This window comes from Ochotona curzoniae, unplaced genomic scaffold (assembly GCF_017591425.1).
Source record: "Ochotona curzoniae isolate NIBS_2020 unplaced genomic scaffold, NIBS_Ocur_1.0 contig_4501, whole genome shotgun sequence".
NCBI classification, from domain to species: Eukaryota; Metazoa; Chordata; class Mammalia; order Lagomorpha; family Ochotonidae; genus Ochotona; species Ochotona curzoniae.
The window spans coordinates 13,439,728-13,511,816 of NW_024466307.1; the positions used below are offsets into that span (position 1 = coordinate 13,439,728).

Below are 72,089 nucleotides of genomic sequence, written 5' to 3' on the forward strand. Positions count from 1 at the left end.
AAAGACAGGCACTCTTGTTTGGGGCCTAATCCAACTGGCAACTTTAAGTTGAATGCAGGGCTCAGTTATTCCAAAAGCATTATACTAAACTTACTTGGCCTAGGTTCCATAAATTGAGGAACAAAACTTTGATAATAACGTATTTGTTTACAACATGTTTTCTGAATATTTTTAGCCCACTGTAGAGAACTATTGCTCAAGAAAAAAACCAGATAACCTTCAAATACTCCTGCTCACCAATAAAGCACCTGGCCTTCTTGGAGCACGGGGGAGAAGCACCAGAACTTTTATGCCCATGAACACAAGATCCATTCTGCAGACCATCAAGCAAGGGGTAAATTCAACCCTCAAATCATGCCAATTAAAAAAAATTTATCAAGAACCTCAACTGAATTTGAACTGTGGTAATGCAGCAAGGTGGAGAAATCCACCATGGGGAGAGAGTTCAGGGAGGGGTGGGGGGAATCCCAGTGCCTATAGCACTGTGTCACATAAGGCAATACAATTAATAAAAAAAAATTTAAAAAAACAAATTCATCTTGTAAGAACATTACTGCAATATATGGAGATTCCTCTGATATCTGGGCAAAGTATATTGAAACAGCTTTGAGAAGAATTTACCATTCTTGATACTATTGAGAACTATTGTAACGAAGCCAACATTGTGATCTAACAGGCAAAATCACAACCTACAACCCCAGCGTCCCATATGGACGACAGTACAAGACTCAGCTGGTGCACTTCTGATCCAGCTCCCTTTCAATACGTTTGGGGAATCAGTGGAGGATGCTTCAAAGGGTATGAGTCCCTACACTCACATGGGAGACCAAAAGGAAAACCTCTTGGCTTTGTGCTGGCACAGCCACAGCTGTTGTGGACATTTGAGGACTAAACCAGCAGATGGAACATCTGTCTCTCTCTGTTTCGCTGTCTCTTCCTCTCTCTGTGTAACTCTAATTTTCAAAACAAATAAAGTTTTTAAAATTTGTGTCAATCTATCAACATTAAGGAGTTGTTTTTTTAAAGTTGAATCCAACAATTCTTGTGTATTGTGTAGAAGAAAATATCTTTATATATTTATTTGTGTGTGAGGCTAGGGAGAAGAGTAAACATTTAGATAAACTGTTCAAAAGGCAGTAATGTGGACACTGAAGTTACACTATTCAGACTAATAAAAACAGCATTTTTGCCACCAACAAAACTATGTGATGTAGTCTTGTTTTGAACAAAAATCTTTCAAAATAACACATTTTGAAAGAATGGAAAGAAAAACTCAGAGGCAGCCTTACTGGTGAAAGGCTTTGACACTACCATAATTCAACCGTCAGTATGTAATGTTCTAGAAAGAGCATCACTGAAAGCCCTGCACAAATGCAGGTAGTGATTACTCTGTCTTATTAAATACACAACATACACACATACATGATTATGTACCATATAATTGTGTAACTTGCATTTACCAATAGTTCTAAGGTGAATTTTCATTATACTGTGGAGAAATTTTGTGTCACATAATTTCTTCTGTAACTTAACTCTTCTACAAAATTCTGAAGGTATATCCCAAGCACACAGGTCTTTGAATTGACAGCCACTCTAACCCCAAATATGCTGCTTTTTTAAAAAAAGACTTAATTTGTTTTTATTGGAAAGGTAGATTTACAGAGAGACGGAAATAGAGAGAAAGATCTCCCACTCCATTTCCCAAGTCCACACAATGGCTAGAGCTGAGCTGATTGGAAGCCAGAGGCCAGGAGATTCTTTTGGGTCTCCCACACAGGTGCAGGGTCCCAAGTCTTTGGGCCATCCTCTACTGTTTTCCCAGGCCACAAACAGGGAGCTGGGTGGGAAGTGCACTAATGCCTGAATGGGATCTTGGCATGCTCAAGATGAGGATTCAGCCACTGAGCCATGATGCCAGGACCCAAATGTTTTTAAGTGTGCGTAGTTAAGCCAATACGCTAAGAACAAAAGAAAACTAAACTGCTAACAAGGGGCCATTCTCAATAACAGAATAAGTAAAAAGTGAACATTCAGCGCTAGAGTGCTGTCATATACACAACCACAGGGAAAGAGCCAGTTGTAAACAAGGTCTGTGTACAAGTAAAACAGTCTTGTCTATTGTGTTTCCTGATGGCAAACTACCAACAATTTAGAACTTGCAATCTTCAGGCTTTAGGGCTAACCATGCCTGCCTTCTGTCCTTGCTCGCTACCTCCCAATAAGCAAAACACTGTGTGGTTTGTGTGGGAAAAGACTGTGTCCACAACTGACTTCCCTAATCTGCTTTCATGCAAGAGCTGCTAGCATAATGTCTCTCCCCTCCTTTTCCCCGAACTAACATCAACAAAAAGCTGTTTTCTGTAAGTAATCCTGGCAATTCTTAGCTCCAAACTTGCTTAGACAAAGTTGACTCATGTGTCAAAAATGGCAATACATTAATAACAAGCTTAGATAAGTTTCTACCGTAAAATGAATCACATATTAAAAGGAAATTAACCACTTAAAACATTTTACAGTAAATTAAGGTCAGAAATTATATCTCATGTTAAGATTTTTTTAATCTTCTCTTTCCTTTACTCACATTACAAGACTAAGTAAATGATAGTATCATTTAGATCATTATACAAGAATGTACATTACAAGCAATGTTTTAGAATACTTGACATGTATTAAGTTAAATTTACTCCTTGAAATCTCGTAAGATTAATATATTTATCTACTATAATACCAGCCTATATGGTTGCTAGTGAAGAAAGGATTAAATGTTTGCTAACTTTGACATGATAAAACATGTTTAAACAAGTGCTAACTGGCCTAAACTATCTACAGGTTTAACAAAGGGTAAAATAAATGAACTGTGTATTTAGAAAACAAACTTTGATGTGTACTTTTTTCTCAGCCGTGAATCAATTTTAGAGTTGGAGAATTTCGCAAGGTTTTTTTTTTTGGTTGTGATCCTTCTGAATACTTCTGGCATGAAGATCTTTCTCCTGTGGAATGTATTCCAGTGAAGTATTTCCTACTAAGTAGCTATCCTTGTCCCTTAAGTTATTCAGAGCTTCTTAAGCAGATTAATGTCATTTTAAATTTCTGGTTCAAACCACACTGAAGTGAAAACAGAAAAAAAAAATTTAGAGGAAATTAACAAAATAAACAAAGCTAGCACACAGGTGCATTTTTGTTCTAAAGAGCATAAGTAAAAGTTAGGACAATGTTACTGCACCAAGGGTGCACAGTACTAGAAAGAATAACTTCCTGGATGGGTCAATGTGAAAAAGCTTTCATTAACACAATGAGGTTTCTCAAGTTGTTTGCTGAGACTTACTGCGAAAGACTTACTTGAAGCAAGTCTCAGCAAACAAAAAATACAAATGCACACAAAACAAACACACATACTTCAAAAAGCTCGGAAAAACAAAAGATGATTTACTTTTATAAAGCTCACTTTCCTTTTTAATCATGAATGATTTTGGAGTAGATTTAGAGAAAAGTGCTAGAAAAAGTGGTGTAATTCTAATGGAAAGCTCACATATATTCTACATCTAGCTTCTCCTAGTATTAACATCTTAGGTCAGTACACTGCATTTGCCACAAATAGTAAGCCAGTATCAAGCGATGTCGTATGTTGGGTATAGATTCCTTTAGTTTTGTCCTCATGATACTTTTCCCCCAGGATCCCAGACAGAAAATCACAGGACATTTAATTATCACATTTCCTTTGGTTCTGCTTGGATCTAATAGTTTATCAGATTTGCCCCTGATAACCTTGATGTCTTGTGAAATCCTGATCAACCAGGCTATAAAATTACCATAAGTTGGGATTAAACAGTTTTATTTATTAAACAGTATTATTTATTTATATTAGATTAATTTGGATGTCAGAGAGGCAGAGAGAGGGAGATAAAAGCAGTGAGACTCTGGAATACAGAGTCGCACAGTCAACACCTGCCATGATAATCTATCAAACTAATCAAAATGATACCCCAAAACCCCCATTAGGCCCCACCCCCAGCCCGGGTTCCTGTACTTTCCAGTATGTGCAACAGACTGATTCAGACTGTCCCACATCTCTTTCAGCTCTCATATACATCAATGGGCGTTGGAGCGTAGTTCAAGCCAACCATTCCCCACTCTCCAACCCACACTGATGAGGTAGGTGCCCCCGGTTCTCTTGCCAGGCGTAGCCCCCATACTCATCAGTGGGAATCCATGCGCTCTCTCTCCTTTCTCTAATACTTATTTATTTATTTGAAAGGAAGAATTCCAGAGGTCAGAAGGGAGAAAGATCTTACATCTACTGATTTATTCCCAAAATAGCCTCCAAAGCCAAGGTTGAGCCAGAAGAAAATTATGGAGCCAAAACCTCCACGCAGTTCTCTCATGTGGGTGTCTGGGTGCCAGGCTCTTGTATCACCTTCAGCTGCTTTCCCAGGCACTTTGGCAGCGAGTTGGGTGGAAAGTAGAGCAGCAGGGACTCGAATCAGTGGTCATAGAGATTGCAGCTGTCTCAGAAAACTTCTTAACCTGGTATGCCACAACTCCAGGCCCGAATTCATTTCTTTTAAATATTCCTGTCCTCGTGTATGCTACATACTAACACACAGAAACACACTCTCAGAATATGCTACCAGAGTCCTAGCTTGGTTAACTCTTGAAGCTTAATTTCTCTCTCTCTTTTTCTCTTACCTCCCACCATGAAAGTCACTCCCTGAATCACACTATTATTACTATAGTGCTGGCAATTATAAAAACACTGATGATGCAAATGAATAAATCTCTAAAAAAAAATTACATAAGCAGATGAATTCAGTTATTCTGATTTAGTCATTCCACGTTGTAAAATCTACCAAAACATCACAACATATATATATATGATTATTAGCTATTAATTAAATAGGAAAGTGATAGATGTTCGTGTTTAGGTAACCAGTTAACGTGTCTGTCTCCCACAGGTGCACCTGGGTTCAATACCCAGCTTCTTGATGCAGAACCCAGGAGGTAGTGAAGATGATTAACGTCATTGAGTTTTTCTGTCACACGTGTGGGAGACTTGGATTGAATTCCTGGATGACAGCTGTGGCCCTTTGGGGCACTTGGGAAGCAAACCAGCAGATGGAAGCCTCATTAACTATCTCCAATCAATAAATCGTAAGAAGGTAAAGATATCTGTCATGTTCTCTACTTGAATTCTTCCAGCATTCAAACATTTCGCTTTTTGGAAGTATGTAATTCTGCTCCTGTTTGTGTCTTCACATACATGGCTTATTTCATCATGTATGTTTTCATATTTTTCCTTATTTGTTCCCAGTTTATAAGGCTTCTGAAAAGCTTGAGTTAAAGGCCGAAGATTTGGTTTGCTTAAAATGGGAAGTAAGGGTTGATACCGAAAAAGAAATGTGTTGTTTTAGAATTTGCTGGATAGGCAGGTGTGTAAATTGCACAGTCCCACATGAAGAAAGGCCTATGAGAGCCCATGCTCAGAGTACACAGCATTCCTCACTGGGGCTGTAGAGGCAGAAAGACAAGTCCCTGGCCCACTAGACAGGTTGTTCTGCTGTTTTGTTTTGCTTTGTTTTCAAATGTTGACTAGCTTTTCACAGATGCTATTGCCTCAGTGGTTCAGGAATTTCAGAGATGGAGAAATCTTGCATTAATCCTGTGTAGCTACATAGCCTTGTGCTCCTTTACATTACTACAAACAATGTATTTATTCAACAGAATCTCTCTTACATCATCAGAAATATATAGGGTGGTTTAAACATTGTAATGATTATTTACACTGGAAAATTCTATTGAGAGACCACCTCCTCCTGTTTGTAACTTTTTGACTTTGCTAAGGGCACTCACCCCTTTTCAACCACAGTTACCTGCTCCCACACGTTGTACCAGTTCTGATGACTTTCATTCTATGTAGGTTATTCTTTTAAGAAACGAGGCATACCCATGTAATCGCCTACTTGATACTCTTCCCCTTGACATTAATATCTCATCATCAATGGGCTTAAAAGCTGAACTCATTCTTTGTTTTGTAGGGCACGTAAATGACAGCTGTTCACATCAGAAACCTGGAAGGTATGGTTACAAATTTTATTCCTTGCTCGCTGTCTCTCCTGTATTTTATACACAAGCAGACCCCCTCTTAGGATCTGTTGGAGGTGCTCAGAATTTTCTTACAGCACTCTTATTCTTGAATATTAATTTCTCCAGGAATAGAATCCTGAGTGACATCTTGCTTTCAGGATTTTGAAGAAATTATTCCATTTTCTACTCTTAAGACTTCAGTGTAATCATACCTTTGAAAAGGTGCTAGCTTTACTTCCTGTTTTTTGGTATTTAAGCAGATTTTATTTTTTTCAAGTTGGAGATGTTCAAATTACTTCTTACTGGGTTTATAAATTTTCTATGGTGAACTCGTTTGTCATGGGGTCTTCTCTGTAGTGATAGTGCATGGGTTCAGCTGCAGAAACCACTGTCGAAAAAAATCTACCTCAATCTATAGCAGAAACAGGGGAAGCCATTAACATGCAACCAGTCCCTTTGCTAATTTCCTGGGACTTCCTCTCCTTTCCTCCAGGCACTCCTTTAGCATAGGTCCTCAAATCTCTGGAGTGTTGTGGTGTTTTATTATCCTCCTTCCTCTCTCTTCGAATACATCCCATGCTCTGCCACTAAGAATGTTCCTCGTAATTAGGTAATAAATGTTTGCACCACTCTGGTTAATATCCTTCAGTGATGGCTATTGCATTAGATAAAGGCCAAAATACTTAATGTAACATAATGGTTCTTTCAAATATGCATAGCCTCCTATGCATAAAAAAGATTTACTTCCCACTTCATTACCTCTACAACTTCATTTCCAAAATACATTACAAAATCATTGGGAGCAGGATTTTGATACAACACTTAAGGGGCCACTTAGCATGCCTGCACCACATGCCAGAGGGCCTGCTTGGAGAACTGGCCTGGCACACACTCTGGGAGGCAGCAGGTGACAGCTCAAGGGCTTGAGTCCTTGACATCAGTGTGAGAAACATGGATGAACTTGCAAGATTCTGGCTTCAGGCTAGCTGAACTTCTTGATGAAGCTATTTGGGTAATCCTTCAAAAACAAACAGTGGAATTGTTCAGTGACACTGGCAGCAAAGTGGCTTCTAAATCTTCCCTGACAGAACAAACAAGAAGACAAATATGCAAGCAGACAGAAAACACACCGCAGAACAACATGATATGGAATTTCTGCACATGCTTCAGATGAGCCAATGGCAATATAGGTCCCCCTATACTGAATCTGGTACCAGCTCCTGTGCAAGAACCAACCAACCAGAAGCTGTTTTCCAGCTCATGGGAGAGGAGAGCCTACTAGTTATCCATGGGTACTTAGTGAAAGGTGAGGTGGCCCATGTGAGAACAGTAGGCACAATCAGTGGCTTCAGGAGTCGTCTTGTAGTGGAATGCAAGCGTACCACACCAGGCGACGCAGGGTGTCATGGTGCTAGTTTACACTGGGCTAGTAAAATTATGCTGCAAAATGTATTTTACTTCAATAAGGACTTACATTAGGAGAAGTTGTATGACACAGAATCCAAACTGAGTAGATCAACAAAAAGGAACTAAGAAAGAGATCAAGAAGAATAATGAAAGCAGGGACTCTAAAAGAAGGAAGTGATTATTTTGCAATGTGTCCTGAAAAAAAAAAAAAGACTATATGGAACAGCCATTGTGCTCTCTCTATGAGGGCCAAGTGCCAGCCACCCAGATGAAATTCAATCAGTTCTCACATTAAGTGTCATAAGAGAAAGTAAGACAAAAATGTAACACAGACAGCCTACATTCATGTTGAAAAGACACATTCATGAAGCAAATAAATTTGTAACACAATGTTTAAAGTGATCAAAACCAGTTACAAATATGACACCAGTTATACCAAATGCAGATTACGGTTAGGAAAACTCAAAAGAAATTATGATAGAGGTGAGGCAAGAATTAGAACATTCTAACAAAATCATTGCATAAATGAAGATTAACCCGCGAAGGACAAAAGGGAAAATAAGTGCTATAAAAGAAAAAGGTTGAAAAATGATCTTTTATATCAAAAGAGTTAAGACATGTGAGAGACAGTAACAGATAGGGGTTCAAGAAAATAAGACGAATATATCTCAATTAGAATGTACTCAGTAGCAAAAACAAAGCAATGAAATGTGCCATGTACTGAAAATTATTTTTTAAAAATGTATTTTGGTAAAGCACAACATATACTTCAGAACAATCCATGAGAAGAATGTACAATGAAGATAATCTTCCTGACGATAGAGTCACATTGTCCATGCTTTAGGCAAGGGAGAAGTAGATGTGCTCAGGATAATTATCTGGGGATTGTATGGGGATGTGAGGCAAGGGTGTCATATCGGGCCAAGCTGATTTCTGCAAATGAAAAACACTTCAAACTGATGTTCATCTCAAGCTACTGTCATCACTGGGGGGGGGGGGGTTGTTTGCTTCTTTGAGAACTATTGAAGAAATATCCGAAAAATCTTCAGACATAGAAAATGCCTGTTGAGACACTGACAAGATGAATGTTAAGGGATAAACATATTTATCTGAATTGACAGTTAAACAAAGACTAAGATGTAATTGCTCTGATGTGGTAGATAATGCAGGATTTTTGAAGTAGGAGTGGCAATGGTAGAAAACTTACAGACTTTTCAATTGCCTATGTCTATTAACGGAATTAGGAAGCAATGTCTCAAACCACGTGCTGTGGGAAAAAAAGAAAGAAATGTCGGAGCTGGCATTACGGTGCAGCACATTAAGTTACTGCTTGGGACACCCACATCACATAGTTGGGTGCTGGTTCAAATCCCAGTTACTGTCCACTTTTAATCCAGTTTCCTGCTCATGCACCTTGAAGGCAGTGGATGATGGACCATGTACCTGGGTTCCTGCCACCCAGATGGGAGAAGTGGGTGGTGCTCCAGGCTCTGGCCTGTCTTCAGCCTGGGCAAGCTGTGACTGTTGTTTCAAGAGTGAACCAGAAGATGGAAGGGTGACCCATTGATTATCTGTCACTTTGCCTTTGAAATAAATAAATCTTTTTGAAAGAAAGAGGGGAAAGAAGGAAGGAAGGAAGGAAAGAAGGAAGGAAGGAAGGAAGGAAGGAAGGAAGGAAGGAAGGAAGGAAGGAAGGAAGGAAGGAAGGAAGAAAGGAAGGAAGGAATCACTAACCTGTGTAGTAATATTTGCATCAAGTATCCAATAGACGGTGAGCAGAGACTATTCAGAATTTGTGGGATTCAGAGTAACAGAGCAATGGCTCATTGACTAAAATCCTCACCTTACAAGTGTAGGGATTCCATAGGGGTACTGGTTCGTGACTTCCCATCCAGCTACCTGACTGTGACCTGGGAAAGCAGTAGAGGATGTCCTTGGGCCCTGCACCCTCATGGGAGAATAAAAGAATCTCCTGGCTCCTGACTTCAAATTGACTCAGCTCCAGCCATTACAGCCACTTGGGGAGTGAACCACTGGATGGAAGATCTTTGTCTCTCCTTCTCTCTGTAAATCTGATCTGCCATCCAATAAAAATAAATAAATGTTAAAAATAAATTGTGGGTGCCTTCTTAAAGAATATACAAGACAGCAAGATTCAGACACCAAAATATTTATGGAGCATCTGAAGTACTAGTGGTGAACATTAAAAACACCTTCATTCGAATTTTTATAAAAAGGTTTAAAAAGAAGAGTATGTAATATGCAATGGCTCTGGAAAAGAATGCCTATAATACACAGCAACAAATGCTTACTGAATTGGGATAAATACACTGAAAGTAAAATAAACTTGCTGATTGCCTTAAAATTATTCATAGCAAGTGAAAGAATATTGTCTCATATTGGGAATAGGAAAGGAGTGGGAAAGAAAAGTGCGCCAGCTAATGTTGGAAGACAAGCCTTATGGGTAGTCTGTGTTTATGTATGTCTGAAGTATTTTCTTCAAAGAATATGTGTAGTAAATATTTGTGGAAGGTGTAGTTTCTCTGGAACTAGCAGAATGTTCTGCACTCTAAAATATGAGGATTAATATAAAGTACTCACTTCTTGTGAAGGTAGATTGCTCAAAATACAAAAAGCACAAACCCATACTAAGCTCTACTTACAGGATATATTTCAATCAAAAAAGTCCAAAAAAGCTTCGAAATAAAGCAACAGGCATGAGTTATGTTAGATAAGGCAACTTAAATGAATAACAGTCTGAATGCATGATAAGTCTTAATGCATGATAATTCAGAACAGATGGCATTAAAAGAAGGACTGCTATCTAAAATGAAAACACAGGAGTTATTTATGGAACCAGAACCGTAGGAACTGTCTTCATGCACATAAAGTACATTCTGTTTAGCAAGAAATTGATTAATAATAACAGTGGAGGCTTTTATTCTACTTCTCCAAAACTGCCATATCCCCAAAGCAGCTTGTCAGATGAGCATTTAAGCACAAGTGATTCATTTGTGAAGGTGTCCAATGGAAAGAGAAACATTAAATATAAAGCAGTCACTAGATGGTGCACTACACGGTGGCCGATTGCACCAGGAAACCCTGAGATACCAAGTGGAAAAGCCTCAGAGGCGCTTGTGGCCTGGGAAAGCAGTGGAGAATGGCCCAATGCCTGAGGACTCTGCACCCGCGTGGGAGTCCCTTAAGAGGTTCCTGGCATTGGATCAACTCAGCTCCAGCTGTTGTGTCCTTTTGGGGAGTGAATCAATAGACAGAAGATCTTCCTCTCTGTCTCTCCTCTCTATATATCTGACTTTCCAATAAAAATGAAATTAATCTTAAAAATATATATATTAAAAAGTTTTATCTAAGCACGTGTTGGGCAGGGCTGGGCTGGGCGACCCAGCCATTGGTTTGCTGAGGATGGAGGGCAGAACAAAATGATCAATCACCCCAGTGAAATTTGACAGCAAATTTCTGGGCCAAAGGACACTCACAGGCAGACTATGACAACCAATCAACCTCAGAAAGATTTCCTCATCTGTGGGGCAGCAATATCAGCAGCATCTCAGAACTATTTGGAACACAGAAAATGCTCCGCAGTGAGGAACTTGGGATGACATTGAATAGCAGCTCCCCAGTCCCTGGGGTAATGTGGTGGTTGGGAAGCTGGGTGTGGTTTCTCCTCTTGTATCTCCCCCACCCCGCCCCACCCATATACAGGTAAAAGAAGAAAATGTATAAACAAGGTCTCACCCACTATCCTCTGATCCTGGACCCTTCCCACCTTGATAAACTTATGTAAACATCATCACTAACAAAAAAAATTTTTAAAGTTTTACCCAAAACATTAAGTGATAAGTGCTTATAAAGCTGGATCCCAAATAAATTATAAGAACTTAAATTTACTCATCAGTTACTATCTGTTGGACAATGTTTTAAGTGATGTGGCTATGTGCCTATTCTTAACTCATTTAATATATACAACAGCTCGGCATAATAGCTAGTATTACTTTCAGTCTCTTTGTAAGCAAAGAAATTAAGGCATCAGACTGTTTAGTCACTTGTCCAAGATTTTGAAACCAAAAATCAGTAACACTGGGAATCGCACCAACATAGTGTTGGGCTGAGCAACCAACAAACTCCGTTCACCATGCTTCTAACCATGGAGAGATTCCAGACATTGGGGAGTACAGCACTAGCGAGCACAGCATAGCATGTTGGAACTAATGAAAACATCACTGGGTGTATACTAATGGTCCCTGTCCTCAAGCCAACGCCTGTAATCAAACACTGAATCTCCACCAGTACCAAATAGAGTTGCAAGGCCAGTCAGCTGGATTACTGTCCCAGCCATCATTATGTATGACCAATTGCAGTGACCATACGAAACATAAACTCTACTACACTAGTATTGGGGGACGATAATCCCCACTTTTACCCATGGACAAATTAACTAGGAAAAACAAAATCAACAGAAAAGCAACAGAGCTAACTTCTACTATACACTAAAACGGACTTCATAGACATCTAAAAAACATTCCCTTAGTTGCAGAATACACAGGTGTTTTTTTAAGGAAATACGTTTATTTGAAAAAGTTAAAAGAGAGGAAGAGACAAAGAGAAAAGTGGTGCAGCTACTGATTGATTCCCCAGATAGCTCTAACAGCCAGTGCTGGGCCACAGTAAAGCCAGGAATCAGGCTCTTCATCTGGATCTCCCATGGGAGTGGTAGAAGTCCAGGTGGCCATCTTCCACTGCTTTTCCCAGACCATTAGCAGGGAGCTGGAAAGGCACAAACTGGTGCCCAGGAGGGAAGCAAGCATTGCAGGTGGCACCTTTACCTACCACACCACAGTGCTGGCTCCAAATATACATTCTTTTAATCAACACATGGAGTATTCTTTAGACAAAACCATATGCAAGTTTCAAACAATCCAAAAAGTATTGACAGCATGTCATGTGTCTTCTGAAGGCAATGGACTAAAGCAGAAAATTAACGAAAGAAACTCTGGAAGCTATACAAATCCATCAAGACTGCATCACATGCTCCCGAGTAAACCATGGATCCTTGAAGAAACCAAAATAGAAACTGAGACATTTCTTTAAATTAGTTAGAACAGAAATAAAATATCAGGACCCATGGAATACAGCAAAAGCACTAGTAAGAGGGAGCTTTCCAGCAGTAAACACATATATTAGCAAAATATAAAGATACTGAAGACCTAATTATGCATGTGAAGGACCTAGAAAGATGTACAACCTAGACCCAAAGTTAGTAAAAGGAAAAACATAATAAATACCATAGCAGCGAGACTGGCACCAGCTGTGGTGACGTGGCAAGCCAAGCTCCTCCAGCAGTGCTAGAATCCTGTGTGGACACCAGATCGAGTCCCGGAGGCTCCACTTCTGATGCAGCTGCCTGCTAACAAACTGGGAAGGCATCAGGAGACGTGAAAGGACCTCCTGGCTCCTGGCTTCCAATTGGTCCAGCCCAGCCCTCTGCAACAATTTGGGGAGAAACACAGTGGGTCGAAGATCTTTTTCAGTCTCTTGTCTCTGTAATTCTTCCTTTTACATCTGTAACATAACCTCAGCATAAATGGAATGTTAAAAAGTACAAAAGATTATTTAAATCTTCATTGGTTTTGTAAAGAGATAAGAAAATAATAAGAAGTCTTAAATGACATATTACAACTGATACCACAAAAAAATACAAAGAATTATTAAGGACCCTTATGAACAACAGTAGCCCAATAATTCAAAAGGCCTTGAAGAAACAGCAATACCTGAATTCCTAAACCAAACACATATATAATGAAAAAGGAAGCTATTGATTAATATCCATGATGAATCCAGATGCAAATGATGGTAAAGTCAGAGAAGGGTAAAGACAAATGAATCAATAAACATTACAGCAAATTAATATAAGAGATATTTGGGAAGAGAACAATGAAAAAAAGGCCCAAAAGAAGCAAAAGGTGAAGTTAGTTACCCCTGTTTAGACATTCAGAGATGCTGCACATAAAGAAACCCAGACTCTGGTAAGAGACCATTAGAACTGAAAGAACAAATTCAGTGAATTTACAGGATACAAAATCAGCTTGAAAGACCAGGAACTATCTGTGTCACAAATGAAGCCTGTGAACCTATGAATTCTTTTCAGTCCAATGATATTTTTAAGGACCTCCTCTTGCACACACTGGGATCCTATATGGGCACAGGTTCCTGTCCCGGCAGCCCTGCTTCCCATTCAGCTTCCTGCTTGTGGCCTGGGAAAACAATAGAGGATGGTCCACACTGCTTGTGGCCTGGGAAAACAATAGAGGATGGTCCACACCTTGGGACTGCACCCAAGTTGGAGACCCAGAGAAGGCTCCTGTCTCCTGGATTTGGATCAACTCAGCTCCAGCCATTGCAACCGCTTGGGGAGTAAATCATCGGAAGGAAGATCTTCCTCTCTGTCTCTCCTCCTTTCTGTAGATCTGACTTTCCAATAAAAATAAGACAAATCTTAAAAAAAAAGAACAGTATTGACTCTCTAAATTCATAAACATGATTTATCCACTACTAATGTATTACATTTTAGTTATGTATTGCAGCGTTTAAACTATATATCTTTGAAAAAAAAACTGTAGATGAGGAAAAAGTGAAAATTGTATATTTGTTTTATTGAAATGTAAGTCATTTATTGCATAAAGAAGTGAAATTTTGAAGTAATTATTTGAAAAGAAATTTCAGGTTGGAGTATGACAAAGATTCCTTTTTCTGTAAATATTGTATTCTACTCCAAATAGGATTAATGACAACTATCAGGAAAATATTTATTAAGCTAATAATATTGAAGGCATAAGCTAAATTTTCAAATGACGTTATGCATGTTATTATCTGAAAATTGTGAGGATATCACTAGTTTACCTAATTTCATGGAAAGAAAAGTATGTTAAAGTTTTAAAAAATATTTTCAATCCCTGCCAAGTGGCTCATAGTATATAAGCACATGTTTTATCACAGTGAAAAAATGTATATTTAAAATATTAGTACTGCTTTGTGGCTTATTAAACTATGTATTATACTTCTGCCATTTTATTTTCTGGAAAAACAAAGAGACACACAGAAGTATGAATTTGTCACACACATACACACAAACACACATACCACATTCACAATTATCCTTTGTATAAGTTTCAAATAATATTTAGAGAGAAGGATATTACTTAAGCGATCTGAAAGTACTCATCTTCCTGGTATAATCTATGTTATGAACTGATGTTGAAAAATTCTGTAGAAAACTACCCAAAATGTTTTAAAAGAAGATTTTATTGTGAAAATCCAGATTGCCAAAAATCAACTTCTGCGATACAGGTAAACAACACGTGCTCATTATCCTCCTCTGAATGTGGGCACAGCAAATCACGTGGGTTCTCCAAACACAGACTCTAGAATGTCTGATCCTGAGTGCTCTGTGACTCTGCAGGGTCAAGTAAAGGAGATGACCAGTCAAGGACAGTTGCACATCGGATCACTTTAATACTTTCATAAGTGTCTGATGAAATTAAGCAAGCAAGCTATAGATAGCAAGATCTGACTGCCCCTTAAGTCACATTTCCTTCTCATTTCAATGTTGTGACCTTGGGTCATTACTTCACTGACTAATAACAAAAAACGAAGAGGCAATTTCATTTTCTGTTATCACTTCTCCTAGGAGAACTAGAAAACATTGTATAGAATAAGTGCGATGTTATTTTTAATGCCAAATCAAGTGTCTTCATCTTTGGATGAAGACACAATATTGCATTAAATATTACAACAACAAAAATTCTGCAGAAACCTATGTTGATTTAAGAAAAGAACTATAAATGGTTGACACATTTTCTACATTCACATATGACTATTTCTTCACATGAATTATCATTAATCATAAAATCAAGATAAAAGCGCAAATAGATGTCACTGCAGCTTATTAGGCAATATTTATTTATAAAATTCAAGTGAAGATATAACAGGTAAAGGCTTATTATCCCACAGAGAATTTTATATCTACTATGGCCGAAGTTCCTGTCACACGTGTGGAGGACATGGACACACTTTCTAATTACTAATTAAGCTACCACAGGCATTGAGGGGAGGGAACAGGGAACAGGAGATCTTTCTATCTATCTTGATTTCTATCTCTGTCTCATTTTGCTTATTGTTTACACTAAAAAATACATAAACAAATGAAAAACTCCAGATGGTCTCCTTTTCTAAAAGAAATATATTATACCAGTTAATCTAATTTTCATTATGTGACCGTAACTAGGATCTCAAGTTTTATTTAGAAAAGCTATTGAAAAACCTCCACAACCCAACTGAAAAGCAGCATGAACAAACTACAGGATAAGTAGTCACTCATACACCACATTGACAAAGGACATAATGGCCATCAAAATTAATCAGGTAATGATACCATCTCTTTAAGATATTTGCCTAGCTGTGGAAGTACTGCAAAATGGATAGAGCTGGATGGAAGACATTATTTTCATTAAAGCATGGCAGATACAGAAACACAAGCACTACATCATCTCCTGCCCACGGGGAAACCCAGAGCCATCCTTCTGTTCATTAAATCATTTCACCAGAGTCTGAAGAGTGTGGAGGACAGATGGAGGGAGGCTGGAAACTGGGTACCAAATCCGAGATTGAAGGAATGGCTTCTTCATGTTTCACAGCGCAGTGGGCAACTACAGTCCACAACAAACTACTGCAGATTTTCTGAGCAGATAGAAGGGAGAAACTCAAAGGCTCTAACCACAAAGCACAGACCAAGAGAGGTAAACTTCTCAGTGCCCATTGTAAGCCTCCGTTGAAATCAACATGTTCACACATTTACCGAAATGCACGCCCTATAAAATCTGTACAATAATTAAATTTGGGTTAAAAATAAAGCATTGCTTAAGAAGCTGGAAATACAAGAGATCTTGGACGAATATGTTGGCTTATCACACTCTGGCCCATAAATATGTACAATTGGAAAACTCATTAAATTTCCAATTCAAACTAACATTCAGCAAAAATATTTCCTTCCTATGGATAGCATTGTAGCATGCCAATGTGTTCTTCAAACCCTCGTTCAATATTCAAAGCTTTTAAGACATGTTACTGCACTATTATTTTAAATTTTACCAACATAGTATTTTAGTGAAAAGTTGAAAATGCACAACTCTTACATGATGATGATCCAGTTATAAATCAGTTTTTTCCTGGTTTTGAACTTGTATGTTCCTCACTGGCAAAATCAAGGTCTCCGTGCTTTCCTTTGTAACATTTTTATATCCATAAAACGCAACAGCAGTGAAGAATATAGTGAATAATTTACAAATAAAACCTAAATTTAGAAATGCAATCATCAGAAGTGTTGACTTACTTTTAAGTAACAAAGGTATAAATTCCCTACGGGCAGAACTAAATTATGGCATAATCTTACATTGTTACTTTAAAGTATTTGTAAATGTTTGTAGAACTTTCTAGACACAGGTGTTATTTTTCAATGTTAATTCTAAAATGCAAGAATAATTTTTTTCACCTTTTAAAGCATGTATTTATTTAAAAGGCAGAGCACCAAAACAGAAGAAAGAGAACTTCCATCTATTAATTCACTTCTGAAATGGCTGCAATAGCCAAAATTGAACCACAACAAAGCTGGGAGCCAGAAATCCATCCTGGCTTCCTACACAGGTGGTAGAGGCCCAAGTACTGCTGCCATGGCCAGCGACATTAACAGGAAGCTGGATCCGAAACTGAGCAGCCAGAAGTGGAACAAGTATTGTCCTGCAGGATGTCCATGTTGGAATCTGCAGCTTAACCCACCGTGTCACAGGGCCGACCCTGACTTGTCTTTTCAAATCTTTATAAGCTACTACAACCTGTATGTCACTTCATGCAACCTTTTTATTTTGTTTTTTAAACATTCATGGCTTTCCAAGTTCAAACAGATGAAAAGGCTTTAGAAAATGTTGATCTGAACAACAAACTTGGAGAATGTGATGGTGAGGAGGGGAAGGAGATTGAAGAACTGATATAAAATTGGTTGGAATTAATAAATGCTGAATGTTAAGTAGTACAGAGGGCAAGTGAAAAATAAAGTAAAAAGGTAACATTAAAATTATTTTAAATGGTGATGTCCAATATTTTTTAAAATGTTTAAGACATTGAGCTGTAGATCCAAGAAGTTTAGCGCATCAAAGTCGGAAAAAGAGAAAGGACTCAGAGAAAAGCATTTTTACACCTAGTTGAGCCCGGTCAAACAGAATCAAAAATAAAACCACTGCCTGTGACCTGTGTGCTACTATGTCACCTGCTCTACCCGAGATCACGCTCCCCGTTAATGACTTCTGAAAGGCAGCAGCACATGATCCGAATTGTTTGGACCACTGCCATTCATGTGGGAGACCCTGATGAAGCTCCTGGCTCCTGGTTTCAGCTTGGAGCAGCACTAGCCATTAAAGCCATGATGGAATTGAATCAGCAAATCTAACATCTCTCTTTCTCAGTGTGTGTGTGTGTGTGTGTGTGTAGATATGTACATGTAACTCTTTCAAAATAAGTCAGTAAATAGGTTTTTTTGTTTGTTTTTAAGAAAGAGTTATTGTAGTATTCTGGATCAAGGAAAAAAGTATTTAGCTAAAACTAAATGTAGCCAGATTTCATTCTTTTCAGACAAATATGAAGGAATTAATCTACTAAATAAGAAAATCCTAAAAGAAGTTTGTCAGTTATGTGTCTAGATAGATTTCTAGATCTACAGAAAGGGGTATATATTTTAATAAGTCTAAATCACACACACATATACATATACATATTGTTAACGAATGTAAGTAGCCTTTTTTAAAATGCAGGAAATACAAAGGTAAATAATTTTAGAAAGAGCAAATCATCCAAAATATATGTAAAAGTCAAGTGAACATATACTAGAAAATAAAATTTTAAAATATTGCAAAACTAGGATTAAAAATAAAAATGGAGTCAACTCAGTTACAAATTTAAACACCTCTCATGTCATAATTAAAGCACAAATACAAAGTTTAGTAATGATGTGGAAGATGTGAATAATCGTCTAAGGCATGACAGCCTGAACTGCTCTGTGCTAATTGTTACACACAGATTTGTTATCATTAAATGTTAGAGTTTATCATTATTGGGCTCTTTTAATTATTGAATCCATGAAATTAAGTCATAAAATCATTAAAGCACATCTAAATGTTTACTACACAAAACAGTTACACAATAAAACCACTGAAGATTAAAATTTTAGGACTTGCATAGTGCAATACCTTCTTTTAATGGATAAATAAATTAAGGTCCTGGAATATCTAGTGAATTTTCCAAAGTTACACAAACCTACATACCAGCGCAGCATCCAATTCCCTGTGTATCTGATTTAGTCAAGAAATTGCCCTCCAAGTTCCAAGAACCACGATGCGATTGAACGAAAGGGAAAAATAAGCTTCACACTTAACAAGGACAAGATTACATTTGTGCTTTATAGAGATATAATAGTTTGATTCAGATTGATTTAACTGATTTTTCTCTGGAAATGGAAAGTATCACAAGAGCAAACAATTTGGCCTTAGACTTCATATCAGCAGGCAAAATTAGCTTCCAAAATAAAATTGTGCTATTTACTGCTCCTTGTTTGAGAATTAACATGGAACTGTTGTGTATTTAATGCACAGATTCAAATATTTACAAAAAAATATCCTAGGTGACTTCAATTTCTAGAACATTTGCTATGTAGCTTAAGGGCACCAAAATCTTTGTTCATGAACTATTGCCTCTTGATCTAATTATGAAAACTCTTAAGCTTTTAAACAAGTGTATTCCTCTACAGTTCTTGAATCCATATAACTTACTTATTCCTATAAATTGAAAGGCCATTTCCGTTTTGTCATACATCCAGCAATGTCCTATGCCTTTACAGTGTTCCGTATCCCGAAACGTACATGAAATACCTCCTGTTATTTTAAAAACTAGTGGTCCAGGAATACTCCCTAGAAAATAAAGAATAATTATGAATTCCCCATAAAAGAGTTGAATTACAATAATTACAATTAAGCATACAATATCTATCTCTCTCTATGTGTGTGCTATATATGTATATATGACTCTAAACTTTTTAAATTATCTGATAGTTTACTTATAGATAAGATTATGAATCAATAGAAATTCTTTCTATAGCATAAAAAATCAGTCAATTTTAGTTTCAGAATTCTACACATATTGCTATTTAGATAGCACTGCAACGTTTCTACTGACCTCTGCATGAAACATATAGGAGAAATTACTCAAAATAGAGATACTAAACGCTGATATTTGTAAGCTCGGTTTATCTGCTATGGTTCCCGTTGTGGCATTTGCAGTGACTGAAAACTGGGCTGTTAGTGTCTAACTGTTCCTTATCGAGGCAGCAAGAAGCAACAGAGGCCAGTCTCTGTTGGGGACTGACTTCTCTGAACTGCAGTTCCAATGTCCGACCATCTCATGTCATCTCCAGGGCCCTCCTCCTCATGACTCTTGAACCCTGTCCAGCTCCATCACCTAGACTTCCCTTCTCTGTGCTTTTTGCAGTTGTCCATGTTTTAAATCCTCAGCCTGATATTCACTTTGAATACTCCTCTTTATGGGTATTCCACTGGTCAGAGTCTTAGATATGTTGATTGTCCGTCCTGCAATTCCAGTGGTAACTCAGACTTCAGCAAAAGCCTCTGCTTTCCCTCCACAGTTACCCCCGCTAAGTCTTGCTCCCCACAGCTGTGGAGTTCTCTTTGAAATGTAGATCAGAAAAAAAAAAAAGTAGGTCTTCTTTCTCTCTTAGCTTGGTTCTGAAATATCTGAAGACATTTGACATTTATAATGCCTTCTTTTTTTAAAAAAATCTTTTTTTAAAGGTTTATTTATTTATTGGAAAGTCAGATGTACAGAGAGGAGGAGAGACAGAGAGGAAGATCTCCCGTCCAATGATTCACTCCTCAAGTGAGCGCAAGGGCCGATGCTATGCCAATCCGAAGCCAGGATCCAGGAACTTCTTTTGGGTATCCCACATGGGTGCAGGGTTCCAAGGCTTTGGGCCGTCCTTCACTGCTTTCCCAGGCCACAAGCAGGGAGCTGGATGGGAAATGGAGCTGTCAGGATTAGAACTGGCGCCCATATGAGATCCTGGCACGTTCAAGGTGAGGACTTTAGCCACTAGGCCACGCCGCTGGGCCCTTTTTAATTTTTTTGTCCTCTCCCATTCTAAGATGCGTCACCCTCATGGGTTTCTTTTTCATGTCGGAAACTTCCTGCACATATGTTATTTCAGAAGCTACTTCTTCCACTGCAAATATCTCTGTCATTTGTGGGTTGCTGCCCAGCATGAAGCTCTATTTAAACTTTTTTTTCAGCTAAATTGATTACTTTTAATTACACATATTGACCTGCTAACAACATGAATCCTTGATCTCCAATAGAATCCTATCTCGATTTTTTCCCACCTTTTGAGGGATCCCTGTCAGTCTTCAATCCAGTTCAGTCTTCTTTCTTTATCCAAACAATAATTTTAACCAACTGCTTGAATTAGAGTTTCTACATTAAGGTGGATTTGGAATCCAACAGGTTTTGGTAGTGACGAAAGCCAAAGAATGGAGTCCATCACACTCTTCCCCCAACAGCAGCAGCAACAACAGTGCTTTAAAAACAGTTTTCAGTTTATGGCTTTCTAATTCATCAAGCAATGTAAAATATAGTTTCTGTTCTTATGCAGCAGCTTTATGCGAGCTACCAAACTGTTTCTAAGAGATAGTGAGCATACTACAGATTAGGCTGGTTCATCCTAGTTAATACAGCAAAATACGCATGTTTTCCAACAATTTCAATTATCTCCTTACAGTCTAGGAAAGAAAATCCTTCTCACTCTACATCATTTATTACTTTTAAAATTCTAAATGTGCATAGGCACAGCAAACAATGAACAATTTCCTATGATAGGCACATGATCAAAAGCTCTTACCAAGTATTCGCCGAACCGTATAGCTCACTCCCAGGGCCAGAGAACATAGTTTTTCAGGAACAACACTGAAACAAAGCAATATGACATCATCAGTGTAACATTATTACTTGCTCTACACAACACTTCGCTCTTTTTGAAATTTCCTATATATATATTTTTTCCTTTGTAGCACTTGTACGGTTGACAGAATTCAAACTGGCTTAAAAACAAACTAAAATGATCTCATCATTGCTTCCAGTCTTTTCCCACATTCCTGCTAAATTACTGTCATTTTGTAATTTATTTGTGGAACTATTTTTCAGTGGGACACTAAGCCTTAGCCAACAACATAGATACATCAAAAATATATTCCCTACAATATCAAGTTGGACCAAGTTCAAATTAAAAAATAAATACTAGCATCTCTCAGCTGACCTCTTCACACTTATAGTTTTGGTACATATCATTGTTATTTAGTTATGGACATGCTTCTTTCTCGCAGAAAATTTATTCTTCCCCAATGTAATTTCTCAGAAATCTCAGTCAACATTCATTCCCAACCCTCAGTGAGATCTTTGTCCTCATTTACCAGAATCAGTCAGGAAACTGTGATGCAAAAACCATTTTTTTCTGATTTTCTCCACCTCCCATTACACTGGCCTGTTCCAAGCCCTTATCTTTTGCCTGATAAAATAAAACAACTCCCTAATTCATGTTGCAACGACCGCCTATATCCTTTTTTGAGATTTATTTTTTATTTGAAAGGTGTGTTTTACAGAGTGAAGAGAGATTCAGAGTTCTTCCACACACTCACTCACTCCCCAAATGGGCCCAAAGGACAGAGCTGATCTGACACAAAGCTGGGAGCCAGGAGATTTCTTTCCACATCTCCTATGTGGGGGCCTTCCCAGGACATAAGCAGTGATCTAGACCAGAACTGGAGCAGCTGGGACATGAACTGGTGCCCACAGGGGATGCTAACACTGCAGGGCAGAGGATCAGCCTGTAATACCCCCTCGCCAGTCCCACATTCATTATTCAATTAACAGACAAAGTGACTTTTAAAATTCAGATTATTTAACTACCTCATACTGGGATCCTTGGATGTCTTCTCACTGTTATAAGGGGAATATCTACAATTGTCAAAATGATGACAATAATTATCATGATGTTGTCAGTCTCACTGCTTGTTGACTCCCAGGCTTGACCCTTCTTATTCCTTGTTCTCTGAATTCTGCAAAATAGATCACTACAAAGCCACTTCTCCCTCCAGAATCTTGGCATGTGCTGCTCCCACTGTGACAAAAGCTCTCCTCTCTCACCATAGGCTCTCAGCTCAACTGTCATTTCTTGTCTCAGTAAATCTGCCTTCCCAATAAAAATAAATAAGTCTCTTAAAAAGAGTTAAAATTCAGGATATTATCTAGAAACAGTCACCAAGTGGCTAGCATTAATGAATCAATACCATGATTATACCTGCATAATTAACTATTCCACTATGATTTTTTCCTATGTATAAAATTAAGTAAATCCATTTAGCTTTAAAAGCCTACATTTAAAAATATATATGTATATGTATATTTTTTTTAATTGGAAAGTCAGATATACAGAGGAGGAAAGAAAGAGGAAAATTTTCCACCCTGATGATTCATTCCCCAAGCTGAGGCGATCCAAACCCAGGATCCTGGAGTCTTTTCTGGATCCCCCACATGGGTACAGGGTCCCAGGGCTTTGGGCTTTCCTTGACTGCTTTCCCAGGCCATAAACAGGGAGCTGGATGGGAAGAGGGGCCGCCGGGATTAAACCGGTGTCCACATGGGATCCTAGTGCGTGTAAGACAAGGAGTTTAGCCGCTAGTTTACCAGGCCGGACCCAAAATCCTATATCTTTTAAGCAAGTAAATTAGCTAAAAGAAAAACTACATGAATTATGATACATAACAATTTTCCTACATGTTTGAATTTATTGTGTCTGGCAAATTTGCTTAGTTAACGAAATGTAAATGCAATACTGCACACTTTATGTAAATAGGTCAAAACAAAGCAAATTAGATACAAAAGTGTGAAAGTGTGTACAATGCTTCCCTCTGAATATTCTGATGTTTTCTAAATTTATTTTCTTATCTAGTAACACTATAATGATTATGAACAATTTATACATACCGGAAGATGCATAACGTTCCTGGTATACCAGCACACCAAGAAAATATAATTGAAGAAAACAACAGTGCAATGAATAAAGGTAATTTATAGCAGTTCACATCACATTTCCCAGGTACGGCATCAATAAAATCACCTTCCTGATCTGGGTTCGTTAACCCCTCCTTAATGCAAGAACAATTGTAGTATGTCTGTGAATATTGAAGACAGGAAACATTGTTTCAGAAGTACAGTCACGAAACAAAGACTATCCCAAAATAAAAAGTCAACAAGTATCTGCAGAATGACACACTCTCATGAGTACATTTCTGTGCATTAAACCATACTTCTACCATTCAGGAATGCAATGCTTATGACAAGCCCAAGGGTTTTTTTGATGGATGTCTGTATGTATATGTGTGAGTATATAATAACGGCTACTTAGACAAAATTCTACTTTCACAAATTTTCCTGAAAGACCTACAGACTCAATTTCACAAGTAACTGCTGGACAGCTATATGCATTTGCAACAATTAAAACACTATAATGAATAAAAATAATTTCAGCTGGGTTTGAAGTCTGGCGAGGTAACGGATTGTGACGGGTTTGGAAGTCTACTGAAAAAGTTAAGACTTTATTTATCACATCAGGAATTTGCTTTTCACAGGGTGAGGGGAAGCATCTTGAATATGAGAGGGACTACAACACACTTAGTAGAAGTTTCAATGATTGACTTTTGGGAGAAGCAAGGGAGGATGTGACCCAGTGGCAGGTGGAACGTGGGAGAGAATATAGCCATCTGCTATTCACAAAGTTTAGGCTGGTCAAGTATGCTGTTCCTTGGGAGAAAATGATCTGTGTTTAGCAGGAGAAAGAATACTGTCATCCAATTGATTAGATGGTAATGACCTCAAGAGAACAGCAAATTGAGGGGCACGAGGGACTAAAAAATAGGTGTAATTGACATCAATGCCAAAAGACAAACAGGGATGACATGTATTCCGTTTCACCCTGTGATTCGTCCTTATTCCTCTAACTTAGCTGTGATTGTTGAAGTGCTGTATAAAGGCCAGCCATGTGTGCTAATTTCTAGTAAACACTAAAATGACAGATTCCCTGATCTGACTTAACATGTGCGGTTGAAAGAGATACAGAAGCAAGAAGGTTTAAAGCAAAAATTCTGAATTCTGTATAGAAAAAGAAAAAAAAAAAAAAACAAGCTTGGTGCAAACGATAGTGTTGCTTTCAACTCCTTCTGTTGGGAAGCACCGTATTCTCAGTTTTTGAGGAGCTGGCTGTTGCTGACAGCCAGCACAGAGGAGCTGTACTACATGAACGTGAAGACAGTGCCAAGCTTCTCCTGAACTGTCTCCTTCAACGTCGTGAAGACAAGCGTTGTATGGTACACATCCACTGCTTTAAAGCCATAAAACCGATGATCCATCACGGCACATTGGGAGCTATGTCTTCCATGCCCAGGCCCCATAAACCCTTTGTATGATGAAAGCAAAGCAAACTTTCTTCTTTATAATTGGAGGAAAAGAAAAAAATAAACATTTTTATAGAGAGTTGGAAAGAAAATGTATACAACGTTTGTAAGTTGAACAACATATTGGAGAGGAAGGAGCATAAAAAATTTTAATTACTTTTTTTTTCTTTAAGTATTTAGAAGTTGTGCAACCTGCGAAGCAGGGAGAAAAATATTCCACATTATCCCTTCCACACACGGAGTGGTAAAGTGCAGTTGAGCATTTACAGTGACTGTTGCAAGGCGCTCTGAGGTCGCCCAACTTCCCCGTTCTGCAACAGCAAGACAGAATGTAGTTAGAACACCATTGTCCCATAATTAGAATTTGTGTATTAATATATCAGTAAAATGTGTCAATTGAAATGCCCTGCTCACAGTTTCACTGGGTTTAATGTACACACAAAATTGTACAGATAGTGTACAATTTAAATCCTTTTTCTATATGCGTAGATTTGTGAAAACACCACCATAGAATAGTCATGTTACTGAACATAATCATCAACCCCAAAAGTTTCCTTGTGCCTCTTTGTAATTTCCCTCTGATGTTTAGTGATTGACTTTCTGCAGCTGGTTGTCAGTTGTAATTGCCTAACATTCTGTAAACTGGGATGATAAGGTGTGCATGCTTTACACAGATTCTTTCTTTTGATTTGGTCTTTCAATCAGATCATATAAATGTCTTCCACACTGTTACTTCTAAAGGTTTCTATTACTCTTATGCATCTTTCTTAGTTCAAATTAATTTTTTTCAGCTGTGTTTTTTTCTCATCCTGTGGAGCAAACAAAAACTTTTACAATTTTAAAAGGAAAGCGATAAATACGCAAATTGCTTTCAGTGTAATATATATTTTAGCAATGTTGACTCTTTATCAGCATAAAAGGGCTTCATTTTTTAACAGCCTCTTCAATTTCTTTCATCAATTATTTGTAGCTTTTATTGCAGAGATCTTGAGAGATCTCCTTAAATACACTCCCAGATTTCTTGTGTAGTTATTGGAGGCTGGGTTCCTTTCTTGGTTTCTATTCATGATAATTCACTTTTGGTACATATTCTCTTTGTGTGTGTAACATGATTATGTCATGTATAACCAGTGACCATTTGAGTTCCTACTTTCCGATTTGGATTCTCTTTGTTTCCTTCTTTTGCTTAACTTTTCTAGTAAGGACCTCGGGGACTATGTGCTGAAAGTGAGACTCTATGTCTTCTTCCAGATCCAGAAACTTCTTCTTCCAGGATCCAGGAACTTCCTCCAGGTCTCCCACGTGGGTGCAGGGTCCCAAGGCTTTGGGCCATCCTCAATTGCCTCCCAGGCCACAAGCAGGGAGCTGGATGGAAAGTGGAGCTGCCAGGATTAGAACCAGTGCCCATATGGGATCCCGGCGCGTTCAAGGCGAGGACTTTTAGCTGCTAGGCCACCGTGATGGACCTATTCTTTCACATTTAATATCTTTCTTTGCCAAGTTCTTTGAATTTTTACATATTTAACTCAAAAAAGAGAGGATACCCTAAGAATGCTTAGGTGTTAATAGCAGTATATATTCTCTCAAGGCCAAAAAAGGCAGACAACCAACTCAGGAAACTTGAGTAACACTAACTTTGTACAGCTTCTCCTAGGACCACTTGTTGTAATATATAATTTTGCATTTAAGTTATAAAACATCTCAGTGAGTTTTTAAATGTTTCATTTATTTGTTTTTATGTATTTTAAAGGCAGCTAGAGGAAGACAGAAAACACACAAAGGGCAGACAGATCTAACTTCCATTGGTTCACTCTTCTAAGAACTGTAAGAGGTGGGGCTGAGATAGGCCAAAGTGGAAAGCGGTCAGCTCCACTGACTCTCCCATGTAGGTGGTAAGCATGGGACAAACCCACTGGAGCCTCCCAGACTGTGCATTAGCAAGAATCTGAAAGTGAGAGCCAAAGCAAGACTCAAGTCTGTAGTATGGGAAGCAGGAATCCCAAATGCCTGCTGTTTCTTTCCCTTTGTTACTTTCCGAATGTGTGTGCAGTCATATCGCATGATAACATTATAACATCCATGCCTTTGGTGTGAAAGATGAAATTGTGCTCTTTGTGTACCTTTCATACACCTGTAATTCCGAGAATAAAAAGAACACGCAAAGATTATTAGATGAACACTTATGTCATTGGGTTCTTAAGTAAAAACCGGACATACAAGTTTACATTTACCCATCATAATCTTCATTGATTCCTGCAAACTTCACTGGATCACAGTGTATAAAGGTTAAAACCACAAGCGTTACGATCGATACAGAAGATGTGACCATCACAAATCTCATCAGGGCTTTGCAGGACATTTCCAACTTGGAAGCAATAACACCTCCAAGGAGTTGACCAAGAGCACCTCCTGGAAGCAAAATAAATCCTAGAGGAAAGAAAAAAAAATCAACTTACAGTACAGAATACTCCTATATAAAATCAAGCACCAATGCTCTCAACATACAACGAACTAAGATATAAACTAGAGGAAAAGGAGAAAACTTTAATCACAAAATAAATTCCACAATACACTTATGAAACACAAACCTACGAATGGATGAAGCCATAGCTGTACACTTGTTGCACTTCAGGGCAGTGAGAGTGAAGTTTTGCTACCATACAATAATGGCACCTAAGAGAAACCAGAAACTTATTCCAAGCAAAACAAAACCTGGGGGCAGTCTTAATGAGAGCTGTTATGAGCAAGCTGTCTGGCTTCAAGGCTTACTATAGAGGCATGATGATGGCCACAAGAATTACAGACACGTGAACAAGCCACTGGTTCTGTGAATCGCAAGAAGAAAAAGGGGCAGAGGGAGGGAAAATACAGTGACACACTAATCAGATGAAGATAGCACAATAAATTCACACACTGACAAGATCTCTTCTTCCCTACAAATTATAGCTATGATAGATTCGCACAGGAATATAACAAGAGAAATATAAGACTAAAGCAAAAGCAATTCCAATAACTCCCATTTCAATTAATTATATCACAGAACACTGGACAAAAACCTAAAAATAAAAATAAGCAATTTCGGAATGCTCAAAAACATATGATGTAAAGTTCAAATGTGCGTGAAAATAAAGAGTAGAAAAGTAATGACGAAGAAATAAAACAGGTGAAGGAAGAAATAATGAATAAGAAGCCCAGATATTAAATTTTTAAAAATGTAACTGCTGAGAATCAAGATGGCAGAGCAGGATAAGGACACATTTAAACAGACAGAAAATCATTAGTCCAGGTGAAGCAGAGAGAGCATAATCCAGGAAATAGGAGAGGATAGGATGGTAGCAGAGGGACACCTAAAGACTGGTACACATGGCAAAGCAGCAGAGACAAATATGTGGTGTTGCAGTGACCAGTGGCAGTCAGTGAGCAGTGATCTGAGCTCTCCTGGTGGCCATAGTGTTGCCAGCCGCATCTGCATGTACTAGCTACATGCCGTACCCAAAATGGCGCCGGCCGGAAAAGCCACACCTTGGTTCCTGGTGACGTAGCTTTCGTGGTACTGCGCAGGCGCCTAGCGCATGTGCAGTGAGCTGAGGCGTGGCCGGCGCATGAACACTGGGACTGACGAATCCAGTCGCCCAGGACCCTGCGTAATCATGACGCCGACCTATCATCGGCGGAGGCGGGGCCAGTCAGCACATAAGAGCAGACAGCCTGCCGGGATCTGAGCCTTTCCCTCCTCATCTTCGTGCGTGCAATAAAGATTACCGCAGAAGACTTCACTCGCGTCTGCCTCTTATCGCCGGACGATAAGAAACGTGGGCGCGACACCATAGCTCTACCAGAAACCTGGAAGGAGAGCTGACCAAGAGCTCAACAGGTGAACCCAGGCAAAGAACTGCCAGCCCTGCTGATTTCTTTGATCCTACCAGGAACAGAGACAGAGCAGCAGATTCCAAACAGGCAGTGTGAGTCTCACAGCCCAGACACCACCACAACCATGTCTGGCAACATTTTGAGTATAGAGGCAAAGGTTGTGGGACAGGACTACGCAAGCACTAAGCTGAGAGCAAACTCATTTCTGGTTCAGTGCATTGCACTGATCGCCCATCCTACAGGTTCCACCCAAAATAAGTCTGGTAGCCCCTAGACATAACAACCAGAAAATCCAGAACATGACAAATATCACATTCGGTGCCATTGTGTATGGTATGGCAAAGGCTGAGGTTCGAGGAACAACAGTAACCTGTGCATACACTGAACTTGGAACAAACTCACTTCCAGCTCAGTGCATTGCACTAATCCCATTGGGAAAATAATACAACTTTGGCATTCTACAGGTCAAAATAGATCCAGGTGGCTCTCAGACCTAATGGCCAGCAGGTTCCAGAAAGATTGGCACTAACAACAACCTTGTTATTTAGGACACCTTCTGTTTCCCTAAACTTGAGAACTGCTGAAACAAGAAGTGCGAGAAGGTCATACAGATAGCAGTACTGCCTCAGCACAGAATCACAGGAAGTGGAGAGTGGTGAGCCAGGAGCTGGAGCTACAGAGATGATGGTAGAAGTCTAACACAAGAGCCCAGAGCAGAAACTCACTGGAGAGAATGGCACAAGTGACTGCAAATAAAGAACCGGTACCAAATGCAATTAGTAAAATTGAATTACAGACCTGTGTGTGACACAACTTAGACACACGCCCTAAGGAGAAGAATCTGCTAACCAGTAAAATGACCAAGAGCAAAAGAAGAGACAGAGGTACTAAAGAATGAGCACGGTGAACTATTAGAAAGCTGATAAAATTTCGTAAACCCGTAATGGTGGAAAAGTAACTAAAAGATGGCATGGTAATAGAGAGAAAAAAGAAAGTAACAAAAATTATAAGCTATCTTAAAATATAAGAATTCACAACAATGGTCATTTTATAAAACTATATTTTGAACAAACAAAACTTTGAAAATAAAGCAGTAAAAAAGAAATACAGTAAGCATGTAGGTGATGAATATATTTATAACCACTGGCATTGTATAAAACAAATTATACAAGCAGCCAGATTTCCAGGAGAAAGCTAAAGTTTGTAAATACAATATTTTAATTTAGCTTTTTTCAAAAGAGACTTATCTTACAACCATATTAACAATATGGAAAGTTTAGGTATTATTAAATATCAACAATCATTGACTTAAACCAGGAGACAAGAACAAAAAGCAGAAATCTTTTCTGAAAAATTCAAAGTTCAAGTAAAAACATGGTTATTAGTATTAAAAGTACATAGATTTAAACAATAATTAAAACTGTGCCCAAACATATAGGATTCTACTAAAAAATGTTAATTATATTTCAATCACAAAGTTGTCAGTAATATATGAATATCTAAATGAATGAAAATGTTATACAAACTTCTGCAGTAAGATTATAAGTAAAGGACCAGTTGCGATGGCCTACTGGCTAAATCCTTGCCTTGCATGTGCCAGGATCCCATATGGGTGCTAGTTTGTACCCAGCAGCTTCACTTCCCTTCCAGCTCCCTGCTTGTTGCTTGGGAAAGCAGTCAAGCATGGCCCAAAGCCTTGGGACCCTGCACCCACATGGGAAACATACAAGAACGTCCTGGCTCCTGGCTTCAGATCAGCTCAGCATTGGCCATTGCAGCCACTTTGGGAGTGAATCAGTGGACAGAAGACATTTCTCTTTGTCTCTGATTCCCTCTTTAAATATGCCTCTCCAATAAAAACAAAATGAATCTTAAAAAAAAAAAAAGAATTAAGTTTACCTGCAATCATATTTGCCGTGTTGGGTGTTAATACAAATTGATGTTCTAGATATATAGGTACAAATACAGATGCCCCAATAGAAACTAAAGATTCGGATGCTTTAGACAGACATAGAAAAATGAATACTCGATTCTTCATCAGAATCTAAAACGGAAATGTTATATATTAATAAATCTTGGTTAAGTCAAGAGAAATACAACTTTATATATTAGTGATCAATCTACAAAAATTGATCTTTCCCAAACTGAACTGAATAAAGACTATATATATTTATATATATCATCCAAACAGAAATATACAATTTATATCTATACAAGCATAAATCTCCCAATATGTATTTTCCTTGTAACTTAGATATTATCTGACCATTTCTGTTTTAATTTGTTGTCTATATCATCTATAACTTTTGGTAAATCTGTGAAATTCCCTTTTGCTTATTTACTTTTTTAGCAAGACCTTTCTTTCAATTGAAACAGAAAATACACAAAATTTTAGCAGCATCAAAGAAAATCACTAGGATTCCACTTCAGACCTCCTCCTACTAACAAAGGATAAAGTTATTTAATGTATGCATTTTTGTGCAGATCTGTCAAATTTATTATGAAGTTTATGGTGATATGATTAATCACATTGATTACACTATTTTACGATACATACTGATTCACATTACAGTAAATTAAAATTCTTTTAAACTGACTTCATTGGCTGTTTACATCTCTTAAAAATATTTAGTGCTAAATATGTTGATATCATCCTAATTACATTTTCTTTTTACAGCATTTGAGCTTACTCCTAGCTATATATAACCATAATCTGCATATATATCTACTGCCTCTTCTTGTTGCCAAAATTTGCATACTGTAAATCCACCATGTTTTTTTTCCCATTAAATCAGTTAAAATTGCAATTCGGTAGCAGCATAAAGTTCTGAGCAGGAGAAAATACACTGGGAGTGGCACAACTATCTCAGTTTCTCGTAGTTTTTTATTTCGTTTCCTTTTTGTTTTGGCTTTCTTTTTTGCTCCACAGTATCAGTAGTACAGACCTTGTTTCCTATCTAGAGAAACAAAGAGCTCATCTCCATTTGACACTAAGATATTTCCCATGATAAGTGATGTTTGTGGGAATATTTTTTTTTTGACTTCTAGAAGTCTCTTCAAAGTCATTTAAATAGGAAAAAAGACAATGTGGATTTTTGTTTTCATTTTGTCTGATTAAATGCTTTACTTATTTGTATAGGGGAGAAACAAGAGCAAAATATTTTTAAAAATTAAAGCAGAAGAAATATGAAGAAACTAACCAAATGTTTTTTCTATAACACTAGCTAAGTCCTTGGCAATGTTATTTAAGTCTGCTAGATGCTGTTCCTGAACTTTCTGGAAGAAGTGTAAGCTAGTTAGAGGTTTAAGGTTACCACTTCATAATCACTTCCTCAGGTACACTTACAAAACTCTGCAATTAACTCAGGTTATTCACATAAAATATGTTACTTTACCCAAAGAGCAGCACACAAATCCTTGATACTAGTTCCAAATTCCTGATCTTCAAGATTGTCAAGTATATAAGACTGTTCATGGTTTTCAGTTTTTTCTTTGGCTGTGCCTACATATTAATAATTAAAAAAAATTATGACATGTTCAAAAATGTCAAGACATACATAAAACACAAACAGCCTCAATACACACACTATTCCTGACTCAGTTTGGAAAATACGAAGATCAATCCAGCTAATTTAAAGGCATACTCTTGCAGTCTTGTCTTCGAGAACAATGCATGGGAATAAAGATATCTACAGCTGCCCCATCCAATCCTGCAGCACCGGCTGAGCTGCATATAGCTGCAGTGTTTCTGAAACACAGCTCCTATGACCAAAGGAAGGAATCTCTAATTTGTTTTACCTTAAAATCAGGGTAATGACATGTTTGACAAAGCAAACCTGGGTAGTAAAAATATCATCCTTCATATGGCCCAAAATATTTTAGAACAACAAAATATATTGTTGGATCTCTTGTACTTGATATGTGTTTTTGTGGTACCAGGAACATTTTGATGTTGATGATTTTCCTCTTCCATGTTGAAGGAGTTTGCATTTATGAAATGATGCTGATGAAATAGATTTTAAAATACTTCATTTTTAAAAACATATCTTATGTACGCAAAAGTATTTCAAGAGGAAGTAATGAGAATCAAATACACGTACTAATGAGATAGCAAAATACTTGGGAGCACTGTCCATGACAGTCCACTGTGTATGGAAGTGGCATATGCACAAAGAAATGTAGCCAACTCATGAACTGAAGATGGGAGTTGAGGGAGTCATTTGGGGAAACGAAGTGATTTTTCAACTTAATCATTAGATTTTTATAGTCACCTGCTATATTACGTGGGAAGCACAACAATGGTATTAACGTAGACCATGCAAGTAGAGAGGCGAAAAGAAAACTACTCCACCAATTCCACGGCAACCGTTGACTATCACCACCGTCGCTAATGCTTTAATAGAAAATGATGTCAAATTTCAGCTTTGGGCACCTTGAAAAGACCAGCCTTAATCAAGCAGAGAAGAGAGAGAGAGAGGGAGAGAGAGAGAGAGAGAAAGGAAGCTTCATCTCCAGATTGGCCACCATGTTCATTTTCTTGATAGAGCAGCAATCAGTTCTCCAAATATTCCACCAACTAGACGTTTCTTTTTTGTCATGCTGGAAACTAAATCTTTCCCCTTGCCTTCTTGTCCCTGGTACCACAGTGATAACAAAGCATCCTTTTTTTTTTTTTCCCTGCTATTTTTTTTTTTTTCCTACCAGAAGTTGTGTATTTGAAAGACTATCGCTTTACCCCTCCCTTTAACACCATTCCTGCCTGGACTGAACTTAACCAAGCTCCTCATTTTAGTGCTGGCTTGGCTGTTGCAGGCATTTAGGGAATGAACCAGTAGATGGGATTTCTCCCTTATCACCATCAATCAATCCATCGGCCAATTAATCCTGCCTCTCTAGTTGAAGCACCCAGGCCTTAAGGGCAAACCCAGCCCTCTAAATTCCACAAGTGCTCTTTTCCATTGCATTTGATCCTTTAGATTACATACTCTTGAGATGCCTTTTTGCAACCCTTGCTTGGAATTCTCAGCTTTTGTGTGGATTCAGCCTTCAATTGATTACTGAGCTTACACCCAAATTACTGTTAGGACTGTTTATTAACTTCTCTGTCTTCTTTCTTCACAAGGGATCTATTGATAACCAAGGAATCCAATCTCTTTGATTCAATGTGAAGACTGCATATTACAATGACATAGTGTTGCAATCTTGATTTACATTATCTTCTTGCCATAAATGCTGGGACACAGCTGCACCCAGGAATTAACTCAAGATTTGTCACTGGAACTATAAATGCCTTTCTAAACTACGGTATGTTAAAGATTTTGTTTCTTTCTTTCACTGTCAAACCCAGCTATGTATTCTGACTATATGCTTTATGTTATTACTTATGATATGATTTTTACATAGGTATAATTCATTGCATATCATGATGACCCATAGAAATTAACTTAAAAAACTATAAACTGAGTCTGGAACTGTGACATAGCAGGTTAGGCTGTCACCTGCAGCTCTGGTGTAGCATATGGTTCACATCCCGGCCTTCCCCTTCCCATGCAGTCTTCCTACTGATGGCCTGAGAAAGCAGAAGAGGATGGCCCAAATGCATGGGTCCCTCCATCCACCTGGGAGACCCAGAAGAGAACCCTGACTCCAGGTTGGAGCTGGCTGAGCTCCAGCCATTGTGGCCTTTTGGGAGGTAAACTAGCAGGTGACATGTTCTCTGTCCCAGAGTACAAATGGGCCAGAGCTGGAATGGGAAAGCAGAGCCTCATAGGGAACCCTGACACTCCTAGAGGATATGGGCTTCTGTACTGGCATCTTCTCTAGTAATACAGTGAACTAAAGTTTTACAAAACAAAAAGTTACTGACATATATGACCTTACAAAAGTTTAAAATTTTGTATAGGTATGGAACAGTAACCTAGTGGTTAAAGTCCTCGCTTTACAAGTGCTGGGATCCCATAGTGGCACATGTTCATGTCCCAGAGTCTCCACTTCCTATCCAGCTCCCTGCTGGTGGCCTGGGAAAGCAGTCGAGGATGGCCCAAAGCCTTGTGGCCCTGTAGTCCTTAAGAGTTCCCCGTGAGGGGATGGAGGCCCATTGGTTCCAGGCAGTAAAACACCTACCCCTCCACCCAAGTAACCCTCTATGTCTCATGATGCATATGTGCTCTTTTAAATACATGAAAATATGTTTATACCATTTTTACTTGAAATGCAATATGAACATCTTACCACTAACTCTTCAGCTCTTCATAATGCTTTTTATATGAAATAAGATGCAATGTGCCATCTTGGCCACTTTCAAAGAAGTATCTTTCATGCACACACACATGCTGTTTACCTCAATCCTTTATCATCCCACAAAACTGAAACTGCACTCTTTCTAATTTATATAAACATATGTGCATATTGATCCCACTTTCATGTATTTTTCTAAAATATGAATGTTACAGATTTGACATGCAAATATGCATTTGTAGGCTATGTTGCAGAGTCACTAAATATTTCACAGAACATCAACAAAGAAAAGGAAAGGAAAATGGCTTACCGCCTGCCAAAAGTAGTATTCTCAGCAGTCTTAACTAATGGGGCTCCCATTGCAACACCACAGGCATATCCTAATATTAGAGCAGCGCCCCCGAAACCTGCAAAGTGAGCTCTGAACATCAAGCAACTTTCAGACAGGCTCTGTCTTAAAATTAAATGACAAACTACTGAATGTTTCTCATAACATTCTTTTTTAAAAAAGTATTTATTTATGTACGCAGCCATGTAATACAGTGGGAGAGACAGAGAGAAATTTTCTACTCTTCAATTCACTTCCCAAAAACCTGCAACAGTGGAAGAGAACCACGCTGAAATGTGGACATCAGCATTGGTGGGTTTCAGAAACAGAAGCACTTGAGAACTCTCATTGGCTGTCTCCCAGCACATCAGCAGGAAGACGGAGCAAAAATCAAGAGGGAGAGAGAACTCAGTTCCAGGGACTGGGATTAAGTATGTAGGTACTGCAAGCTGTAGTTTATGTACCATGCCTACTCCATGCCCCATATAACCATTAGCAGACGTCTCCAAAGGAAGACAGCCCATCAGAGGTATGTGTAGAGTGTCTGTATGTGTGTATGAGAAAGCAGAGAGGCAAATATTTCATTTAGACAATTGGTTTATATAATGACAAGATCGAATAACTCCCAAATGTGTAGGACAGTGGGCCAGAAATTTAAATAATGATAATAATTAATGTCCCAGTCTCAAGACAGAACTGGCTTATGTTTTTAAAAAGTTCAGTCTTCTGCTTACTGGGCCAACCAGTTGATTGGATAAAGCCCATTCACATTATGGAATGCACACATTATATTAACATATCTACCTCGCATGAGGCCAGCGCTGTCAAGTTGCACATTGAGCAGCTTGCTCTGAAACTGGTATCCCATATGAACACCTGTTTGTGTTTCAGGGGCTCCACTTCCGATTCAGCTCCCTGCTTGAATCATGGAAAGCAGTAGAGCATTGCTTTTGACCATTTCTGCCCAAATGGAAAACCCAGATCAAGCCCATGGATCCTGGATTCAGCTTGAACCAGCTGCGATCATTATGGCTATCTGGGGATTGAACTTGCAAATGGAAAATCTCTCTGTGTTAGTGTCTCTCACTGACTGTAACTCTGCCTCTCAAATAAATAATCTTTTTAAAGTTACCCATTGTGTTAACCATATTTTTAAAATATTATCACAGAAACACCTAGATTAATATTTGACCAAATATTTGGTATCACAATGTAGCCAAGCTGACAAGTAAAGCTAATCAACATGTTATCCAATGCATGCATTTTGAAGATTCAGATAATATAGTTACATAACTCATGGCACCTTATTTGTTTTAGTATGGATGTTAATACCCTGTCTCCTGTTCCACTTTAGTGTGTGGCACCATAGCAAGATGAAATCTTGTCATTGGCATCTGCATCCTAGCTGCAAGGACTGCCAGAAATGGCAATGCAGTAACTGTCTCCCAACAGTGGGTAGTTTTCAGTTTTTATTGCCATTGAATAGAACCAAAAGGAAAATAAAGCAAAAATGGATTATCTACATCAATATGAACATCACTTTTCTTATCTCTGTTGGAAAATTCTTTTATTGCAAAATTTTATTTTTTACTTCACTTCCGTGTAGACACAACTTCATGCTTTGCTTTCAAAAGTCATATGAGGCTGACATTGTGGCAAAGCAAGTCAAGCTGCTGCTTGTGACACTGGCACCCTTTATGGATGCCAGTTAGTGCCCCAGCTCCTCCATCCTGCCATGCTTCCTATTAATAATGTAGGAAAAGCAATGGAACATGGCCCAAGCATTTGGACCCCTACCGCTGACATGGGAGACATGGATGAAGCTCCTGGCTCCTGATTTTGGCCAGGCCCAGCCTTGGCTGTTGCAGCCATCTGGGGAGTGAAGTAGCAGGTGGAAGAACAATCTCTTTCCTTCTAACATCTCTTTACTTCTGACTTTCTTTCAAAAAAAAAAAATCATAGTTACATAGCTCTCTACAAATAGATGACCTACCAGGGCTAGAATCTATTACACAAAAGTCACACGTTATTCTAAAATGTACACAGTTACCTATTGGGGCATACAGTAGCAAAAGACATTGTTAGCAGGGACTAATGTACTGTATTCAATTAAACAGCATCTCATTTCTGTCCTTGATAGGACGAACATGATCATGTCTTCTATTAGCTTACACACAAAAGACACACTGTCACCATAAAGGTTAATAGACTGCAATTCTAGTCAAGCACACCGAAGCACAAAAGTCAATGAAAACCCGATCCTATAGCAGGCGAAGCAAACACTTGCCTAAATAGATACCAGATGAGTGCAGGGAGACACTGTCATAAAGAAAGGTTACTGCAAGGATGTACAGAGGCATTGCTGCAATCCCCTGGATGCTTTGCCCGATGATGAATAAAGACACGTATCTTGATTGAAAAAACGAGACACTTCTGGGGCAGGTGTCAATGACCTTCTTCATGTCACAAATATCTTTAAAAAAAAAAAGATAATTACATTGTTAATCGGATTGAAATCTAATAGACAACATGTATACAATATAGTTTATCAGACACTTGGCTTTTAAAACCACATTCTAAGGACATTACCTGTAGTAGTACAATTCCTACAAGTCTCTCAGCTAACCAGGATCTACAATCCCCAGATTGTCCCCCTCCTCAGTATCCCAGGGCCCTCATCATTCTTTATGTCACTTGTGATCCTAACACTTTGAATTCCCACATTGTCACTGGGTAAAAATGTAAACCAATGCAATCAACTCTTCCCACTATTCTGCACCTACACTTTTCGAGTTGAATGTGGCTGGATAAAAGTGTACAGTCATGTACATCTCAACTTAAACACATGGCTGATAACGCTAAGGAAATCCTCCTTGCTCCTGATAACAATGGAGTGTGTCCCCAGCCTATGTACACTGCCTTCTCATAGAATATTCCTTTGTTTCCCTTCCACTAGGGCTCACAGTACTGAATAGCCTATTGGTCAACGTTCCAAAAAATGTTTTCCACTAATAGGATAAAACTTTGTGCCATTTAAAAAATGATTCTTATGGGCTATAAAAGATCACTAAAAATAGCAACCAAGAGAGCAGAGAGTTTTGAGAAGGAGGAAGTGGTCAATATTACAAAATATTGGTGATAGTTGAAGAAATACAACACATAAACACATAACATTAAGTATCACTAATTAGTTGATTACTTGATAATAATAATTCTGTAACAACCTGGTGGGTCTGATGGAGTCAGGAAGCAGGTAACTGACAAGACCCTCCATGCAGGTTCTCCATTGGTAAAAAGTAAATAAGTAAAAAAAAAAAATAAAAAAAAATAAATAATTGCACCTTCCTTACTATCACAATTTGGAACAGGTGCACAACAAAACCCATCACAGTGGCTGCTGATCCCTCATCAGCATTAGCATAGTGCAATTGTTATAAAAGTATCAAGGCTTACAATATATTTTCAATCTCACCTTCAACTTCTAGCTTCGATTTATTATTTTCACCACGTAAGTGTGGAAGACCAAGTATAATTGATCCAAATCCAACCCAGAAGGAGGAAAATGCAGTCCATTTCTTTCTGTCCCCTTTCCCTCCATAGTAGGATATTAATATTGCTACCAGGCAAGATGATACATCATAGCTGGATATCAATGCGATCCACTCAAAAGTGCTCAGTTTATAATTCCTCTCAAAGTTGCTACTGCTCAGATCTACGAGACCAAATACAATACCTGTAGTGTAAAAAGAAGCAAAATAAGGTCATGTACATTTAAGATCACCATTACAGATATTAAAAGCAGACTTTACATTGATTTATGACTCTTCTAGCCTATTATTAAGGCTAAAAACCTATAAGCACACAATAATTCCCTTTCTAAAATCCTAGAAACACTGGACCTCTATGAAGTTTTGATAGTTCAAATTTAAAGTAATTTTTCACTCTCTCTATAACAAAGTTCCTCAAAAATGCCATTGTATAATGTCACTTCACTGAGCATTGAGGTGACAACAAAATATAATTTCAATTATAAAAAATTAATAAATGATACATCAAATCTTTATTTGTTACCTAAAATTGAAAATAAAACACAAAAATACTTGAAACCCAACACATTCTCTTTCCCCTCCATAACCAGTATCCTGCATTTAAAATTTTCCATTTCTGTTTTTAACATTTTAAATGCAATAAACAATAGCCATAAAGAATAGCAACAATTTTCATCACCTTATATGTTAAATTAATGCATCATACTATATACATTCCTAACTCTCAGCACCCAAGCAGGAAAGAAAAATAACCATTTGAAGTGTTTGAACAAAATAAATTGATTGCTTGTCTGAAATGGTATAAAGCAATTATTAGTCATAAGATATTATTATCTGCAAACCAAAGTTGCTGGGTCATTGCCTCCCACTGTTGTTGGAAAGGTAAGCCCTACCTGTTTTTGCAGGAAACCTATAGCCTGTCAATGCCTTCATATTCTGACAGCCAGTCATTGGCTGCTTCTGCTGCTCTTGCAGTCAGATTCCAGGAGCGCCATGCTGCCAATGGAACCACATTTGGTCTTGACTCTTCAACTACCTGCACTGCTCTTGCTCCCAGGAATAACCACTAAGAGGGAGACAGGGATATTAAGAGGGTTCCTCTCACCCTTTTTCAAATTCACCGCCGGCCTCATCAGCAATGTCTACGTGAAAGCCAGCTCAATGTCAGTAGGCAACAAACTCAACAAACTAAGGAAAATGTGGCTTAGAAAATGCTAGTCCTTGTGCAAACAGTGACCCAGAAGGAGGCTCTGGAGGTTACATCTGTGTGCATGACTGTACATACAGACATAACCATATATGCACACAACAAATGTGAATACTCGTTTACACACATACACATAAATACGTAAGAGGAAATACATAGTGGCTGCAAATGTAGTTTCTCAAAACAGTTATGAAACCACAGACAATATTTAACACTTCCTTATTCCATTACTCACCCCTTCTTTCTACCTCCTGATCCCAGCTAACCTACGTACGTTACAATGTCAAAATGTATCCCTAATCCTATATGATCACATTCCAAACACATGGATTGTTTTTGCTAGCCTAGGTATTAGGCGGTGTCTTCCGCAGGTCACAATTTTCAGTAAGGCTAGGAGTTCCTGGTTGTTGTCAATTATATTTCTTTTCTGAAATATTTCAACTCAAATATTCCATTTGATATTTCTTTGGTAAATATTTCATATGACAAAAAGTCTTCAACTAAGTTGTCTCTATGTATATTACTTTGAATGTGTCAATTTAACTCTACACCAATACAGGTCTACTTAAACTCATCCAAAACTTAGAAGCAATAAATTTATTCAGATAAGAATAAGGACACTACCCAAAGATTATTCCTTAAAACAGACATTTTTTCCGAAGTACAATTTAAGGATTTGTAAAATAAATATTGAATTCTCCCTGAACTTTCATAATTTAATTTGTTCATTTCCTGATTCAATTTGAAGGAAAAATTTTTCGTTTCATTTATAAGCTTCTTTCCATTAATTGCAATTTAACAAAAAACTTCTAAAATTTGAGAATGAAGGTTGTCACTCTACAGAATATTATAAATCTCTAAAAGATTTTTGCATGAAAACACAAGCAAAATGTAGAGACCTTATGTACAATGGAGTTCAATATCATTACAGGATTTAGAACTTGACTCATGCAATGGTTATTCAAAGATCTAACCTTCATAAAATATACTGTACCCTGAGCAAAAGAAGAGGCAATGCATATCAATAAGGTAGAGTGATGAATATGAATCGGCATTTGCAATTTTTGTTGAAAATATCATCATTTCTTAGGAAAAAAAAATAATGAATTACTTCTGTACAAATTATAAGCAAACTTCTGCTTCATAAATTTCTCGTTTCTATGTCTTTACCAGAACAATGTACACCAAAATTTATTACCACTGCACCAAAAAATTTTTTCTTTACCTTCAAAGGTGAAATTTAAATACAATCTGTATCAGTACTTACAATACCATGCAATCACCTTCAGTAGAATTAAATTCCAAAGACTTTTTAATTGTGTGAGAAGCAAATCAATGTGGAAGTAGTTGACTTTCTAGATGAAGTCTCTGGTGAATGACATTGTTCCACAGTTTGAAAGAAATGTGCTGTTACTAATTTGGATATTTGGCTGATAACTATCACTTTAATTTTCATCTACAGATGTAGAAACTTGAAATTTAAAGTGAGTGCCTACCATTCTAGGCTTAACTAGTTCCTGGAGCTAAATGAAATGTTACACTTCGTAAAAATATCTTATAGATAAACCTACTGTGGCTATATGTATTGAATCATCCTTTTCAGCCACAGTCTTCTAAAAGAATTACTAATTAAAAAGAAAAGATAGAGATCTTCTGATTTCCACGTGGTCAGTAACATCACTGTGGATGACTCTTGGATTAACAGCAAATGTTGACAATGCGCAAGCCTTCAATTTTCACGCCACTTTTTAAACCGCTGTGATAAAAAAGAGTTTATTGGAAATACAAAGCATGAACAAATAATCAATGGCAGTAATGTGTCCTACTCAATAAACAAAAACGTCAAAGCTACAAGAGTTCTTGAACTATTCTATGAGGCTCTAACTTCACTGTTGAGGATTCACTGACCCAACAAACTTCATCCATAGGCAGCACAGGATACAGTAAATCCACTTGACACACCAAGGAAGTAGCAGAACCAGCAGCACTAAATACTTGCCCAGCCACTCAGAATTAGGAAATTAGGTAATTGAGCCACATCATTCTTTCTATCCAGGAAGGCTGTTCACACTCTTGCTGAAAAGCAAGTTTCACTAACACTGGTGCAGATAGGATCTAGAAAGAATTATTGCTGACGATCAGAGCAAGAGCTCTAGTCACAACATACAATTTACACATGTAAAAACGTGACCAGAAAAGCTTATCATCCGTTTTGGTCATCATCTACCCATAATTATCTTATGTGTAAAAGAAACCTTCCGAAACAAAATAGGCTTACAGACTTTCAATATTCACCAAATACCCGGCCCTCAGCACCACAGCAAGCCATCAAGATTTCATTCAATTATCTCTTGCTCCAAGATATTTCTTCGGGAATCTCAAATGATCGATGATGTATTCATCTTCTCACATGGTTTTTGTTTGTTTTGGTGTGTGTGTGTGTGTGTGTGTGTTTAATCACATACAGCCCTTTTGCTGGCTCCCAATGTGAAATGACCCAACAGTCCTTCAACGAAACCAGGCATGCGTAGAACAAACTCCGTGGCCCACAAAGTGGTAAAGGGGCTGTGACACTGGGGTGGCCCAGGAGCACAACCTGAAGGTGTCAAGCGTCAACCGTTTTGATATGAGGCCCTCAGCTTAAGATCAGAGACCCCAAACTTCCTATCCATACAAGACCTGCCCACCGTGGCCCACCCATTGGTACTGCCCGGCAAGACCCACCTTGAGCCACCACAAGGATACAGTAGACAACCATGAAGCAACCAATGCTGTTAAAACGCTGAAAGCAGGGAAACACAAGACAGCCCAGGCCGCAAGGCTCCCCATCCTGGCTCTTCTCTTTGACCACTCGGGGTTTCTTGGGGGCCCGAGGCTTGTGTCGCCCCTTTTTTCGGGGACTGCCCAACTTCGTTATGCCAGTTGGAAACACCTTCGGGTACTGGGTTTTCCTGTGGACCGTTATGATCTCTCCAGCGCCCTCTGCCTTCGGGCGAGCCAAAGCACTCAGCTCCATATGCGGTGGGTGATGGCCCCTTCTGGGTCCCACACACTGCAAGATCCAGGCGGCTCAAGCACCGTGGTCCAGCACCGGCCTGCACCGTCTGGCACGGGCATTGGAAGACTAAGCCGCAAACGGCACCTGCAGCCCGAGCCCGCCCCCGCGGGGACACTGCTCCGCAAGGATGCCCAGGGAGAACATCTGAGACTGTTCGAACAATCTGAAAATTGTTCAGGACCAGACCAAAAACTCAAGGATCATTAGCCATTTGGAAATGCAAAGGAAAAATTAAAACTGAAATACCACTTAACGCTCCCAAGGATGCAGTGGAAGGGGATCTTCGGCGATCTCTGAAGGAAAAATGAATGGCCCACCACTGACAAAATAATTGAAAACAATTCTTCCAAATGCCAGACATGGCAGTACCCTGAATCCAACAACCAACTCCTTTCCTGATAGACCCAAGAGAAACTAAAACCTTCAAAAGGTTTTACACTTACACATGTTCACAGCACCTTGGCTTACAATGTTCAAAAAGTGAACTCCACCGAACTGTTAATCAATTGATGATCTACGGTGAGAAAAAAGAGAGTTGGAACGGAGAAAATATGAGAGGGAGACATGGTTGATGATAAGTAGAAATTTTCACAGATCTGTAAATACGTTAAAAACCATTAAGTATGTGTTAGGAAAGATATTTGAGTGAATCGAAGTGTAAAGGATTGCTCTCTCTCTCTTGCAGTTTCTATACCTTTCAATAAAGTACAAATATTTTTATGTTTTTTTTTTCTTTGAAGATTCTGGGGTTTCACCTTATTTACAATCCTATTACACAAGCTAGCCTGCTACAACATGGGCACTAGTGGCACACATGACACTCCTTGATCAGAAACAAAGAATATAGTCATTCACGGCCAAACAGGCAAAAAACAGGGATCTGATGTTGGCTGCCCCTTAATCCTGCCATCCGAATCTCACAGCAGTCGGATGCCTCTTGCCACTGCAGCCAGAGAAACCTGAGCTTAAACAGTTTAATACTTTTATAATGCGTTATTAAGTTTCATCTTCTCCTGAAGGAGCTTTTACATTCTCCCTTTAGGTAGCTTTCTGCAAATGCCAGCCCAAAAAATGATGGCTCACTGACTTACTGACTTACCCAGGAAGAAACACGCAGGCATGATTAGAATCTGTTGTAAATGCTCTTTCCTAGAAAATGAGAGCAAAATAAGATTAAAACAAAAACAAAAAGCTGAGTGAATTTGGTGCCAGCATACTTGTGCAGTAAAAACCGAAAAAACAGTAACCTTGTGCAGTAAAAAAAAATAACTAATTATTACAGTTTAAAAATGTATCTTAACGTTTTTGAAAGATAGCAGCTTAAAGCAAAAATAACTATATGATATATAATTGGATTGTTGACATGTAGCAAAACATGTACAATCATAATAGTACAAATATGAGAGGGAACATATGGTAATATTCCCTTGTAAGATTCCTATGTTGATTTTTAAATCATATGATAATAGTTAAAAGTGCATTCAGGGGCCTGGCACAGTAGCTTAGTGATTAAAGTCCTTGCTTTGCATGCGCCCGGATCTCATAAGGGCACTGGTTCTAATCCCAGCATCTCTGCTTCCTATCCAGCTCCCTGCATGTGGCCTGGGGAAGCAGTCGAGGACGGACCAAAGCCTTGGGACCCTATATCCACATCGGAAACCTAAAAGTGGCTCCAGGATCCTGGCTTCAGATCAGCGTAGCTCTGGCTGTTGCAGTAGCTTGGGGAGTGAATCATCAGATGGAAGATCTTCCTCTCTGTCTCTCCTCCTCTCTGTATATCTCACTTTGCAATAAAAAAATAAATAAATCTTTCAAAAAATGTGCATTCAATAATTTAAAATTTTGTATTATAAGCAGAGTAACAAGTATATAAAAATGCATATGGATGAGATTAACTAATAAGCAAATGCTGAAGATAAAATGGAATTTTGAACATTATTAATCAATTGATAATAAAATAATTTAATCACAATAGAAAATGGTAAATTGAAAAAGAATTAACTTGCAGTACATAAATAAAGTTATATTTAATACCAATTTAAAAAATACAAATTAGAAGAATTTACCAGTGATACATTAAAAGTAAGGTCTTGGGCCCAGCGCAATGGCCTAGCAGCCCTAGTCCTCGCCTTGAACGCACCGGGATCCCATATGGGCACCGGTTCTAATCCCGGCAGCCCCACTTCCCATCCAGCTCTCTGCTTGTGGCCTGGGAAAGCAGTCGAGGACGGCCCAAAGCCTTGGGACCCTGCACCCATGTGGGAGACCTGGAGGAAGTTCCTGGCTCCTGGCTTTGGATTGGTGCAGCACCTGCAGTTGCTGTTTCTTGGGGAGTGAATCATCAGATGAAAGCTCTTCCTCTGTTTCTCCCTGTCTTTGTATAACTGACTTTGCAATAAAAATAAATAAATCTTTAGAAAAAAATTTTTCTTAGCTCTCTCCTTACAACTAAGATGCCCCTTCTCCAGTTTTTGTTCAGTATTTTAAGATCAATTTGCTGCCACCTAGAGGACATATACTTTAAGGCTTTTGTTTCATTTTGTTTTTGCTAAATCTAAACTAAATGAGCTTAAGACATTTATAATAAGCTACCGTTAATTATGCTACTTAATTTTTAGTAAATGCTTTTCAATTATTTTTCAATCATAAAATTATTTAACATCCAATTGTTTCAAGTACTCTAGCTTTGCAAGTTAAATCAGGATTTTTTTTTCTTATTTATTTTTTTAAATGATCTTACTTAGTTGATTAGGGTACGAAAGGGTCAAGGTCTACAGCAAAGTGGATAATACCCATGTTTCTACACTAATATCACACTTTTTTCCCTGTATCTGTGGTCAGGGGAGAAACAAAGGGAAAAGCCCCTCCCAGCCTCCAACCCATCCCAGGTCCCCATGTGAGGCACGCTCCGAGGGTCCTGCTCAAGCAGTTTTGCAATGGCTCGATTGGCTAATCTTCCCCTTTCAAATGCCAGGATGCCAAAAGGGTGTTAATCTTCTGCCATCAAGTGTTGCCCTTTGAGTGCCAATTCGTGTCTCTGCTGTTCTATTTCTCCTCCAGCTGCCTGCTTATGGCCTGGGAAAGCACTGGAGAATGCCAAAGTCTTGGGCCCCATACACATGTGGAAGACCCACAAGAGGCTCCTGGCTCCTAGCTTCAGATTGGTTTATCTCTGGCCTTTTTGGCCACTTGGGAGTGAACCAACAGATGTAAGATCTTTTGCTCCTTCTCTTCATCTCTCTATACATCTGACTTTCCAGTAACAGTTAAAATAATAATAATAAAGAGCTGAAAAATGTTGAGAACAGCAAGAAGCTAACCTGGTGCATTCCTTTTGAGTAAAGGAGAGAGGCTGGAGAGAGCGAGCGAGAGAGAGAGATCCTCCATGATTTGCAATACTGTTGATTGAGTATTCATTTCTCCCAAGGGTACCATGTAGCTTTTCTTCAGTTCTGCCCCTGGGCAGTGGAACAGATGAGATCTCAGAAAGTGAGTTGAGAAAGACAGATGTTTATTTGTGGCCGTATCAAGCTTCCTGGCCTTTCTTCTCGATGCTGCTTAACAGGGACAATGCAGGAAGGGTTTTGCCAAGTTGGAAAAATTTGAGTCCAAAGGTTATCATCAGTAGTTAATGATAAACACGAGATCCTCTCCATTTGCAGGCAGCAGCTGGGTCTCCCCCAGATTAAAGTTTGGAGTTGGAAGCTCCAACAGGGTCTTGTCCATATATGCCAGGAGCTAGGGAACTTCAGCAGCCATTTACTACCTCCCGTGGTATACAATTTCAATGCTTTGCCTCCTTAAGTACTTGAATTATCAGAGCTTTTATAATCATTTCAAATGCATGCTAATAGTAAGTGTGTATAATTGACATACCCTACTCAATGGTTACATACTGATCTATAACTCTTGTTCTGAAACCTTCCGGGCCAAAAATATATTGGAATTTATTTTTGACTGTAGAAGGGAAATGTAATTTATGTACATACTATATAATGTGAAGTAATTTTAGAAGTGATTTTAGGTGTAATTTTATCTTAGATATCACTACGGATCAGGTGTGTGACATAAACTGAAGTGGTATTTATTATGAAATTTAAATCTATGTGATATTTAAAGACTATGGACCCATTTAGATCAGGTCTTTGCTCCTGAGCAGCTGAATAAAGAGGTTGTGCCTGGATTCTTGACTCTTTCCACAATCTTTCTTTGCCTTAAAAGCACACTGAGGATCTGTATGTCACCTGCTCTGGCTTTGTGACAAGTTCTTTTCTCCTGGTCACACTGGCTTTCAAATAAACAAATCTTAAAGAACAAGTTTTGAGTGTTTAAACCTGTAGTTTGAATTGAAGTTGGAGAGCCTCCTGTAGCTTTATTACCTAGCCTTGAAGGCAGTGGGGGACCACTCTGGCAGTAATCCCAGCTCGGCCCAGGTGCAAGGGAAATGAAGAGAAAGGTGAATACATGTTATTGTAACTGTCTTTTAAAAGCACAAAATATCATATTTTGGGGGTAGCAGAATCCTGAAACCAAATAAGCATAATCTTTAAAAACAATACTGTTTTAGAAAAAAAAAAATACATTTCTTGTAAATGATGAATTTTAGATCAATTCATGTAGTTATTATAAAATAAAACATCCTGTGTATCCTTTCCATGATTACTTAGGCTCCTTTTTTCAGGAAAAAAGATAGTAACATCCAAATGTTCTTCTTCCTTAAGCTGGATCATTTGGGAAACCAATGGCTTCTAAGAACCTTATTTAAGAAGACTACAGAATAACTAATCTAATTAAAAGGCCAAAATCAATGAAGATAATTACAAGTCTCCTATAATGCATTCTGACACAGGAGAAGGAATTGGTGAGGCTTTTCCCAACTGTTGACACTAAAATCAATGCTAGGGAATGAGCTACTCATCATGTTAAGTAAGTAAACAGGTTTTAGTCTGTTGCAATTAAGCCTTAGAGCTATCAATTTTATTTGTCAGTAAACTGTAGCGCTTACCAGGTAAACCGTTAGAGGAAGTGGCAAAAAATTGACATTGTCTCCTCCCATGTACAAAATTTCACTTAAAGCACAGATTACTGTGTGTCTCTAGGCCTTATAAAACAAACACAACTCTTATCCTATTTAACTCAAGGATTGTTGTGGCTCAGTAGAGATCATTTTTTATCACATTTTTTTAAAGGTATGTGATTCAGTTGTAAGTGTACTTTTGTATATGACTCAGAATCTTCCTAGCCTTGCACACCAAATGTTTTTTCTATAGCTGTGCCCGTCATCATGTTGTTGCTGTGAGCCTGTATTATTTCCATTTTACACCTTAAGACACAGAAATGATAGCTAACTACTCCAACATGACCCACATGGCAGGGGTGGCACCCATACTTAAAGATGTGTTATCATCAATTAGTAGCACCTCAAAGCATAAGTAGACCAAGCAAACTACCTTAACACCTGTTCTTTCTGGGAACTCCTTTCATGCTTCCCCTGCCATGGATTAATTCTCTCTCTGTTAATTCAAATTTAGCTGGTGCAGGTGGATCTTCTCCAAGGCACAGAGAATGGAAAGAGAGGGAGACAGGGTACGAAAGAAGTGTTATTTTTCCTTGTCCACTTAAGGCCTAATTAAAGGAACATTAAAGTCGATCTAGCTATCATTGGTCCATTTGTAAGGATAAAAGCTTACTGAGATGATGGCTTTGATTAGCTCATTCTCACCAATGTAGGATTACTAAATGGGTTTTTAATGTTTTTAATAATTTGATTTTATAAAATACTTCGTGGAAAAAAAACTTATTTTTAACTTCTATTAAAAAAATAAATAATTCGAAAGCAAGTATGAAGACCACAGTTTAAAAAGGCTTATTCAAAAAAAAAATTAAATAGTTCTTAAACAAGCATATTCAACAGGAAACTAGGCAAGTGCTATGCGAAGGAAATACATCCTTAAGCTCTCGTACTAGCAGTTTTCCATTTCGTACTTAGCTATCCCTTGACAAGGGCCCTGGGAAGAGCCCCGCTCCTCTGTTATTCCATTAGCCCTGCCCTCTATTAATTAAGCACACACATTTTTTTCTCTTTCAAGAAAGAAGAAAAATTGGCCTGAGTGTTACTAAATTTATTGAAGTCATAAAGGAAGCCATAATTCAAGCCACAGCTGAATGAAAGGTTTAAGCTCTTAAAACCACATAGATACTTAAAAATGTATCACTGAATTATTACATAAAGGCAATAAAACTTCATAACAAAAATACCCCAAAGGCAATCACTATTAGAGAGTCCTATTTTTTAAAAAATATTAATTTGTTTTTACTGGAAAGACAGGTTTACAGAGCAAATAAGAGACAAAGAGAAAGATCTTCCATCAGCTGGTACACTCCCCAAGTGGCCACAATGACCAGTGGTGAGCTGAGCAAAGCCAGGAGCCAGGAGTTTCTTCAGGGTCTCGCACATGGGTGCAGGGTCCCAAGACTTTAGGCTATCTTCTACTGCTTTCCCAGGCCACGAGCAGGGAGCTGGATGGGAAGTGGAGCTGCTGGGATTAGAACCGGCACCCAAACAGGATGCTGGTGCATGCAAGGGGGAGGATTAGCCCATTGAGCCATTGTGCCAGCCACAAAGATTCCTACTAGTATAAGATAGAAATTCCTATCAAATCAAGTAATATCACTTAGTAATCTTAAATAAAGATATTTTGCCAAACATAAATATCCCAAAACTTCAAGCTCAAAGCGATGAACCACTTCTGGCAGTTAAACAAGTGTAAATGCAGCCGTAGAGAAGAGTGAGACCGTGTGGAGAACCAAGAGATTTTATACATGTTAAGATAATCTTGTAGCACATCGAGGAAGGAAAAAAAACCCTCTTGGACAGGGAATTCTGACACTGTATGCCTACTTTTTTTGCTTGTTTTACCCATTCTGCAATATTTGATGGTTTTTCCTAGTGACAGAGAAGCCTAAACAAGTCTCACCTGTAACTGCTATAACTAAAATACCGGAGAGAAGTTGCTTATCAATGACAAACGGTTCTTTCAGCTTATGGCTGTGGGAGGTTTATAGTCCAGGATCCCCACAGATCTGTGATGAGGTCGGTATGTGGTGGAATGCACGGAGAAGTAAGATCATGCTGCATGCTAGGCAGCAGACAAGGAAATGCTCTATGTGTCTGGGGTCTTTCCTTACATTTTCTACCACCATGTAGTAAGCTTCAATTCAGTAACTTTCCAAAAGCCCCACCTGCAGATACCATAATTCAATCAAGTCTCCATCCTCTTTAGTTTCATAACTTATGAATCTGGAGTTTGAATGTCTGCATGAATTAGGAAGCCAAAAGGTATCCAAATCCTATCACCAAGGCGGTTCATAAGTTTGTGCAATGTTCTCTTCTGATTTTGAAAACAAGTTATCATAAACATTTGGATCATCATTTCACAAATCTCTGATGAATCTGGCTTATTTACATCAGCGTCTTTCCATTTAGGATCAGTAAAGTTTGTGTCTTTACTGTTTAACAAAGGAGGATGAGCAAAGTTTCTGAGAATGGCAAGAAGAACTGACCTACACTTTATGGGCTTATGACTTTGTTGCGAGATGTGCTATGTAAAGGTCAATTAACTAATCAACTTAAATGCGACAGAATTAAAGATTATAATACCTCCAAGTGGAAGAGAGTTCAATCTCTCTTTATACAAATATAAAGTATACAAATAGAACTTTGATCTTATTCGTCTATTTTTAATTTCTTCAGTAATATGCATTGATTTAGGTTACTGCCTGTTGACCTTGGTGGTGGATTGTTTCTTTGAGGAATGAGACCCTTCTTGTACCCTTGTTGGTGATCACTCAATGCATATCAGCATGAGACTGAACCCACGCATCATTCCACTATCACAATCATTAACTTTTCATTATACGGACTTTATTTTCCTGCCACTGAATTCAAACTCAAAGGAAATTATACTTTCCTTATAGACTGATTTAAGACTTAAAAATTGATTGGAATTATGAATTAGAACTACACACTACATTAGAGAGCTCAAATAGTAAATGAAAGTATATATTACGAAAATGTTACATATGAAATTCAAAACAAGTGAACTAAAATAAATGTATCCTTTGATTCTCTGTTTCCATGACCTTTTTGAAGAGTTTTGGCTTGTAGGTTGTTGTATGTGTGTGTTTGTGTGTGTGTGTATGTTACCCTTAATATTGAACTAGCGAATCTTGTCCTGCTTAAAATAACCAGTTGCTATCTTACTGTTTTATACCAAATTCTCACTATAATTCTTCATCTTTAGATTTCAGCTACACTCTTCCACACAGGCCTTTGTGATGGAGGGCGAGGGATGGATTCTTGAAAGCTTTCTTCCTCTACTCAGTTCCTTTCTGGTACAGATTCCAGTGTTTTATGTTGGTCTTTTCTCTGTGGGATTCTTAAATTACGTTAGATAGAACTGCCTTCTCCCAGGAGAAGGAAAGGAATAAACCAGGGGTCTTGATCATAGGTAGGGGATGGCTGTGAGCTTCCCCGTGCCCAATCAGAGGAAAGATGAAGGGCCAGCAGATGGTGTCTGGTATTTCTGGGGCTCCGTGGTCAGAAGAGGTGTTCTCAGCCAGAATGAACGGTTGAAGTCCCCACCTGGTTGCACTTGCTATGCCTAACCACCTTGCCAGTGCTGTGGAGAGCCAGGGCGCAAAGCATCTCCCAGAAGAAAGGACACAGGACCAAGAAAAGCTCCTGATTAACTGCTCTGAGTCTGCCAGAGAGGATCTCCTGGGCCAGGAAAACAACAGGCCAACAGGGGCTGCCCAGTGCTTATTTTCAAAACAAGATCATTAAGAATGTTTGCTAAATGGCCACCTAGTGACTTTTCTAGTCCATGTACTATGGTTGAAGCCAATTTAAGCTGCGCCTTATAACAAACTGGTTACACAAACTGTTGTTTGCGTAAAGATGAGTATGTTTCTTCTTTAACTTTCCTCAGTTATCTACTGTTGGCCTCTTGCCTCCTGCGCAAGTGGGTAAACTTTATTCATGGAATGGCTGCTGTTGTTCACTAGCATAGAGGAGATAATTATTGGAGATTTTCCCAAGTTCTCTTTCATTTGATAACTTTCGTTTTACTGCAAAGTGTGCCTCCTGGGGAACTGCTTTGATGCGATGATTTTGTTTATGCTTTTCTACTTTTTTTCTTTGCTTGTTTTACAAAGCTGATTCTGTAACACAGAGGATAAGGTGACCTCTGGGACATCAGCAAGATTCCCAGACAAAATAGAAGTACTTACTGTGCTTGGCTTGACTAGCTGGAATAAAAGGAAGCGATAACATGAAAATAAGTATTATGGAACATAAGTTAGGGGGAAAAAAAGATTGCACTAAATATGATGCATGACAGCCAAAAATAAATAAAATCACAATCAATGTGTATTATAGTAGCGCTGAAATTCAAATATACTTCAGAGAATTTCATCTAGATGTTTCCAAAACCATGATAAAACTGCCGAGTCTTCCATTTGTCACTGTATCCCTGGTACAGAAATCACCAGCTGGAAGAGGGCTCTGTGTGGGACGCATGCTCTGTTAACTCAGGCAATAGCTGCTGGCCAATAGCCAATACCCACAGTCCAGGCAGGAAAGAGCAACAGCTGATAGGAGGAGGCAACATAAAGGAAAAGAATCCTTTATTCCTTTACAGTACCTGGTCCAATAGAATTATTCAGAATTAAAGTTCTGATAGACAAATATATACTTACACTCAAGAATCAATTAGAGAAGCCAGCATTGTGGCACAGAGAGTAAAGCCACTGCCTTCAATACCTGCATCCCATATAGGCTCCACTTCCCATCCTGGCCTGGGAAAAACAGTGGAAGATGGCCCAAGTGTTTGGGTCTCTGCACCCACGTGGGACACCCAAATGAAGCTCCTGGCTCCTGGTTTTTGCAGGGGCCCACCCTGGCTGTTGTAACCAACTGAAATATATATATATTTATTTATTTTTACTTCAAAGGCGTTTTTTACAGAGAGAAGAAAGGAGAGACAGAGGGAGAAGGTCTTCCATTCGCTAGTCACTCCCTAAACGGCCGCAATGGCCAGAGCTAAACTGATTTGGAGTTTTTAGAAGACAGGAGCTTCTTCTGGGTTTTTTACATTAAAATTTTTTTAAAGACACCTTTAGTAACTACTCGAAATGTCAACTGGAAATCGAGTACACCTATTAAACTTACCCAAACCTGCTCACAAAGTAGTTTACACCATGCCTGTGCCTGCGGAAGTGTTATGCGCTGTGTTGCCTGATCCACTCTACCGGGTTTTTAGTTTGTTTATTTTTTTAAGATTTATTTCTTTTTATTGCCAAGTCAGATAAAGAGAGAGGAGGAGAGACAGAGAAGAAGATCTTCTGTCCATTGACTCACTCCCCAAGTGGCTGGAAAGACTGAAGCTGAGCTGTTCCGAAGCCAGCAGCCTCTTCTGGGTCTCCCAAGCAGGTGCAGGATCCCAAGGATTTGGGCCGTCCTCGACTGCTTTCCCAGGCCACAAACAAGGAGCTGGATGGGAAGCGGGGCTGCTGGGATCAGAACCGTGCCCATATGGAATCCCGGTGCGTGCCAGGTAAGGACCTTAGCGATTAGGCCACCGCACCCAGTTTTTAGCATTCTAATGCAGAGCTTCAGGAAACTACCACAAAGTCATCATAGCCATAACAAGAACCCTTCACCTCTAGTCTCAGCACCTGAGGATTTAACAAACCTGAAATAAGTTACGAGTCTAACCTGTGAGTTGGAGTAAACTTTCAATCTCTCCTCCCTTAAAGAGAGGCTTAGGGAAGAAAGATTAGACAAGGTTACCAAACACTTGGCAAGGATTTCAGGTCTCTCTCACCTCCTCTTTCCGGCTTTGAAGCGCCCTCTTCTGGAGAGCCAGAAATGAACTCTATCCTGCTCGTGTCCCTGCAGAACACCTGCCCAGCCAGTTCCTTTGGTTCAAGTTGTTTGCCTCCGCTATGCAGGATCACCAGTTAAGAATTTCCTCGAGTGTCCTTATCATCATTGCACAAATCCTGTGCAATTAACAAGTTTGCTATAGATTCAACCCTTCTCATATGACGTCTTCCTTCTATCCCCAGAAGGGAAAAAAAAAACCACTAACAAAAATAGGTAATTTGTCCGAACAACTAAGCAACATCCACCAAAAAGAAAGCTTTAGGGAAATGTTCGTCATGTCCAGACCACCACACTATCAAACAGGTACAGGAAACTCCATCACTACAGGGACGTGTCTTCACTGCTTGCAGAGTTGCAGAATGTAGGCAGAAACAATGAGCCTTTGGATGTGTGAAATGCCAGGAACAAGATCTTTGCATCCGTAAGCTGAGGTACTTTCTCTGCAACTCCTGTTAAACTACTTAACTTCAGCATCAGCTGCTTCCTCAGGAATAAGTTGCAGACTATATCTTAGCCTCTTGCATACTAGAATGGTGCAAGAGTTCTTCATTAAATGCGTATTAACTTCCTCTAAGGGAAGATGGTTGTAGAACATAATTCTTAAACCAAACCCCTTTCCATCAGAGCGCCCCAAAACAGGATATAGTCCTGACAAGCCACAGACCCGGAGAACAAATTGTTCCTGTGACACGAGAGGAAGCAGGGTCTATAACCATTGAGCTGTTTTTTGTTTTTATACAACATCTTAATCACACAATGAACACAACTGGTTCTACACAAAAGAGTGAGGGCTCTACAGAAACTATCTGCCAAAAGTTTAGAATTGCATCTTTTCGCTTGATTTTGAAGAACTGAGCAGTCTATTTCATCATTTCATATACTTGCAGAATGAAACATTGCCTAAATTAATACATTTTTCATTTTCTTCTAAGTACCTGAAATAGTTCTGTAACATTAACCAATCTGTACAATACGTTAAGCAATGCATACTTGAAAAAGATGAGAAACAATTTAGGCCTGGAACACTCGTGGGCACAGTGGGAATAACAGCATCCTCTTGGCTGCTGGTACTCTTTGGAGACCCATGCTGCTAGGAAACACAAGAAACAAGAAGTTTTCCAACCAGTTGGGATGACCATTCTAAATTGCAGCGTGTCTTAGAAAAACACTAGGCTAGCAGTTCAATGATAAGAGCATGCCCAGATGCAACAATGACTTCCAGCACCTCACATTATCAATTTTGTTTCTGAAGTTTAGCATTTAAAAAGCAAGAATTGTGCACCTGGAAATTCATTCGTTCAATTTATAAAACACACAGAATATGTTTAATGTTCTGGTACTGGCAATGTTCTGTAGAATTCAGAAGTCTTTTTAAATTTTTTTTAAAAATTAAAAAGTTTTAGAAAACAAACCCTTCTTAAAATATACTTTGTATAGTGTAAATATGGGAGAATACAATGTGTGGACCCAAAACCACTGATTTTTTTCATTGCTTCAGTTTTTCTCTTACAGGTGTAATTCAGCATTTCTGATGACTTTGGGTAGCGTTACATTGATTGGGTGGAAGAAGTTCATCAAATAAATAAAAGAAATATATTCAGATACATTAGATGTGCAGTACTTAACAGTTAAAGTCCAATATAGTCTTTTACATCTCAACTGCATTCAGTTTTCTATAATAAGCACTAAAAGCACTCAGTGTCTTGTGTGCCACAGTGAAAGTTTGTGTTGAAATTGGCTCTACTGAATTATTGAAAATAATGAACTCAGGTTCAGTGCGATAACCTAGCAACGAAAGTCCTTGCCTTTCACTTGCCAGGATTCCATATTGGCAGCGATTCTAATCCTGGTGGCCCAGCTTCCCATCCAGCTCCCTGCTTGTGGCCTGGGAAAGCAGTGGAGGACAGGCCCAAAGCCTTGGGACCCTGCACCCGCGTGGGAGACCTGGAGGAGGTTCCTGACTCCTGGCTTTAGATTGGCGCAGCACCGGCTATTGCGGACATTTGGGGAATGAACCATCGAACAGAAGACCTTCCTCTCTGTCTCTCCACTTCTCTGTATATCTGCCTTTCCAGTAAAAATAAATAAATCTTAAAAAAAAAACAACCTATGTTCTTAAATTTAGAAACTTAAACATTTCCTGCTTTCGCAGCATTCAAGTTCAACTTGCCATTTAAGCTTTGAGAAAATCAGATTTTTCATTATTCAGGATCTGGAATTTACTCCAGACCATGGAACACTTACTCTGTCTTCTCTTAAGAAAATACGATGATTTAAAAAAATGTGGTTGGCACACTTGATTATTACTGGAACTTTAAAAATAAAGTTGACATGCTGCATGTTTTCCAATTCAAATGCAAGCATTTTCTTGCAAATACTCACTAGGTGGAGCCATGTGCTCAAGCTTGTTTTCAAAAGCCTTCTAGCAAACATGGGTTTAATTAAATAAGAACCTACCAAACCACTATCTGGGTTAATTCTGAGAAGGCGGGAGAGGCCAGAGGTTGGGGTTAATCCACACGCAGCCTCGGTTAAGCAGGACTGGCACTAAACAGAAACACTTTAAAATATAATGACTTCTGTTGAAGATCCTGTGGACACTGAGGTTTTTCAGAGGGAGAAGAGTTGCTGGGGGCCTGTCCTATAACACGCCATGTGGTGTGCCCATGCTGGATGGGTCTTCCTCAGTCTCTCCTCAAAGAGTCTTTCATACTTGGAACATTACACTTGATCAATCCAGTGTGATAGGTGGGTATCTTATTACGACTACTGCTCCTCCAACTTGGGGCATGTCTTGTGACATGAAGACGCACAACCATGAATATGCATGACTTCTGCCTTAAGCGGTTGAGGAGGCCAATTTCATGTGTAAATTTGACTGGGTTAAGGGATGCCCAGATAGCTTGTAAAACATTATTTCTGAGTGTGTCCAGGAGGCTGTTTCTGAAAGAGATTATCATTCGAGACAGGAGACTGAGTAGGAATGTCACACTTGCTGGTATGAGTGCACATCGTTCAATCCATCGAGGACACAAAGAAACCAAACTGTGGAAGAATGATAGATCAGCTCAGCTCTACCTGAATGGAACATCCATCTTCCCCTTCGGCACCAGCACTCCTGGTTCTCAGACCTTCACACTGCACTTAGGCTTGCAGTAACGGTCAGTGTCCTGCTTCTCCAACCTTCCAATTCAGGGTGAATCTCACTGCTGTCCCAGTTCATGCAGACGGCAGCTCCTGCAGCTTATCAGTTTTCATGTTCATGTGAGATAATTCCTATATGTTTATACTTATGCTTTCTATATTTATATTGTATTAATCATGTTTCTGTCTGGCACAGGCTCTCTGACACCGGCTTTTCATGCAGCAATAGCGACAAATGATTACCACAAGAATTAATGCTGGATCTTTTTCACCATGTGTACATTTTAAAATAGCCTCATTGGAAATAACTCAAAATGACAGAGCGGAAGGAGGCTGTGCAGGGTCCCTCACATATTCTTTTATATTTTCTTTCCTGAGATGTCATCCTAGATCACTTGAGATGAAGTGACTGACTTTGTATTGTTGTCTTGTCAAAAATAAGAAACATCAACTTCTCTCCAAGCCAAGTCTCCCTCTGTCTCATGGGACTCGCAATGATGCTACGGTTGCAGGATCTTCTCTGAATTATGTCAGAGTCACTGCCAACTGCCGGCAGCGGGTTCTCCAGAAGACAACATGCTGAGCAGTGGAAAAGGAAGGAGCAGGATGATTAACTGGGAGGAGAGCAAGCACAGAAGCAGGGCTCTTCCTGCCGACAGATGCTGCAGAGGATGATGCGCAGTTAAGTGACAGCGCTGGTACATTTGGCCAATGCTTGAGGCGCCATCTGCTCTTCTTCCCCCGGAACAGTAATCCCTTTCAAAGGCTGCAGGGTACAGCTCCAAGACTGTTCCAAAGTTCCTTCTATTCCAGAATGATGAGCCACTCTAAGGCAACTCAAACACAAACTATGCTTAGAGCAGGACCCATCAGAGCTGAACTGAGCCATAACAGCCACAAATTAAAGACAACTTCTTAGTAAAGTTTGTCATTACTGTTCTTGCACATTTTCTGTGAATATGGTCTGAAGAGTGAATAAACAGAGCCAATCAGAATTTGTATCTTCATTTAGATGTAATTTTTTTTCCCTGCATTTGAAAGGTAGAGTGACAGAGCAGAAGAGAAACGCACAGAGAAAGATACTTTCCATCTCCTGGTTCACTCCCCATATAGGTGCATTGGCCAGGGCTTGGCCAGGCCAAATCCAGGAGCCCAGAACTGCATTCTGCTCTCCCACATGGGCCGTAGGTACCTGAGTCATTTTCCACTACCTCCCATGGGGACTAGCAAGGATTGGATCAGAAGCAGCTTAGCTGAAACTAAATTCCATATTGGAATGCTGGTGTCTCAAACACCTACATATACCACAAGGTTGGCCCCCAATTATCCATATCTTAAGCTGAAATTCTTTCTTAGATGACTGAGACCCTAACAAGTACCTAATGTGTTCCTCCCCTCATTATGATTTCTGTAGAGCAATGAAAGAAATAAAGCAAGTCAGGAGCCAAGAGGAAGGGAAAAGAGGTATTTGCAAAGAATCCACTGATTCCTCCAGACAAGGTCAGCAAAGGAAACACTATTACTTCTCTCTCTCTCTCTCTCTCTCTCTCTCTCTCTCTCTCTCTCTCTCTTTTCTGTGTTAGGGATTTTAAGTCTGATAGACCTATGTAGATTTTTGTGTAAATCCCAGTTCTACCACTTGGGCATATTATCCACCTAAACCTCATTTTCCCCAAAGGGGCTCCCAGAGTATCTAGTTCAGATACTCTGAAGTAACTCAGTAACTCCAGAGCATATCAGTTCAAAGAGAATTCCATGGAAAATGTGTCACCTAGACTTATATGATGCAACAGTGCCTGACGTACAAGGACCACTGGAAGTGGCAGCTACTCTACATCCCATATTCTGTGCTTTGTGGTAAGCAAGCATGCTAGGAATGGCAGTGTAGGGTAATGAGCAAAAGCAAGAGCAATGGAGCCAGTGTTCTGTTGATTTGTTTCTGCCTGCTGGCCATATGCCCATGAGGTATTTCAACCCCTCAGTAGTGAAGGGTAATTATGAATTCTATTAAATGATTTCTCAGTTTATTCACTTGAGAATGATTCCTTACTCTTTACAGTCATTGAAAGCATTAAATAAGCTAATACATATAAAATATTGAGAGCAAAGTCTAGCACATGGTAAGCCATAAATAACTCTTAGCTATAATTATTTATTGGTGGAAAGCTATTCTAAATAAGATAAGGCAAAAATTCAAACACTGAATAAAGAATTGAGGGATTTATGTACATGTGATATTATTAAAACCAATACCACATCATTCATATTATTGCTATTATTATTATTCTCCCAATATAATGTTATTGAGCACCAACCAATTTAATACAGGTTCATTTAATGAGATTCAGGATGTGGCTATCTTAAAATACAATATCAAGACACATCAAATATTTAAAGCTGAGAGCATTTAGAACCAGGGTATGTAGTAGAGATGGCTTGCCTGGAGACCCTGCCTGTACTGGACATACAGACTCTTGAACTTCCTTGTCATCTAGTAGCCTACAACCACACCTACTCCAGGGGGTGTCTGAATCTCAAGCTTCAGGAAAGAGCACCCCTCCAAGTTTGTTCCTTCCGTGATACTCAGCCCCAATGCATACACAACGGTTCTGGGACATCTTTTTTTTTTTAAGATTTATTTTTATTATTTTTTTCATTGGAAAGGTGGATATACAGAGAGGAGAGACAGAGAGGAAGATCTTCTGTCCGATGATTCACTCCCCAAGTGAGCGCAACGGGCCGATACTATGCCGATCCGAAGCCAGGAGCCTCTTCCGGGTCTCCCACGCGGGCGCAGGGTCCCAAGGCTTTGGGCCGTCCTCGACTGCTTTCCCAGGCCACAGGCAGGGAGCTGGAAGGGAAGCGGGGCTGCCGGGATAAGAACCGGCACCCATATGGGATCCCGGGGCGTGCAAGGCGAGGACCTTTAACCACTTGCGCCACCGTGCCGGGCCCGGTTCTGGGACATCTTAACGAGCCCCTTCCTAACATTAGTTGATAGTTCTCAAACTAGACTGCCCTCTTTAAATTACAGTAGAGACTTTTGCCTGCTTGGATTGTGACTTCCAAACTACCTCACTCCATCTTTTTTTTTTTTTTTTTTTCAGAAAGTCATCAGGCTGTGCTGTCACACCTCCCTAAGGAGAATATCTGGTGATTGTCCTCACTTCTCAGGAAACTGAGTTTGGAAAAAGGCAGGAAAGGAGGACTCTGAAGGTAATTCTCCCCTTTTTTCCCCTCAAACACATAGTTAAGCAATGGGGGCATTTGCTTAGTGGTTATTAAGCTGCCTATGGAAAAGGCCATATCCTGCATTGCAGTACCTGGATTTGATTCCCAGCTCCTGCTCCAGGTTCCAGCAGTGGCGGCTCCAGGAGTTGGTTTTCTGTGTGAGAAAACTGGTTACATTCCTGGTTCTAGCCGTTACAGGTGTTTGGCAAGTAAACAACTGGATACAAGCTCAATCTCTCTCTCTTTTTCTCTCTCTTCAATAGAGACTTTCTAAGAGAAGCATTCGGGGGTAGTTTGTTTCTAGCGCTGGTTTACCCACTCTCCAGAACACAGGCTCTATCATTCAGTCCCAGTCAGTGTTTTCAGCCAGAGATGAAATATCATTTGCTGTCAATTACACCAGAAAAATACTAGGAAAATCATTATAGAAAGAATGCACTTTTTATTCTAGTTTTAAGAATTCTGGAAAGACCTAGACATGGAAATTATCTTATGAAACAATTCTGTTTTACTTGAGTATTAGCACTTAAGTCCTAAATGCTCTGTTAACAAAATTCATGAAGAATTTAACAATAACTAAAAACACACTCTATTTCACTACTCCTAAAAATACCATTCCCTACAGATTGAATATCTAAGCTCTCACTTTCTGAAATTCACTAGGAAACCTGTAACCCTTAGTGTGCTGGCATGCTGCAGTGGAGCCTGCTGAACATAAACATAATCTTGTGATGTCATGATGGTGGGTGCTCTGCTGTGTCATCAATGGGGCAGTGCTCCAGTGATGTCATCAGTGCCCCCATAAGAAGAGAGGACCCCAGATCTTCCTCTGGCCACTGTGTCAGGATACAGTGAGCAGGTGAGAACTCTGCAAGTGGGGAAGAAGGCCCCACCGACAAGCAAACCTGCTGGCTCCTTGGGGTTGAAATTTCTGCGCTCTGGAAATATGAGAAATGATTGTGTGCCTTTTCAGCCATTTAGCAGGGGCCGACAAGAAAATCTGCAACCAAGCACAACTATTGAACATTCTCAAAAATGGCTGTGTTCTCCCAATCCCCAGGGCTTTGCCTATGCTGGTCTCACCTAGCACAGCTTTTCCATATCAAGTTTCTCTGGATAACCACTGTGTCACCTTCAGTTCTCAGCTTACATATCATTTCCTTCAGTTAGCATTCCCTCATTTTCCCTCATTCTGTCCCCAACACATACACATGTATGCTCCAATCTTTCTCTCAATGCAGAATAAACTACTTGAAAATAAGAATATTCTTTTGTGCTTGGTGCCTAAGACATAATAAGAAATCAATACTTTTTTTTTGGTCTTTTTTTTTTTTTGCAGCTGCTCTTTGCTTTTTCTTGGCTAGATACATATCTAAAGTCTCAACAAGCTGCTCTCGTGAAAAAAAAAATATTCTTAACGGTGAAAAAAAAAACAGGGTAACAGATAAAAATCTATTTCAGACTCACTTTTCCTCACTACGAGAAGGGAGGAAGCCTTTTGCAAGAGAGAAAACTCAGAACAATCACAGCGATGGGTGGTGATCTCCAAGCTTAAATGGCAGTTCTCTCAAACAGATTTGGCTCCTTCGCAGAGCATCTTTTTGAAAGTCCTTTCTGTTCATCCCACCTAGGAAAGCATGTTCTACACATGAGGCCGACAGAGGCAGCCTGTGCCTTTACACCTGTGCTGGGATGCAAGGATGGGAGGCTGTTTCCCTTTCTCTTTGGAGCATCATTCCCTCCATAAAACTTCGAGCACCTTGTCTAGAGGCCATATAGTTACTTTGTGGCAGCTGAGGATAAGAGACTCCATTTTTAGAATTCCTGTCCGATTTTACAAGCTGTTGATAAACTGAGGGTGTTTTTTTTTTTTTTTGAGTCCCCTAAAATAGGCTTATCTAAAAAGTAGCCTTCATTCATTTGAAATATCCTAATTTCACTTAGCTCTCCCACTGTTTCCATCATCAATACAAATTTAGCTGCTTTGTCAGTCGGGAGGAAGAACAGTCACCGATTAGCAGCACAATGATGTGAATAACTCAGATGGGTCTGTGTGGGGAGTTTGCTTCCTTGTGCTAACCACAGGAGTTATGAAATCTGCATGCAGGAATAGAATGCCACTCTTTGGGATGACATTTCAATATTCTAGAGCTAGTATACGTTAGCTCTTTTAGCCAATTCAGAGTGTTCTACATGGCTGCCAAATTATGAAATACTTGAAAGAATGTGGAGGACGCCCAACAAGTCCTCAAATCACGGAACAATATTTTCTAAGCTTTCCCACCAACAGATGGCCATAAAAATGTGCTCCACGTTTTCTCATTCATAGCTGTTCTGGAAAAGAAACACTTTCTTATTATAGACGCGGTTACAGCTGGTGTTGCACCAGGGAGTTTGACCTTCTCTGCTTTTATCATCAGTATCCCCACATACCGAGGTGATGGTGATACCAAGGCTGGTTGGAGCCTTGCTCTTCCAATCCTTTAGCAACTTCAGACTGCAAATGAGCATGCATGATATGCATAGACACCAGCCTATTTTGTAATCATTAAAGTACAAGAGTCAAACTCTGATCCAGGTGAAAGAACCTGTGTCACTAATCACAAGCCTTTCAACCCACTGTGAAAGGTAATTAAGATAATATGTATCAATAAGGCACACAGCTGTCTAATGCTCACCCTCTTTTGGCAGGTGCAAATGAGCCAAGAAGTGACTTGGAAGGGTGTATAAATGAGTTCATTGGGTCACGCAGTTTCCAGACATTCAAAACTGGATGTAGATCAACAGCCTCCAAAAAAGCAGCCATAAGCAGAAAGTGGTATCTACAAACTGCATATGGAAAAGCTAATGCAGGTATATTCTGTTCACAGATATAGTCTAAAAAGAACCTGTTTGCTAAAATGTGCAAATGTCCAGAGGAGTGTTTTGGGAGATTGGTTACAAAACCTTGTATTATCTGATCCCTAATTTCTTTCTTTATTTAAACATGACATATTTTATATATTTAAATACACATTTATGAATACACATGTATACATGTAAATATGTATACAAACATAATGTATGTATAAATATGGTGTGTATTTATAAATATGCATGTTTATATAAATTTATACACATATATGTATTTTTGTTTGAGGAACCAGTTGCGGTCATTCCTGGGACACACCTGCATGATGGCCTTTGCTGTTTCTTCCGCCTAACTTCCTAAATCTGACTTCTTGCCATTCACCTCTCAGCTTAACTCTTGATTCCTTCAATCAGATAAAGATTACTTTTGCACTTCGCTCTGTTTTATTTTGTGCTATGTCACTTATTGCTACCTCCATTTCTTGTCTGTGTCCTTGTTTGCTTTCTTGTGGTTCTTTTTCTGCCAGTGAAAGTGGGCTCCAGGAGTACTAAGACTTAATCTCTCTTAGCTAGTGCTAACTTTGTAGTATATAAAGAAATTTCTACCATTCAATAAGCATTCGATGAATGCCTCTTCAATTTGGTTTGTGCTTGGGATGCCTGTGTATGTGTATCTTTTCCTTTCACTAGCAAGGGAAAAAATGAAAAGTAGCAAACTCAGTACTTTCCAAAGTTAGTATTATGATTGACATTACATTATATTATACCTGATGTGCTTATTACTATGTACATAGGCAAATAATATCTATTTTTAAGATGGTTGGGAGGCTGGGTGTGGTTTCTCCCCTTATTTCTCCCCTTCCTCCAGATACAGAACAGAAAAAAGAAAATGTCAAAACAATGGTCTCACCCACTTTCCTCTAGCCCTTGACCTTCACACCCTAATCAAATATGTAAAAATTATCAAAAATAAAATTTATGCAATTAAAAAACTATGCATGGAAATAAATGATCCTATAATTTCACTTTTCCATAAAAATATTAATATTTGTGAAAAACTGAGTTGGCTTAGATCCATCATCTTAGATTATTTAGATCAGTTAAATAGCTTATGTCATTTAGGTCAATGAGTAAAGATTGGTTGAATGGTCACCAGAATTATTTGTTCTTTTCATAAACACCAGATCACTTACACATCTGTAAAAGCATATGACAAGATGTGGACGAAAGAAATGCAAAAGATAGGATTTATGCAATATCCAAACGTGGCCCACTAAAACCTTGATTCTACTCTGTTTCTGTGTCTTCCAGCTAACGGAAGACTCTGATGTAAAACAATTGTAAGTCTGCAGGTGACACAGCACCCCAGCCCTTGCCTCATCCAACTTGGGGACTTATATCTGCAGCATAAGCAAGAACTGTAATTTTATTGTATTGTATTTATTGTAGTGAGGATTTTAGGATTTTCTATTCATGTAATTACTTTATCTTGATTAATGAGAAACTAAAATTATAAAAATTATAAGGTAGAGAGTGTTGTGGGTTTTGGCCAAACCTGTATTACAGTATCTGGAATATTTCCCCCTCCATTTATGCTTGGGCTTCCTGCTAACACATCTGAGAGGCAAAGAACAATTCCCTGAGTAGTTCTGTTCGTGCCTTCCTACCAAGGGAGACAAATGGAATTCCCAGCCCAGCTCTGTATTTGTGGGTGTTTGGGGGAGTGAAACAGTAGGCAGCAGATCTCTCTCTCTCTCTCTCTCACTCTCTCTCTCTCTTCTGCCTTTCAAATAAACAGATAAAATGTCTTTTACTATAAGGATTATGTACATTTATCTGATCCAATTCACAAATGAATCTTTGCAAAATAATAGATAAGATATTCATGTGTAGGACTGATCATATTTATACAATGTAAAAATGCCAGGTTCAAAAGCTGAACACCGGTGTTTTTACTTCAAAGCTATGTATCCTTTTTTACTGCCTTGTATCATATGGTTTCTGTATGCAAGAAGAATCAGAGAGTGGGCTAAGCACTGACTGATGTCAAATTAAGATAATTGAAATGATCTTCTAATTCACCCGTATTGAGTTCTAAATAATTAAAGATGAGTACACCAAACTACATTTAAAATGCAGCCTATAACAAAACTATGCATCTGAGAATTAAAGGCAATGATCTTGCTACTCTCTTCACATTAGCACAATCCCATATTTATAGTTTCATATCTAGTTTACTTTTCTCATATAGAACTAGCTAATAACCACTGATGAAGTTTCTTCATTTTCATTGCTCTGGAGTAAACAGAAAATAGCTCCTCTTTCAATATTTTATGCTCACAATATTCAGCAGAACCCATTACATCCATTAAAAGGTACTAATATATAAAACAAAGTAAGGGATACTAACATCTCTCTCCATGAAGATGCCATATAATGAGAAACCATTAAAATGTGTGATTTTTCTCCCTTTAGCTTCACATAAACTCTCTGTCATCATTAGCTCATTCTCTGCATACATTGTGTACTCTTCAACACATCTCTTTTCCCCCAAGATGCAATATATTATTAACAATGGGAAAACATTTTTCATCTCTTTCAAAGCTCTGCTATCTTTTTTTATATATATTGTCTGGACTAAAGCAAATATGTCACCAAAGCATCCATCCTTTGGCCAGAGAAATCGTCATCCATACAATCCTTAGGGGATATAAAATGACTAAAATTTTCCACAGCATGTCCTATCCATTTGTGTTCATTCTTTAACACATGTGTGTCTCAATGCATTGGTGCTACTTCTAAAATTTATTCTAAGGAAATGATGATGTTATGCCCAATGATTTAGCCTTAACTTTATTCATTGCAGTCACTGTATTTATATTGTGCATAACTCTTTGTCATTCAAAAAACTAGTGTGAAACAAAACAAGAACTAAAAATACCTAAAAGTTTTGTTTGTGGGAAAAGAATAGTACAGGATTCATTTCCATCATTCGGGGACATAACTTGAAATTTCCACGGCATAAATATGCCAGGGTTGCCTAAAGAAAACAAGGACTGATACATGAATACCCCAACCTGCTAAACTGAAAGCAAAAGAAATACTTTTCAAAGTTTGGAAAAGATATGGTCACACCCAGAATTCATTCCAGATTGTAAAAATACAATGTTTCCAATGATTTAGCATATTTCTCTGTATCAGGTATGCTAATATGATTTCACGTGTCTCACCCAGAACTCCTCTGGATCAGTACTCATGTTGTTTGCTACAACAGCTTTTCTTGTGTCCTTAAAAGCTCTACCATCCCTTCAGGAAATGATTGGTCAAAGGGATTCTGAGCTAATGGTGTAAATTTAGGGTTCTTTGGTGACACATACCTGACTTTTATAAACATGCAGAAGGTAGAAGAGGAGCTGATGACTCATAAGTCCTTCCCCAAAGATCAGTTTCTCTAATTTCCAGACTCATTATTAAATTTACTCCAAATTCTAAATTCTAATGCACATTACTTAAAGTATGATGATTCATTTTCTTCACCAATTATATTGCTCATAGATAACATTAATAGGGCAAAAACAAAAACAGAAAACAGCCATGCTCTAAGCTTAAATAATTTTAATCTTTTTTCTTCAAATATCAGTTAAAGAATACTGCCAAAATAGCATATCATTATGCTTATTTTAATTCATAAATTTATCTATTAGGTAGAATTCTGTGACTAATATATATCTTTTCCTAACTAAATGGTTTTTATCTTTTTTTTTTCCCCTGAGCATGCATTTGGAAGGAAACCTGAGAAGAAATGTGGCCACCCAAGGCTTTTCCTTCAGATTCTGTTAAATAGGAGATTCAAATTTTCCTCACAACTTTCAGGAAGTGCTGAGTGTGAAGGACTCAGCCCTCCCTTTAGGAATTTCTACAGTTCATGGAAGCCAGCCTGTAAAACTCAGAGATCATGAAGAGTGAAGTAACAAAACGATGAGACACTAAGGGCTTTTGTATCAGACATGCATTTTACAAGTGGAAGAGACAATGAGGTTCATCTCTTAGCAAAATGTTGAAGACTTTACTCCAAGCCCAATTCTCTACCAACTTAACAGAAGAGAAATTGAGGCCTCCCTCCTATCACCATATTCTACGTCTGTGACAAATCTGGCTTCCTGAAGTCCAGTTGGGCTTCCTGGAAAGACAGGCTGAGGACAACAAGGACTTCAAACGTAGCCTTCTGTTATTGTCATCTGGGAATTTTCCAAAATATATGCATTTTTATACATAAAAAGATGGGGTGTTTTTAGAAAGCTGATGAAATAGGCATATTGTGAAAAGAACATATACATAGATTTCAAAAACTTACGTTATCAAAATAAACTCACCTTTGATTTCTCTTTTGCATAAATTTTTGAAAATACTCTGGTATAAAGGTCAAAGAACTGTATATGTGTCAAAAAGCTTTCACTTGAGAAATGTTAACTGTATAGAGTCCATGGCAATATTGCTAGCTGTCCTGTTTCTAAAGTTGCATTAATCTATTTGAAAGACAGACAGAGACAAAGATCTCTCACCTGCTGGCACACTCCCCAGCTGCTCACAACAGCTGGGCGAGGTCAGGCTAAACCCGTGAACTAAGAACTCAGCTGGGCTTCCCATGTAGCTGATAAAGACCCAGTAGCATGGACTATCACCTTCTGCCTCTCGGGATGTCCATTATCAACAGACTAGATCGAAAGCAGAGGCAGGACTCTCAAGCCCAAAAACTCCAGTGTAGGATTCGAACATCCCAAAAGGCAGCTTAACTGATATATCACCAAGCCCACTCCAGCTATCTTGTTTCAAAAGCACTCCGTATTGAGAACATCGGGAATTTCAAAGAATAGAGGTATTCTAAATCCCTCAGAATTTCTGAGAGACATTTAACAGGTCTATTGGATTTTTTCTTAACAAACTGTAAAAATCTCCATCAGTTTGCCATTTATATATTGATTTCTTTACCACAATAAGAACTCTATGAGTTCTAAGTTTTCAAAGAATTAATCAGCCTTATGACAATCTTGTTAGAATTATTAAAGGTGGAGGTCACTTTCTCACTTTTTAAAAAAGACTCATTCATTTATATTTTAAAAGATTTATCTATTTTTATTGGAAAAGCAGATGTGCAGAGAGAAGAGACAGAAAGATCTTCTGTCTTCTGGCTCACTCCCAAGTGGCTGCAAGAGCCAAAAAGACTTTTTTGTTGGTTGTTTGCTTGTTTGTTTGTCTGGCATGTTGCAGCTCAGGTGGTGTAGAAGCCTGCTTAGCAGTTTTCATGGTAAGATGACACATGGATTGGTTTTTACCTGACCTTTTCTACAAGGAGCTGAGGTACAGCATTTGATGCTCTCACCCGCCTAAAAGGGCTGGGCTTTGTGGGCATCTTGGTGGAGACCTTTACATAAGCTACGGCAGGTGCACACACACGATGCAGTGAGAGCTCTGTTGATCTGTGCTCACACTGGTCTGCAGAATTACATTGAAAAGCAACTTCCCGTTGAACCGTAAACATGTTGAACTGCTGAGAAGCAGTTTGATTCCGAGTGAAGGATGACTGCAGGTTACAGAATGCTCGAAGTAATTATAGAACACTTCTCTTTTCATTAAAAAAAGGGACATGCTAACCTTAAATTAAAATTCAGAAGGCAGCTTTCAGCATTGTGGAAAATGCAGAAACATGAGGAATATATTGAGGTGTTTCTACACTGGATAGAAAGTTGTCATTAAAGCATAAGTGAGTGATGTGTTGTTCTTTGTCATTCTGTTCAGATTCTGTCACAGAAAGTTTGTGAAAGAAACTACCAGGGCAAAGAACATCTATGATATAAAATGAAGAAAATCTTCCCAGAAGACAGGAATAGACACGGTTCTATTCAAACACCATTAGACTTTGATAGTTATTAGGAGAGCGAAGAATCCAATGAGTAACCAAGGAGCTAACTTTTCCAAACCCATCTACAGCTCCTAGTTTGTTTGACAAGTATTGCAATACTTTCTTTATGGTCCTAAGACAGCCCGCATCCTAGTAAAATCCACATATCATGCTAGTATAACTTAATAAAATTGCTATGTACCTTGCAAAGGAAGTAAGCCTATGGCATGATTAATGAACTATCACATATTTTTAATATCAGCGTTCACATAACATCTCCAATGAAGCAGAATTGCTCAGCTGAATCAAAGAAATTCTGGAAATGATACAAAAATGAGGATAGTATTATAAAAAGGTTGTGATGGGGAAGCGGGGCAAGGGGCATGAAAGAAATTGGATCGCAGATCCCAAATCATAGAGGCATATAGTAAGTACTGGTTTTCACAACACATAGCGTATCATACATTATGAAAAGAACAGGAAGAAAGGAGATTCTAAGCTTCAAACCACAAGGGGAAAAATTCCATTTGGGGAATTAAACACCTTGAGGAAGATCTCTCTCTTGTTCTCTCTCTTTCTCTCTCTCTCTCTCTCTCTCTCACACACACACACACACACACACAGAGTATACTTCAGAAACGAGACAAGGCCTGTGGAACAACACAAAGTTCTATTAGAAAATGTTCCAAATTTCTAGAAATTAAAAAAAAACAGTTTCAAAACAGCAGAGAACCTGCAAACGTTTTCTATAAATGGCCATATGGTAACTGTTTTAGGCTTTAGACCAGCATTAGGCACTGTAAATAAAAATTTGTTGGAACAGAGGTACACTATTTATTTACATGTTGTCAGTGAGTCCTGTTCCACAGGGATGGCCAAACTGGATCTCCATGACAGAAGTGAATGGCCCAGAAAAATAAAAGCATTGCACAAGTAACTCTTCCATTCTCAGATCAGTCAATGTCCTTAGAAAAAAAAAAAGCCCAGCTCACATGCAGGCACGTATAAAATCAGAAGGAATAAGAAGAGAAACATTTACATGGTAGCCCTGCCATATGAGAGACAGGAAGTCAACAGATACATATGGGTAAGGAGCCATGTTCCAGCTCTTTATAAGAGCCAAGGAAAGAAATTCAGGGCAGGGGCAAAGTGGAGTCTTCACTGCCATGGTTTTGCATATCTCCAACCTTAGATTGAAGGCAATTTTTAAAAATCATAGAACTCAAAAGCCTGATGGCTTGGAGTCTTGAATAAATACAGATGCTCATTAAAATCTTGCATAAATACACAGATGATATGATATTAATGTCAAATTGGAAGCCACTCACAGAGATAGCTTCCTAACTCAAGACATGGTTGGCATAGATTCATTAATTTCAGTGAGAAAAAAAAAGGCTACAAAGAAAAACCAAGATTTGTTTCCGGCATTGGAGTGGGATGGAGACAAACTGATGTGTAGGTAGGATGACAGACTCCAGACAAACAAAAGGTAAATGTGCCAAGTTTGCCACAGTTTGAACAGTTTCTATTGGGACTGTGTATGTGATGAGGGAACCCCCCCCCCCCAATGGAGATCTCAAACAGGCAAGTCAAGTAATAAATTTCAGGATCTGAATCAAGCAACTGTGCCCTGATTGAGGTGACTGGCAATGGCAAGGAAGGAACTCCAGGCCTGGAGTATGTGGATTACCATTGAAGTTCCTACAATGTGGCTGCAGAGATCAGAGATGCCAAGATCAGAATTAGGGAGGAAGGTCATGCTAGCAATTCAACACCAGGCTTGGTCTGGAATCACTTTTCTCTCTGCTACCTGAGGTTGGCATGTTCCTAGCTCATGAGACAGGGCACAGCCTGACACTGACGAAGAAGGTGCAGAAGATTGGGGCAAGTTACAGTGTCAAGCATAGAGAAAATCCTTGAAGCTCATAAATCAATATTTTATTCTCTGAGAGAGTTTTAGGTTTTAATGTTGATTTCAGTTCTACAGGCAATAAATAGAAACCCGACGGAATCTAGTAACTTAGCTATTGAAGAATACATAAGTGTTATCCTAACATGTAACAAAAATGGAAACTATTCTGAATGATACAAACTACAGAAAATGAGCCATCAATATAGGATAATAATTTCTATATGACCAAGCTGAGTTGCTGTAAAAACAAGAAGGGGAGGGGAAGATAGAGAGAGCTCAAAATGTGGTGGCTTCAATGTGACAGAATTTGTTTTTCTCCGATATGACAACCCAGAGCAGGTCACTTCAGGGCAGCTCTGCTCACCAGGGTTAGGCACATTCTCAGACAGTGACAACAGCTCAGTTAGCTTCAAAATCAATTTCTGCTTCTGATTCCAAGGAGACTGTGCCAATCGTCACCTCTTCCAAGTGAATGGGAAGCAAGAAGGACACACACACACACACACACACACACAAATGAAGACCAACAGCTTCCTACCAAGAACACGGCAGGGCAGAGTTGCACAGCTTCTCCAGGCATATCTACTGGAAGAAACCTGGTCACATGACCTGTCCCTAGAAAAGTAATGATGGGCAGGTGTGTAGGAGGGTAGTGATGGTGAGATTCAAATAGTTCGGAGTTCTATGAAATAAGAGGAGGCATTAGATATTGAAGCCTGATTGACGATTTCTGCAA

The 72,089-nt window shown here is 38.8% G+C and overlaps 1 protein-coding gene across 1 annotated transcript; it reads right to left on the reverse strand.

The window, feature by feature from the left end:
- Window positions 1-14,792: 14,792 nt before the first annotated feature.
- On the reverse strand, window positions 14,793-43,327 carry SLCO6A1 (solute carrier organic anion transporter family member 6A1). The gene is made up of 14 exons (XM_040985864.1): window positions 43,036-43,327; window positions 39,029-39,289; window positions 37,844-38,029; window positions 35,539-35,635; window positions 33,263-33,384; window positions 32,387-32,493; window positions 30,891-31,035; window positions 27,353-27,548; window positions 25,279-25,432; window positions 23,656-23,843; window positions 21,515-21,579; window positions 19,380-19,517; window positions 16,698-16,855; window positions 14,793-14,959 (listed from the first exon to the last, which is right to left on the reverse strand). Exons 1-13 carry the CDS (start codon window positions 43,325-43,327, stop codon window positions 16,713-16,715), a joined length of 2,094 nt encoding a protein of 697 aa, XP_040841798.1. The 3' UTR covers window positions 14,793-14,959; window positions 16,698-16,712.
- Window positions 43,328-72,089: the final 28,762 nt, after the last annotated feature.

Coding starts and splice junctions, on each gene's coding strand:
- SLCO6A1 (XM_040985864.1), bottom strand. CDS start 43,327: ATGGAGCTGAGTGCTTTGGCTCGCCCGAAGGCAGAGGGCGCTGGAGAG. Junction 33,385..35,538: donor AATACTACTTTTGGCAGGCG/GTAAGCCATTTT, acceptor TTTCTATTAAAG/CATTAGCGACGGTGGTGATA. Junction 21,580..23,655: donor GGAACGTTATGCATCTTCCG/GTATGTATAAAT, acceptor GCTTTGTTTCAG/TGTTGTTCCTGAAAAACTAT.